General features: G+C 46.5%; 2 protein-coding genes across 2 annotated transcripts; both read left to right on the plus strand.

Annotated features, from left to right (window-relative positions):
* Positions 1-43839: 43839 nt before the first annotated feature.
* On the plus strand, positions 43840-46347 carry CCL24 (C-C motif chemokine ligand 24). Its single transcript, XM_043559833.1, has 3 exons — positions 43840-44051; positions 44252-44369; positions 45354-46347. The coding sequence occupies exons 1-3, from the start codon at positions 43979-43981 to the stop codon at positions 45520-45522; spliced, it is 360 nt and encodes a 119-aa protein (XP_043415768.1). The 5' UTR covers positions 43840-43978; the 3' UTR covers positions 45523-46347.
* An 11163-nt stretch (positions 46348-57510) lies between these two features.
* CCL26 (C-C motif chemokine ligand 26) lies at positions 57511-60186 on the plus strand. Its single transcript, XM_043561390.1, has 3 exons — positions 57511-57797; positions 57890-58004; positions 59983-60186. The coding sequence occupies exons 1-3, from the start codon at positions 57725-57727 to the stop codon at positions 60077-60079; spliced, it is 285 nt and encodes a 94-aa protein (XP_043417325.1). The 5' UTR covers positions 57511-57724; the 3' UTR covers positions 60080-60186.
* Positions 60187-61581: the final 1395 nt, after the last annotated feature.

Genomic DNA, 61581 nt, shown 5'->3' on the forward strand with positions numbered 1-61581 from the left:
GTCACATGGGCCACTTCCCAGAAGAAGTCCTAAGAGCCGGTGTTCTTGCACCATTGTTCTCTGTCCTCCTTCTCTGTCTTGAGCCTTGCTTGTTGTCCCAGATACGAGCTGCTCTGCCAGCCTGGGACATGTGAGCACAGCTGGGACTGATGCTAGAATACATGTAAAGTGAGCAAGAAATCAACCTTTACCTTCTTCTGTAGGCTACTGAGATTGAGGGGCGGCCATGGTAACATAATAGTGAATACTGACCTACACAAAAATCAGTGCCTGAAGTACATAAGAGGCATTGGCATGCCGGATGGAGGACCGTGAGGGCGCTGTCATTCACGATTGGGAAAGTGGCAGTCCTGTTGTGCAATGGCAAAACCTTTGTTAAAATTCTCATCTGAGACAACTTGGTAGGGAGATAATCCGGCTAGTAAGGTTTGGGCTTTCGATACAGAAATGGGAAAACAGAGTTTTGGTCGCATGGGATGCTGGCGGTTGGTTGCCCTTGAAAAATAAATCATGGGGGCGCCTGGGTGGCGCAGTCGGTTAAGCGTCCGACTTCAGCCAGGTCACGATCTCGCGGTCCGTGAGTTCGAGCCCCGCGTCGGGCTCTGGGCTGATGGCTCAGAGCCTGGAGCCTGTTTCCGATTCTTGTCTCCCTCTCTCTCTGCCCCTCCCCTGTTCATGCTCTGTCTCTCTCTGTCCCAAAAATAAATAAACGTTGAAAAAAAAAATTTAAAAAAAAAAAAAAAAATAAATCATGAAGCCAACTAAATATTTTTGCAAGCCATAGCGCCAAAAGAGCCATTAATCTGAACTAAAAGAAACAGCGACTGTTTCAACACTTGAAGTAACTTTTGGGTCTCCCAACGTTTTACAGGCAGGGAGCTAGATGAGAAAGCAGCTCAGCCTTCATGGGGAACACATAGTCCATTGTCTGGACACGGACTGACATTGTCTGGACATGAACACATAGTCCAATGGCCAACACATGGCCATTGGGTGTAATGCTGTAGAGTGGACCCACACGCCACCGGGAATCGCTGGGGCGAGCTAAGTAATTTCCCCCAATCCCGGGTAGGCAGCCTTTCATCTTTCCCTTACCTGAGACTGTTGGATGTGGTTAACCTTTTCCGGTTCTCCTATTGTGTGTGGGTAAATATCGGGGAGGGGGCGGGTGTCTGGAAGTCGAAGCATTTCCCCTACTCCCTGGTAGAGACCTTTTGCAAGGTATCCCCGGGGGAGGGCGGGGTTTAGAAGTACTTACTAAAATACGTGATCATTAAATTAAACGTCACCTTCTTTAGCATTACATCAGCAACGTTAGCAACTGGAGGGCAACTATCCTTCCATTCTTATGGCCCAGTGCTGGCAAGAGTTCCGTGTTTCTCAATGATTGACAGGTCTTCAAGCAACACGTATCTACCTCCACGGTCACTTTCTGAGATGTTGCCAATTGCTCTCTGGGTCAATGTGTTTCATGACTTCCAGAGAAACAAAAATCCTTCAGTACTGACTGGCCCCCAACCGCAACTTCTTCTGCACATTTGGACCCAACTTCCTCTGCCCCCTTCCCAGCTGCAGCCAAATTTCTCAACACACCCGTATAAACACAGACGCCCTCACCTCAATCCCTTCACAGCACCCCAGACCAAAATGTTTTCTTCTTGCGGGAGGTCAGCTCAGTGGTAAACCTCAACTCCGCTGACAGCATAAGTTTAGATCAATCTCTTTCTTGCTAAAGATTTGACAATTATTTTTCCTGGCTAGAACCCGTCTTTATTTCACAGGAAGTATGGAGTCTCACTCTGACTCACAAGTAGACGTTCAAAAATAAGAAAAGGCTGTCCTCTCTATACAGAAGGGCCGGGAGAAAATGCGCAACCCCGACAGAGGGCAGAGCTTGGCCAACAGAGGGCAAAGTGTTCTTTGGAACCCTATCAAGTTGGTCTCTTCCCTTTCAAAGGATGGCCACCCAGGTATTTACGGACAACGATGACGACTCCCCTAAGTCTCCTCTTCTTCAGGTTAAATATCCCCATGGTTTTCGTGTATCTTTTTTTTTTTAAGTTTATTTATTTATTTTGAGAGAGGGAGGGAGAGAGAGAGAGAATCCCAAGCAGGCTGGGCGCTGACAGACAACGTGGGGCTCGATCTCACAAATCGTGAGATCATGACATGAGCTGAAGTGAAGGGTCAGACGCTTAACTGACTGAGCCACCCAGGCGCCCCTGATGTATCTTTAAAAGAGAGAAAGAGGGGCGCCTGGGTGGCTCAGTCGGTTAAGCGTCCGACTTCAGCTCAGGTCACGATCTCACGGTCCGTGAGTTCGAGCCCCGCGTCGGGCTCTGGGCTGATGATGGCCCAGAGCCTGGAGCCTGCTTCCGATTCTGTGTCTCCCTCTCTCTCTGACCCTCCCCCGTTCATGCTCTGCCTCTCTCTGTCTCAAAAATAAATAAACGTTAAAAAAATTTTTTTTAAAAGAGAGAAAGAGGTAAGTGTTTCATCAGATGGAAAGTGCCACACGCGCACGTACACACACACACACACACACACACACAAGTTATTGCATTGCGTGGATTCCACATTCAATCTCCATCCTGGACACTGTGATCTGAACACATCCACATCCATTTTAAGACAACCCCACAGAAGACAACCCCAAATATAGGCAAGGCTTCACACACTGAATTACTCATCACAGCGTTGTTTGTAATGGCAGAAAGAATCACAAAATTGTCTCCAGTGTTAGTAAAATGGGTGTGTGTTTACAGCCCAGGATGATATAACTGCACACAATATTATGCTGCAGTTTAAATTTGTGTTTGGGGCACCTGGGTGGCTCAGTCGGTTGGGCATCTGACTCTTGATTTTGGCTCAGGTCGTGATCTCGTGGTCGGAGGATCAAGCCCCGTGTTGGGCTCTGTACTGAGTGTGGAGGCTGCTTGGGATTCTCTTCCTTTCTCTGCTTCTGCCTTGTGCTCTCTCTCTCTCTCTCTCTTTGAGTTAGAACTCATTCATGCCGTTAACTATGTTCACTGAATAATTTTCAGTGTGAGAAAGTGTTCGTGTCACAATGATAGATGAAATTAGCAAGATGTGAAACTTTATATAGAGCATTAGTTCACATACAAACACACACACGTACATACACACGTCTAAAAGAAGCAGTGAAGTTGCAAACGGTTTTTACTTGTGGTTTAAACTTCGGAAACACATCCTTTCAATCGGGAGGCCTCTAAGCTAGACATTACTGCAGGGGTGGCCAGAGTGGACCGTGGCTAAAGTCCAACCAGCCTTGAAGCTTCGGCCATCACAGCTGTGGGAGGTGCCTCGTATCATCGCATCCCCTTGTCTAGCATCAGCTGGAGTCCTGAGTTGTCTCACAAGGGCTGCCATTTAGCTATGATTTCTGAATAGTCTATTGGGTTGATGGGCTTAGGTTTGGGTGTTTGCAAGCCTCCTTGTTAAAAGTTACCTTAGCTCTTCTGTTCCACTGTTTTAACTGCTGAGATACCGTGTGGATCCAGATTCCACTGTTCCGCACAGCTGCTCACCTGGCAGAGTGCTGTCCTCTCTCTCTTTTTTTTTAATACGTATTTATTTTTGAGAGAGAGAGAGAGAGAGAGAGACAGCATGAGCAGAGGAGGGGCAGAGAGAGAGGGAGACACAGAATCTAAAGCAGGCTCCAGGCTCTGAGCTGTCAGCACAGAGCCCTACGCGGGGCTCAAACTCATGAACCGCGAGATCATGACCTGAGCTGAAGGCAGACGCTTAACCAACTGAGCCACCCAGGCGCCCCGCCCCTTTTAATGTTTATTATTGAGAGAGAGACAGAGACTGAGTGCAGGGTACTGTTCTTTTCAGGCTGGTCGGTGGATCACTCAAAAGTCCACTCCAAAATGGCCAGCTGTCAGCACTGGCCTTGGTGCTGGCCTTGGCCCTGGCTGTGAAGGTGACTAGAGCAAGGTTCTGCCCCTCCAAGGAGCTCACAGTCAGCAGCCCGTGTGGTGCATTCTGACAATGTGTGGTCTTCTTGGGCCACAACCTGCCTCATGTCTGTCTGCCTCTTCCAGGCCAGGGCTGGTGTATCCCTCCACCTCCCGAACCATTCCCGGCTTCTCCGTATTTGGACTGGCTCTCTGCCCTGAGAGACAGGAAACGTTTTCCCCTTCCTTCCCATTCTCTGCAGTTCTACCTGGGAAAGATGGCAAACGCTTCCCAGAAGAGATGGCCTGTAAACAGCGTCTCCAAGGAAGGAAAGGAATTCACAAGGTCACCTCAGGAGAAAAGGCAACCCAGGCAGAGGGAATGCTTGGCCAAAGTCATGGCAGCTGGCACATTTGGGGAACTGGAAGCCGTTCAGGGTGGCCCTCACGGTATTCCCATCATTACTCTTGCTCTCCTCTTTATTTCGGGGTCTGCATGTCTCCCAACCTCTTGTCTTCTCCATTCTTTGCCAGCCCTGCCCCGTGAACTTGGTAACCAACTGCAGCTTCCCTGGCTTGACCTTTGGTGTCCTGTAAGGACCTGGCTCCTACTTTCTCTGTGGCTCATCCTCATCCTGGACGCTTTGGATAACCTCCCTGACAAATCATCTTTGCCCCTTGGGACCACAAGCCCAGTCCCCTAACAGAGACAACCAGATGGATGGTAACTGGGACATCTAGGGATGGGCTGTAGAGTTCTGTTCTCCTGTCCAAGGCTGTCGCTGGTGTCTTAAATAAAGATGGAGAGGCCCTTGGGGCGCCTGGGTGGCTCAGTAGGTTGAATGTCCGACTTTGCTTCAGGTCATGATCTCACGGTTTGTGGGTTCAAGCCCCGCATCGGGCTCTGTGCTGACAGCTCAGAGACTGGAGCCTGCTTCAGATTCTGTCTCTGGCTCTCTCTGCCCCGCCCCCACTCGTGCTCTGTCTCTAAAATAAATAAACATTAAAAAAATTTTTTTAAATGAATAAACATTAAGGGGCACCTGGGTGGCTCGGTCGGTTGAGCGTCCGACTTTGGCTCAGGTCATGATCTCACAGTTTGTGGGTTCGAGCCCCGCATCAAGCTCTGTGCTGACCGCTTGCTTGGAGCCTGCTTCAAATTCTGTGTCTCCTTCTCTCTCTGCCCCTCCCCCGCTCATGCTTTGTCTTACTCTGTTTCTCAAAAATAAATAAATGTAAAAAAAATTTTTTTTAATGAATAAACATTAAGAAAAAAAAAGATGGAGAAGCCCTGATTTTCAAGTGCGTGTGCCCAAATCTGGGAGTAAGGGTAGAGACAATGTGGCAGGAGGCATTCAGCATCCTGATAGGCTGGAACAAAGGACCAAATCTAAGGAGATGAAATATCTGGACCTCAGGGTAAAAAACCACGCCCAATCCCAGGGAAAGAGAGGCATGGAACAGCAGAACATCATATGAGGAACACTTTGGGGTTTCAGAAAAGAAAAGGCTCTGGTTGGGTTAATAATCTGTGTTTCTGGAGGAAGCTCATGGACTCCAGGCTGCATTAATAAAGATCTGATGTCCAGACAAAAGGAGGTGAGAGTCCTGTTGTGTTCCTGTCAGACCACACATAGACTGCAGTGTTTGGTTCTGGAAGTTACACTGTGGGAGACAGAGACAAACTAGAACAATGGTTCTTAAACCTGGCTGTACGTTATAATCACCTGGGAAGTTTCAAGACTCTGGAGACCCAGACCATACTCTAGACCGATCAGAATCTTTGTGAGAGGGACTTAGGCTTGGGTAATTTTTAAGCTTAAAATACACACACACACTCCCACACACCCACACATTATCTATCTATCTATCTACCTATAGATATCTATATAGATCTATATATGGATCTAGATCTAGATCTATAGATCTATAGATCTATATATATTTATCTATAGATATATAGATATATAGATAGATCTATATATAGATCTATATAGATATCTATAGGTAGGTAGATAGATAGATAGATAGATATTGGCTTACAGAAGGGTTGCAAAAAAAAAAATACAGAAAATTCCCATATACCCTTCCCCCAGCTTCCCCTTATGGTAACATCTGACATAATCACATCCCAAAGAGCAAAACTAAGAAATTAACACTGGTACATGGGGCACCTAGGTGGTTCCTTGGTTAAGCATCCGACTTTGGCTCAGGTCATGAGCTCATAGTTTGTAGGTTCGAGCCCCGCATTGGGCTCTGTGCAGACAGCTCAGAGCCTGGAGCCTGCTTCGGATTCTGTGTCTCCCCTGCTCTCTGCCCCTCCCCTGCTCACACTCTGCTCTGTCTCTCTCTGTCTCAAAAATAAAATAAACATTAAAAATTTTAAAAAGAAATTAACACAGGTATAATACTATTAACTGGGTGACAGACCTTATTTAAATTTAATCTGTTCCTCTACTTTTGCCTTTTCTTTTCTTTTCTTTTAAAGATTTATTTATTTAGAGAGAGGGAGAGAATGTGAGCGGGGAAGGGGCAGAGAGGGAGAGAGAGAGAATCCCCAGCAGGCTCCCTGCTGTCAGCGCAGAGCCCGACTTGGGGCTTGAACCCATGAACTGTGAGATCATGACCTGAGCCGAAATCAAGGGCCAGACGCTTAACTGACTGAGCCACCCAGGTGCCCAAGGAATGGCTTTTGTTCTGATGAGGTGACTGTAGATGGGCTCCTGGATGGGGGCTGGTTACCAGAAAGAGACCAAGCCATGATTAGAAGCTTGGAATTTTCAGCCCCACCTTCCATTCATTCTCCAGAATAAGAAGAGGGACTGAAAATGGAGTTAACAATTGTGACTACGTGATGGCCTTTAATAAACTGGTAAATGTAAGCAGGTGTCTCCCTGAGTTATGTGAGCAGCTCCGGCCAATTAATTGAATCCAGAGCCGGAGTCGGTCATGGGAACCTCCAATTTGGAGCCAAGTTGGACAGTAGTTGTGGGTAACCTGGGGACCTACTACTTGGTGACTGGCGTCTGAAGTGAGGACAAGTCTCGTGGGACCCAACGCTAATTCCAGATAGAATTGAGTTAAATTGTAGGACACCCAGCTGGTGTCACACAGAATTTCTTGGTGGGGGTAAACCTCACACATTTGATGACCAGAAGGGTCAAAAGTGGAGCGTTCTGGGGCACCTGGCTGGGTCAGTCCGTAAGGCAGGTGACTCTTGAACTTGGGGTCATGAGTTGAAGCTCCCCATTGGGCGTAGAACTTACTTAAGAAAAAAAGTGGTGTTCTGTGTGAAAGTAGAGGAGACTCACAGGAGGAAAAGCTACTTTTTTTTTTTTTTCCTCCCTGATGAAATCTTATTTCTGGCGATATTCACCTTGATCTTTTGGTTACAAAGGTGTCTTCTGGGATTCTGCACTGCAGAGTTACTACTTTTCCCTCTATTCTTTCTCTTAATGTTTATTTATTTTGAGAGAGGGAGGCAGAATAAGTGGGAGGAAGGGCAGAGAGAGAGGGAGAGAGAGAATTGCACTGTCAGTGCAGAGCCCCATTTGGGGCTCGATCTCACATCTCGTGAGATCACGACCTGAGCTGAAATCGAGAGTCGGTCGCTCAACTCACCAAGCCACCCAGGCACCCCTTCCTTTATTCTTAACAAAATCTTGAAGGATATACTTTGGGACTATGCAAATATCCTGTTTCTCCTCAGGATAACTTTCTCAGGTGGCAATATTTATTGAAGCTCCCTGCATGATTCCGGGGAGTGGCCACCACTGAGAATCACTGAATTGTGTGGGTTTGTGGGGGAGCTGACAAGGTGGGTGGGAAAGGGGCTTGGGGAGAGGTGACATGAGGCATGGCTGAAGTCCTGGAGAAGATGCAAAGACTAGTTCTAAAAAAATTTTTTTTTTAATGTTCATTTTTGAGAGAGACGGAGCTTGAGTGGGGGAGGGTCAGAGAGAGAGGGAGACACAGAATTCGAAGCGGGTTCCAGGCTCTGAGCTGTCAGCACAGAGCGGACATGGGGCTTGAACTCATGAGCCATGAAATCATGACCTGAACTGAAGTTGGACGCTTACCCACTGAGTCACCCAGATGTCCCAGAATTCAATTCCTATCAGTACTAGGGAGGTGTCCTTTATCACTGGGGGGTGGGCATGTGATTTCCCAGAAAAGAGTTGACATTTCATTGTGTCCAGCAACAAGGCTAGTCCTTGGACATAAATCAAGCGTAGGGAGGTGGGCCTCCGGCTGGAGAGAGAGAGAGTGCTTCCTCTCTTTCCTGGCCCGAGGCCTACTGAACCCGAATTCCGAGACACAGGCCATGGGATGGTTGATTCTGTGGCAACTTGGCCAGGCTCAGGCGCCTGTTGTTTGCTGAACACCAGGGTAGATGTTGCTGTGAACATTTAAAAGTAAATGTTGTTAAAGTAAAGCAGATTACTTTTTATAATGTGGATAAGCTCCATTCCATTGGTCGAAGGCCATATGAGCAAAGATGGAGAGTTTCCTTCTTTTTTTTTTTAATGTTCGTTTATTTATTTTGCTAGAGGGAGAGAAAGAGCAAGTGGGAGGGACAGAGATCGAGAGAGAGAGAGAGAGAGAGAGAGAGAGAGAGAGAGAGTCCCAAGCAGGCTCCATGCTGTCAGCACAGAGCCCGATGCGAGGCTTGAACTCACGAACCTCGAGCTCATGACCTGAGCCGAAGTTGGACGCTTAACCGACTGAGCCACCCAGGTGCCCCAAGACTAGTTCTGATGAAACATTTGGAGCATTGTCAAGAGAGAATGTTCTAGTTTGCTGGTTTGGAATAAGTTGAATCTGGAAGAATGAGTCCTTTCAAGCTGCCAGCAGCCACCTGGACTGGAGAGTAGGCTTTGCTTCAGCTATGGGATGACTATTGTCTTGTCCTGGGGCATCATTAAGTGACTGCATCCAGGACAGATCAGTACCTACTCACGGTCCCTTTGGAAATTAGTGAATTTCCCCTCTCCCTGAGGGAATGTTGAATAAGAGGTACAGTTCTGTTTGCAACTGTAAATTGTTCTGAAATGTCAATTACCTCCCTCTCAACCCCGTGAGAGGGGTACTTCCCGTCCCTGTGCTGGCCCCTGGGACACTCCCATGAATGGTGACATGGGGACTATGGCATCTTTCTTGCTGATGAGCTGTTTTGAAGGTTAGATAAAACTCTTACAATGTCTGGCATGTGGTTGACACTCATCTATGGTAAGTGCTCATTACTGGGCAGGGAGACTAACTTTCAGCTCTGGGTCTAAGTTGCCAACACCTGAATACTTCTCTTTGCCAAAACGTGGACACTGTGACATAAAGCTTGGGAAGAGGGGGCGAGAGTGGCAGGGAGGGCCGGTCTGGGGAGATAAAGCTATTTTCTGATAAGGCTTCCTAAAGCGAAGGTGACCTAACAAATATCTGTTTAACACCTACTTTGTTCTACAGGGTTCTTCTGTGTTTGGGCTCCAGAGCTCAACAGGAGGCCCAGAGATGATGAAAAAGCAGGCCCAACAGCAGGTGAGCAGCAGAGCTAAAGCCAGAATTCAGTTCCTTTTTTTGTTTGTTTATTTTATTTTTGACAGAGAGAGAGAGCAAGCAGGGGACGGGCAGAGAGAGGGGGAGACACAGAATCTGAAGCAAGCGCCAGGCTCTGAGCTGTCAGCACAGAGCGGACATGGGGCTTGAACTCATGAGCCATGAAATCATGACCTGAACTGAAGTTGGACGCTTACCCACTGAGTCACCCAGATGTCCCAGAATTCAATTCCTATCAGTACTAGGGAGGTGTCCTTTATCACTGGGGGGTGGGCATGTGATTTCCCCAGAAAAGAGTTGACATTTCATTGTGTCCAGCAACAAGGCTAGTCCTTGGACATAAATCAAGCGTAGGGAGGTGGGCCTCCGGCTGGAGAGAGAGAGAGTGCTTCCTCTCTTTCCTGGCCCGAGGCCTACTGAACCCGAATTCCGAGACACAGGCCATGGGATGGTTGATTCTGTGGCAACTTGGCCAGGCTCGGGTGCCTGTTGTTTGCTGAACACCAGGGTAGATGTTGCTGTGAACATTTAAAAGTAAATGTTGTTAAAGTAAAGCAGATTACTCTTTATAATGTGGATAAGCTCCATTCCATTGGTCGAAGGCCATATGAGCAAAGATGGAGAGTTTCCTTCTTTTTTTTTTTAATGTTCGTTTATTTATTTTGCTAGAGGGAGAGAAAGAGCAAGTGGGAGGGACAGAGATCGAGAGAGAGAGAGAGAGAGAGAGAGAGAGAGAGAGAGAGAGAGAGTCCCAAGCAGGCTCCATGCTGTCAGCACAGAGCCCGATGCGAGGCTTGAACTCATGAGCTGTGAGATCATGACACTTAACCGACTGAGCCACCCAGGCGCCTGAGGGTTTCTGGAACTGGAGCTCTCCTCCCTGAGTTTCTAGTCTGCTGCCCTGTGGAATTTGGACTCAACACTGTGACATCAGCCTGAATTTCTGCTCCCCTGGCCTGGTGGCCTGCTGGCCACCACAGTCACGTGAGCCAATTCCTTAAAGGAAATCTCTATCTCTATTTGTATTGCTGTATCTTTATACTTTCTTGGGTGTATTTCTCTGAAAACCCTGACTAAACACCAGCAGTTTCTCTAGAAACTGCCCTCCACTGCAAGGGCCAAGCCTGGAAATTGGGCAAGAACAGTGTTGCAAGTGAGATGAGCTAACACCCGTGGACTCTGATTGCAGCCCCTTCTAAGACTCAGCTGGAACCATCAGAGGAGGGTCTGGCCTGCGAGCCAAAACCGCCCCCAGCCCGTTGCGTCCAGTTCACACAGTTAAGAGTGGTTTGGGGGGCGCCTGGGTGGTTCAGTCGGTTAAGAGTCAGACTTTGGCTCAGGTCGTGATCCGGCAGTTCGAGGGATCCAAGCCCCGCCTCGGTCTCCACGCTGACGGTGCGGAGCCTGCTTGCGATTCTCTCTCTCTCCCTCTCTCTCTGCCCGCCCCTCCCCCCACATTCTCTCCATCTTTCTCTTTCAAAAATAAATAAATGAACTTAAAAAAAAAGAGAGTGGTTCTTGTATGTCTAAAAGGTTGTCAAACAAACAAACAAATAAGACTATGCGACAGAAACTGTGTGTGGCCCACAACACCTAAAATATTTATGATTTGGCCCTTCACAGAAACAAGTGCGCCAACCTGGCAATAGACCAGTATCCCTTAATATTCGGTCTACTCTTACCAGATGTTAAATCCTGGTCTCAGCTGCTCTGTGGGAAATGAAGGGATGTAGGATGTCAAAGGAAGGTCGATGGCTTCTCCAAGAGTCGGAGAGGTGGGGGCAGTGGAGACCACCGTGAGAGAAGGTGTGTGCCCTGGGCATGAGGACATGGTCATATCATAAAAGGTAGGTGTGGTCAGAGGTCAGAGGGGAAAAAACCCTACTGGAGATTCTCTTTGTGTCCATGAGAAGCAGCACTTTGAGGGATGTGCGGAAATCAGAGGTGGATAATGTGAGGGGACCTGGGTCTCAGTATAGGCAAAGCAGGCTCTAAGTCAATCTCATTTGAGGGTTTAGTGAAAATAATGTGACCGTATGTAGAAAGGTCTCGACTCTCCGTTTTTGTGGACAGAAGATGAGAATTATTCAACATGGAAACCGAGTTGGTGAAGTGGGGTGGTGGGTGGGCAAGGACTCGGATCAGAAAGTGATTAGTCTCTTGAGGTGCTGAGAGTCGCTGGGCTCTGCTGAGGGGTGGGGACGTGGCCCTGCTCCATGAATGAAGATGGCTTAAAAAATTTTTTTTAATGTTTATTTATTTTTAAGAGAGAGAGACAGAGCATGAGCAGGGGAGGGGCAGAGAGAGAGGGAGACACAGAATCCGAAGCAGGCTCCAGGCTCTGAGCTATTAGCACAGAACCCGAGGCGGGGCTCGAATTCACAAGCTGTGACATCATGACCTGAGCCAAAGTCGGATGCTTAACTGACTGAGCCACCCAGGTGCCCCTATTGTTGTTTTATTTAAATCTTCCCCTGAATCTTTGACACTAGTGTCTTTATTATCACTGGAACCCTCCTCTTAAACACACACACACACACACACACACACACACACACAAATGTTAGAGTGGTACAGCTGCTGTGAAAAATATGAGTGGGGGAGAGGCAGGGAGAGAGAAATCCCAAGCAGGCTCCCCTGCTGACAACACAGAGCCGGACAAGGGCCTTGAACTCACAAACCCATGAGACAGTGACCGGAGCTGAAACCAAGAGCCAGACGCTCAACTGACTGAGCTACCCAGGTGCCCCTCTTATGGCATATTTTAAATATATATACAAGTCAAGAGAATAGTATAGTGAAACCCAAGTACCCATCACCAGCTTCAATAATTATCAATGGGGCGCCTGGGTGGCTCAGTTGGTTAAGCAACCAACTTCCACTCAGGTCATGATCTCGCAGTCCGTGAGCCCGAACCCTGTGTCAAGCTCCATGCTGACAGCTCAGAACCCTGGAGCCTGCTTCTTCGGATTCTGTGCCTCCCTCTCTCTCTGCTCCTCCTCCGTTCACACCCTGTCTCTCTGTGTCTAATAAATGTTAAAAAAAATAATAATAATTACCAATGCCTGGCCAATCTTGTTTCCTTTATGCCCACTCATTTAGTCTATCCCATATTCTTTTTTCTTTTCTTCTTTTAAAATTGAGCTAAAAGTCATATAATGTAAAATTCACCACTTTTAAATGTACCACTCATTGGCATTTAGTACATTCACAATGATGCACACCTACCCGCCCTATGTCATTCTAAAATATTTCATCACCTCCCAAAGAAACCATAAATCCATTAAGCTCCCTAGGGCTCAAGACTCTCTCCCTTGAGCCTCTGCAGCCACTAATCTGCTTTCTGTCCCTACAGATTTACCTGTTTAAGTCACTTCATACAATTGGATGAGTAGGACACATGACCTTTTGTATCTGGCTTCTTTTGCTTAGCATAATGTTTTCAAACTTCATCTGCGTTGTAGCATGGATCAGTATTTTATCCCTTTTTATGGCTAAAGGATATTCCATTTCGTATACATACCACAATTTTTTTATTCCTCCCTTGATGGACATTTGGGATTGTTTCCACCTTTTGGCTGTTGTAAACAATGCTGCCGGGAACGTTGATGTACAAGTATTAGTTTGAGTGTCTGCTTTCCATTCTTTGGGGTACATACCTAGAAGTGGAATTTCCGGGTATTTTAAGGGTCTCTGGAATTTGTTTATTTATTTATTTATTTATTTATTTATTTATTTATTTATTTATTTAATTGTTTTAGAGAGAGAGCACGCATGTGCTCAAGCAGGGGAGGAGGAGAGGGAGGGAGAGAGAGCATTATAAGCAGGTTCCATGCCCAGTGCGGAGCCTGATGCGGGGCTCGATCTCAAGACCGTGAGATCATGACCTGAACGGAGCTGAAATCAAGAGCCGGGCGCTTAACCAACGGAGCCATCCAGTATGGTAAGACATGCGTGCGTGGAGATCACTGTGGTGAAGGAGGAAGTTTATAGGAACAGACCCCTAGGAACAGGAGGCACCCCACACCACACAGGGCCACTGGAAGAAGCACCAAAGTCATGCGGGAGGCAGACGGAAGGGGCGAAATGTGGCCAAGAGCCTTTACTGCGGTTTCTGTGAGAAGGAACAGGCCAGGCTGCATAAAACAGGGTTAGGATTGATTCGTTTGAACAATTTCTGCAGGCTCTAGGTCATGGGGTACCTGGCCGTGGGATGACTAGGGCAGGGGGATAGTGGCCCCGAGTGTGAGAGCCCCGTAGATGAGGTGGTTAAGGGTGTGGGCCCTGGAAGGGGTGGTTTGCATGCAAAAGGTCCACTCACAGGCCACTCACAGGTGTTTGTTATCTCTAGGAATTAGCTAACCGAGGGAGGGGTGGTCTCAACAATGCCCGGATGTCAAAGCATCCAAATACAGAAAATAAAAAGATAAGCTTAACCTACTGACTCATAGGGGTAATTCTGTTTTCAACACTTGGAGGAAACACTGTACTAATTTTCATAGCGGCTGCACTGTTCTAACACTCCCACCAGCGACGTCTTGGCACCAGTGATCAGGGGCACCTGGGTGGCTCAGTTGTTTAAGCATCCGACTTTGGCTCAGGTCATGATCTCATGGTCCGTGAGTTCGAGCCCCGCGTCGGGCTCAGTGCTGACAGCTCAGAACCTGGAGCCTGCTTCAGATTCTGTGTCTCCCTCTCTCTCTCTGCCCCTCCCCACTGCTCCCCTCCTCTTGCTCAAAAAAAAAAAAAAAAAAAAAAAAAAAAAAGAACCCACCATCAAGATTCCCATTTCCCCACATCATCACCAATACTTGTTATCCCCCCCCCCCAACTTTTTTTAAAAAATAGACTCTCATAATATGTTGAAGCACATTTCAGGCATCAGATAATTACATATGTAAACATGTTCCAGAATCCCCCGTTCAATCAGCTCATCACTTTCCAGAACATCACATTTTCACTCTCTGCCTCCCCTGTGGCATCCAGGCCCAGGAAGACTGAGGAGGACGTCTGAGGCCAGCTGCACCCTAGACATCATGGCAAAGATGCTTTTGCTCCACGTGTGGAGGGGTAGTGGGCCAGATTCAGGTTTGGCCTTTATTTATTTGGAGACAGACAACAAGCAGGGGAGAGGCAGAGAGAGGGAGGAGAATCCCAAGAAGGTTCCACACTGTTAGTGGGGAGTCTGACGTGGGGCTCGAACCCACAAACTGTGAGATCATGACCTGAGTGGAAATCAAGAGTCAGACACTCAACCTACTGAGCCACCCAGGTGCCCCTTATCTTATTTATTTTTTTTAAAAAATTTTTTTTTTCAACGTTTATTTATTTTTGGGACAGAGAGAGACAGAGCATGAACGGGGGAGGGGCAGAGAGAGAGGGAGACACAGAATCGGAAGCAGGCTCCAGGCTCTGAGCCATCAGCCCAGAGCCTGACGCGGGGCTCGAACTCACGGACAGCGAGATCGTGACCTGGCTGAAGTCGGACGCTTAACCGACTGCGCCACCCAGGCGCCCCTATCTTATTTATTTTTTAACTTTATTTATTTTGAGAGAGAGAGTGCATGCGCACACATGCGCCCAAGATGGGGAGGGGCAGAGAGAGAGGGAGAGAGAGAGAATCCCAAGCAGGCTCTGCACTGTCAGCACAGAGGCCCGTTCGAGGCTCGATCTTACACTGAGATCGAGTCTGATGCTTAACGGACTGAGCCACCGAAAGGGTGCCTCTTTGGTATTATTTTAAAGTAAATCCCAGGCCACATATCATTTTATCCAGTTTAGTTTGTCTCTAAATAAATAAAGATTTTTTGGGAGGGGGTAATATGTTCATAATGCCATAATGACATCCTTCAAAATGGGCAGTAATTTCTTGGAATCACGTGATACCCAGTCTGTATTTAGTTTCCCCAGGTGTGCCAAAAATGTCTTTTTTAGGGGGCGCCTGGGTGGTTCAGTTGGTTGACCATCTGACTTCGGTTCAGGTCATGATCTCGAGGTTGGTGGTTCAAGCCCCGCATCGGGCTCTGTGCTGACAGTCCGGAGCCTGAACCTGCTTCTGATTCTGTGTCTCCCTCTCTCTCTGCTCCTCCCCTGCTCATGCTCTGTCTCTCTCAAAAATAAATAAATGTTAAAAAAATTTTTTTTAAATGTCTTTTTGCGGTTGGTTTAAGCCACACTGCATTCAGCTGTAATGTTGAAGTCTCTTTCTTCCTTACAATATCCAATTTTCACATAGTTGCACGTATTATAGGGAATAATAGCCTGATTCCTGTTCTCACATTTCATGAAACTACTTTATTCCAACGCATGTACACCCAGAGAAACATTTGGATCACTCAGGAAAGTGTCCTGAGCATGGTGTCCGTAAGTTGTCTCAGGTTTTAAATAGAGCACTTTGCATAATGTCATTGTTTTCAGGCCTTTTCAGTGGATGGGGCTAGAAAATACGTATTTCTTTTTCTTTTTTCTTTATTAAAGAATAAAATATTTACGAGCATTATGGTATTTCTTGGGCCGGTGGTATTGCTTGGGCCTAATACTTACTTCAAAAAATATATACAAACCACTGTGATTGTTGTAAAGTACATGTTACCTATTTTCTTTTCAATGTATCAAGTGTTTTTTTTATTTTTCCCTTCTCCTTCTCAGTAAATGTTGTGACACTCTTCCATTGGCTCTAATCAAAACTGCCTAGATTTTATTTTTTTAATGTTATTTATTTATTTTGAGAGAGAGAGAGAGGGAGGGAGGGCAGAGAGAGAGAGAGAGAGAGAGAGAGAGAGAGATTGGGAATCCCAAGCAGGCTCCATGCTTCAGTGTGGAGCCGAATGTGGGGCCTGATCTCATGAATCCTGAGATCATGACTTGAGCTGAAATCAGGAGTCAGATGTTCAATTGACTGGGCCACCCAGGCACCCCTTTAGATTTTATTTTTAAATGTGAAAGACTTTTTTTGTTTTGAGAGAGAGAGAGAGAAAGAGAGCAGGGAAGGGGCAGAGAGAGGGGGACAGAGAATCTGGAGCTCTTGGCACAGAGCCCAATGTGGGCTTGAACCCATGAACTGTGAGATCATGATCTGAGCCAAAGTCAGACACTCAACTGACTGAGCCACCCAGGCGCCCCCTACATGAAAGATTTTTTAAGGCTAAAATGATTTTTAAAGTATTGTACAGTTATTTTTCTTATTTAAATTTTGGTGCAAGGGGGAATATGGAGAATCTTAACACCCCACAATTACAAATTTGTGAGTCTTTGAAAGAGTGGAGAATGGGTAAACTGGCTGGCACAGGTAGTCACACACACACACACACACACACACACACACCCTTTATCCCTGTCATCAATGTGACATACGCATTGAAAGCAGCACTATTTCTTAAAATTGGTTGATCCACCAAAAGTGAACTCAAATGGTGGGGTGCCTGGCTGGCTTAATTGGTAGAGCATGTGACTCTTGATCTCAGGGTGTAGGTTCAAGCATCATGTTGGGCCTAGAGCTTATTTAACAAAGAAAAGAGGGGCGCCTGGGTGGCTCAGTCAGTTAAGTGTCTGACTTTGGCTCAGGTCATGATCTCACCGTTCGTGCGTTCAAGTCCCATGTCGGCCTCTGTGCTGACAGCTCAGAGCCTGGAGCCTGCTGCAGATTCTGTGTCTCCCTCTCTCTCTGCCCCTCTCCTGCTCATACTCTGTGTCTCCCTCTCTCAAAAATAAAGAAATGTGAAAAAAAGAAAAAAAAAGGGAACCCTAATGTAAACTGAGGACTCGGGGTGACAATGACGTGTCCATGTATACTCATCGATTGTAACAAACGTACCCCTCTGTTGGGGGGTGTTGATAACAGGGGATGTTATGCATGTGTGAGGACAGAGGGTACATGGGAAATCTCTGTCTCTTCTCAATTTTGCTGTGAACCTAAAACTGCTCTAAAAGAGAAAGCCTACTTAAAAACAAAAGTCGATTGGTCCAGAATTCAGACTTTTTGCTGGGATGGTTTGACCTTTACCACGTTCTCATAGGTTATAAAGTCTGACGTTAATTGTGTTTTGCATGTGGGAGAGACGAGAAGCAGCCAGTGAGTGGACCAGGGTGGAGTGCTACTTTGGGAATAAACCATGACTTTTGGTATTCACACCCTTGCATTTACACTTCCACGTTGATGCTGGCTTTAGCCACGTGGCTGTCTTTGGCCAATGGGACATGAGCAGGCGTGATGCACGCAGATGCTTGATAAGTACATGCACATCGGGCTTTGTCCTCTTGTGATGCTCATGCTGGGCAAAGCCTATAAAACTGAATTATGTTGAGACCACAACGCAGTAACAGGTGCCATGGAACCTCATGGAGGAGAACAGAGGACTCCGGCTGAGTGAGCTCCCAGCCAACAGCTCTGAGAGAGGCCATCTTAGAAGTAGATCCCCCTGGTCCTAGTTAAACGGGATCACTGATTTAAAAGCCCAGCTGATGCCATGAGGCACAGAGATGAGCTTTCCCACTAAGCCCTGCCCAAATTGCAGCACTGTGAGCAAATAAATAATTTTTGTCGTTTTTAAGTCACTGGGGTTTGGGTTATCTTGTTATGTATCGGTTGCTAACCAAAACCACAACCCACGGACACGCATATACATTTCTGGGGACTCTATTCTGTTCCTTTGATAGATATGATTATCCTTATTTTTTTTAATGTTTACTTATTTAGTTTGAGAGACAGAGCATGAGCAGGGGAGGGGCAAAGAGAGAGGGTGAGAAAGAATCCCAAGCAGGCTCTGTGCTGACAGCCCAGGCGGGGCTCAATCTCATGAACTGTGAGATCATGACCTGAGCCAAAATTGAATCAGACACTTAAACAACTGAAGCACCCGGGTGCCCCAGTATGATTATCCTTATATCACTCTGCCTTGTTTACAGTAATTTTGTAGTAAACTTTGAAGTCAAGGAGTATAAATGTTTTTTTTTTAATTTTTAATGTTTATTTTGTTTTTGAGAGAGAAAGGGACAGAGAGCAAGTGGGGGAGGGACAGAGAGAGAGGGAGACGCAGAATCTGAAGCAGGCTCCAGGTTCTGAGCTGTCAGCACAGAGACTGACATGGGCCTCAAACCCACGAACTGTGAGATCATGACCTGAGTTGAATTCAGGCACGTAACTGACTGAGCCACCCAGGCGGCCCATATAAATCCTTTTAATTTTGTTCTTTTTCAAGATTGTTTTGCTCTTCTAAGTCTCTTGCATTTCCGTATCAATTTTAGAATCAACTTGTTAGTTTCTCCAAAATTCTTCTGGATTTATTGCTGGGATTGTACTGAATCCTTAGATCAATTTGGGAAGATTTAACTATTTAGAAATATTGAGTCTTTCACTGATTTAAATTTTCTATGATTTCATTTAGCAACGTTTTATAGTTTTCACATTCAGCTCTTATGTATCTGTGACCAAATTTATTCCTAAACGATTTTATTTTGACACTATTGGAGGAATTGAATTTTTATTTTATTTTATTTTTTTAATGTTTTATTTATTTTTAAAATTTTATTTTGAGAGGGCGGAGGGACAGAAAGAGTGGGAGAACAGGAAACCCAAGCAGGCTCCACGCTCAGTGGAGAGCCCAACGCAGGGCTCAGTCTCAAGAACAGTGAGATTATGACCTGAGCTGAAATCAAAAGTTGGACACTTAAACAACTGAGCCACCCAGGTGCCCCAAGGAATTGAATTTTTTCTTATTAAATTTTTTTAAAAGTTTATTTATTTATTTTGAGAGAGAGAGAGAAAGAGAGAAGGAGGGGAGACAGAGAAAGAGAATCCTCAGCAGGCTCCGAACCACCAGTGCAGAGCCCTATGCAGGGCTTGAACTCACCAACTGTGAGATCATGACCTGAGCCGAAGTCAGAGGCTTGTCTGGCACCCAGCCGCCACCCCCTCCCCCATACTTTAAATCCCTGTGACTTATTTTATAACTGGAAGGTTGTATTTCTTTTTTTTTTTTTTCAACGTTTTTTTTTTTTTTATTTTTATTGGGACAGAGAGAGACAGAGCATGAACGGGGGAGGGGCAGGGAGAGAGGGAGACACAGAATCGGAAACAGGCTCCAGGCTCTGAGCCATCAGCCCAGAGCCTGACTCGGGGCTCAAACTCACGGACCGCGAGATCGTGACCTGGCTGAAGTCGGGCGCTTAACCGACTGTGCCACCCAGGCACCCCTTGAAGGTTGTATTTCTTAATCTCCTTCACCTATTTCACCCATCCCCCATCCACCCTCCCCTCTGGCAAACACCTGTTTATTCTCTGTATTTATGAGTCTGTTTTTTTGTTTGTTCATTTGTTTCATTTTGTTTTTCAGACTCTAATATAAGTGAAATCATACAGTATTTGTCTTTTTCTGTCTGACTTATTTCACTTAGCATAATACCCTCCAGGTCTGTCCATGTTGCAAATGGCAAAATTTCTTTCTTTTTTTTTTTAATAGCTGGGTAATATTCCATTGTATATATATCACATCTTCTTTATCTGTTTATCTATTGATAGACACTTAGATTGCTTCCATATCTTGGCTATTGTAGCAATGCTGAAATGAACATCAGAGGGCATATATCTTGTTGAATTAGTGTTTTTATTTTCTTTGGGCAAATACCCAGAAGTGGAATTGTTGAGTCATAAAGTATTTCTATTTTTAATTTTGGGGGGAAACTTCATACTATTTTTTCTAGTGGCTGCATCAATTTACATTCCCACCAACAGTGCACAAGGGTTCCCCTTCTCCACATCCTCTCCAACATTTGTTATTTCTTATATTTTTTATTCTAGCCATTCCGACTGGTGTGAGGTGATATCTCATTGTGGTTTGGATTTGCATTTTTCTGGTAGTGAAGTTGAACATCTTCTCAAGAGTTTGTTGGCCATCTGCATGACTTCTTTGGGAAAAATGTCTATTCTTTTAGTCCTCTGCTCATTTTTTAAATTGGGTTATTTGGGGGTGCCTTGGTGGCTCAGTCGGTTAAGTGTCCCTCTTTGGCTCAGGTCACAACCTCATGGTTTGTGAGTTTGAGCTCCACATCGGGCTCTCTGCTGTTAGCACGGAGCCTGCTTCGGATCCTCTGTCCCATTCTCTCTCTGCCCCTCCCCTGCTTGCTCGCACACGCTCTGTCTCTATGGGGTGATTACGCGGTCAGGTTTAATTCTTTTGCATGTAACTGTCCAGTTCCCCCCAACATCATTTATTGAAGAGACATGGAAAGGATTTTGACAATGAAATCAATCTACTTAAGAGTTATAAAGAGAGGGGCGCCTGGGTGGCGCAGTCGGTTAAGCGTCCGACTTCAGCCAGGTCACGATCTCGCGGTCCGTGAGTTCGAGCCCCGCATCAGGCTCTGGGCTGATGGCTCGGAGTCTGGAGCCTGTTTCCGATTCTGTGTCTCCCTCTCTCTCTGCCCCTCCCCCGTTCATGCTCTGTCTCTCTCTGTCCCCAAAAAATAAATAAACGTTGAAAAAAAAAAATTAAAAAAAAAAGAGTTATAAAGAGAATCAGATTTTCTGACACATCTTTGGCAAGTTTTATATTTCAAGAAATTTGTTCATTTCATCTAACTTGCTGAATTTTCTCATCAAAATTGCTTATAATATTCCCTTATTTTTTATAGCAGCTTTATTGAGATTTGTTTCCATAGCATAGAATTCATCCACTTGAAAGGCCTGATTCATTGGTTTTTAGCATATTCACAAAGTTGTGTAACCAACACTAAGAACAATTTTATTATTTAAAAAAATTTTTTTAACGTTCACTTATTTTTGAGAGAGAGGGAGACACAGAGTGTGAGCGGGGGAGGGGTAGAGAAAGAGGGAGACACAGAATCCGAAGCAGGCTCCAGGCTCTGCGCTGTCAGCACAGAGACCAATGAGGGGCTGGAACCCACCAACCATGAAGTCATGACCTGAGCTGAAGTCAGACGCTTAACCAACTGAGCCACCCAGGCGCCCCCACTATGAACAACTTTAGAACACTCTCATTTCCCGCTCCTCCAAAAATCCTGTATTCATTAGCTGTCACTCCTCTTTTCCCCTCTCTTCCTCTTCACCTGCCCCCAAACCTATGTAACCACTGATACACTCTCTGTCTCTATAGATTTGTTCATTTATGACATTTCATTTAAATAAAATCACACAATATGTGATCTTTTGTGGCTTATTTAGCATATTTGCTAAAGATTCATCACGTAGCATATGTCAGTATTTCCTTTCTTTTTATTGCTCAAAAACAGTCCATTGTATGGATATATTTCCTTTTATTTATCCATTCATCAGTTGATGGATATTTGGGTTGTTTCTACTTTTTGGCCATTATGAACGATGTTTCTATGAACATTTACATAACAAACTTTTGCGTGGACATGTGTCTTAATTTCTCCTGGTTCTATGTCCTAGAGCAGAATTGTAAGGCCGTATGATTAACCTTTTGAGGACCTACCAGACTGTCTTCCAAAACAGCCACATCATTTTACGTTTTACCAGCACTGCATGGGAGTTCCAATTTTTCCACATCCTCACAATACGTATTATAACGAGTCTTTTTAGTGTCCTTTTAATTGTAGCCTTTATAGTGGGTATGAAGTAATATCGCTGTGATTTTGAATGCATTTCCCATTGATATTGAGCATCTTTTCACATGCCTAATGGTCATTTGAGCATCTTCTTTGGAGATTTGGAGAAATTCAGATTCTTTGCCTATTAGAATTAGGTTGTCCTTTTATTATTGAGTTGTAAAAGTTCTTTACATATTTGAGATACAAGTCCCTTATCAAATATATAAATTGCAACTATTTTATCCTTTTCTGTGTCTTTTCCCTTTCTTGATGACATTCTTTGTTAAATGTTAATGTTAAATGTTAATGAGTTCAGTCTACCTGTTTTCTCTTTGGTCATTTTTGCTTTTGGTGCCACATCTAAAAATCCATTGCTAAATCCAAGGTTAGGAAGATTTACTCCTAGGTTTCCTTCTCCAATTTTATGGTTTTAGCTTTTATATTTAGGTCTCAGATCCATTTTGAGTTAATTTTTGCATATGGTGCGAGGTAGGGGTTTGATTTCTTTCTTTTGCATGTAAGTATCTGTTGAAAAGACTATTCTTTCCCGTTGAATGGCCTTGGCACCCTTGTCAAAATCAATTGACTATAAATGTGAGGGTTTACTTCTGGACTCTCAGTTCTATTCTGTTGATCCGTATGTCTCTCCTATGCCAGGACCACACTTCCTTGATTAGTTTGTAGTAAGTTGTGAAATTGGGAAGTGTTTGTCCTTCAACTTTGTTCTTCTTTTTCAAGATTATTTTGGCTCTTCTGCGTCCTTTGAATGTCCATATAAATTTTAGAGTCAGCTCGTCAATTTCTGCAAAAAAGCCAGCTGGTATTCTGCTAGGGATTGCATTGAATCTGTTGATCAAGTTGGGGAAGATTGCTGTCTTAACAATATTGAGTTTTTTAACCCGAACAGTATTGAGTTTTTTAACTCTACAATATTGAGTTTTTCCATTTTTTTAGGTCTTCTTTCTTCCAAAAATGTTTTATAGTTTTCAGTATATAATGCTGTCACCTACTTGATTAAATTTATTCTTGGCTATTTTATTTATTATTATTTTATTCTCTATTTTATTCTTTTTTGGTGCTACTGTAAATGGAATTGTTTTCTTAATTTATTTTCTGATTGTATATTCCTAGTATGTAGAAATACAACTGTTTGTTTTTAATTTTTTTTAATGTTTATTCACGTTTTGAGAGACAGAGTGTGAGTGGGAGAGGAGCAGAGATGGAGACATAGAATCTGAAGCAGGTTCCAGGCTCTGAACTGACAGCGCAGATCCCGACTGGGGGCTCGAATTCACAAACCATGAGATCATGACCTGAGCTCAAGTCAGATGCTTAACCAACTGAGCCACCCAGGCGCCCCTACAACTGTTTCCTGTTTTTTATTTTATTTTTAAAGTAGGCTCCACACCCAGCATGAAACCCAACATGGAGCTTGAACGCACAACACTGAGATCAAGACCTCAAGACCTGAGCTGAGGGGTGCGTGGGTGGCTCAGATCATGATCTCATGGTTCATGAATTTGAGCCCCACATCGGGGGGAACCCCACTTCGGGTTCTCTGTCCCTCTCTCTGCCCCTCCCCTGCTCATGCACTCTCTCCCTCTCTCAAAAATAATAAAAACATTAAAAAAAAAGACATAAGCTGAGATCAGAGTTGGACACTTAACTGACTGAGCTACCCAGGTGCCCCTACAACTGTTGTGTTTTTTAAAGTCTATTTATTTTATTTTCAGAGAGAGAGAGAGAGAGAGAGAGAGAGAGGCAGAGAGAGAACTCTAAGCAGGCTCTGCACTATCAGAGTGGAGCCTGATGCAGAAGCCAAACCCACAAACTATGAGATCATGACCTGAACTGAAAGTCAGACGCTTAACCTACTGAGCCACCAGCCACCCCCCTACAACCGTTTTTTTATGTTGTTCTCTATCCTACAACCTTGGTGAACTCATTTATTAGCCCTAGTGTATGTGTGTGTGTGTGTGTGTGTGTGTGTGTGTGTTATTTAGGATTTTCTATAAATAATATCATGTATTCAGCAAATAGAGATAGTTTTATTTCTTCCTTTCCAATCTGGATGCCTTTTATTTCTTTTTCTTGCCTAACTATCCTGGCTAGAACCTCCAGTAAAATGTTGAGTAAAAGTAATGTGAATTGACATCATTGTCTTGTTCCTGATCTTAGGGAGAAAGCGTTCAGTCTTTCACTATTAAGTGAAAAAAATTTTTTAACATTCATTTATTTTTGAGAGAGAGGGAGACACAGAGTGTGAGCAGGGGAGAGGTAGAGAAAGAGGGAGACACAGAATCCAAAGCAGGCTCCAGGCTCTGCTCTGTCAGCACAGAGACCAATGAGGGGCTGGAACCCACCAACCACGAGTTATTTGTGGGTTATTTGTAGATGCCCTTTATTGGGGTGAGGACTATATGCCTAGTGTTGAATTTTGTCAAATGCTTTTTATGCACCTACTGAGGTGATTATATGTTTTTTTCCCCTTTATTCTATTCTCTTCTATTCTATTGATATTGATTGGCTTTTGTATATTAAACCAACCTTGGATTCTTGGGATAAATCCCACTTGGTCATGGTGTGTAATAACTGTTATATGCTGCTAGATTCAGTTTGCTAGTATTTGGCTGAGAATTTTTGTGGCTATATTTATAAGAGATATTGGTATGTAGTTTTCATGTGATGTTTTTATCTGGCTTTGGCATCAGAGGAATGCTGATCTCATAGAATGACTTAGAAAACATTCCCTCCTCTTCTATTTTTTGGAAGAGTTTGTCTGTGAAGAGTTAGATGTTAGTTTTCTTTGAATGTTTGGCAGAATTCACCAGAGAAGCCATCTGAGCCTGGACTTGTCTTTGGGTGTGGGTTTTTAAAAATTATTATTATGAATTCAATCTCTTTACTTATTATATGTGTTAAGAGTTTTGAGTTACTCTTGAGTCAATTTTGATAGTTTGTGCCCTACTAGGAATATCTATTCCATCCTAGTTATCTGTTTTGTTGGTATATACAGTTATTTATAGTATTCCCTCATGATCCTTTGTATTTCTATAAGGATGGTAGTAGTGTCTCCTCTTTCATTCCCAATTTTACTGATCCTTTTTTTCCGGGCCAGTCTTGCTAAAAGTTGGTTAGTTTTGTTGATCTTTTCAAAGAACCAACTTTGGGTTTCATCAATTTTTTTTCTATTCTCTTTTTTGTTACGTATAGGCATGTACAGATATACATGCTCCTGGAAGTACTGCTGCATCCCATCGTATATTGGGTCTTCATTTTCATTAATCTCAGAATGTTTTCTAATGTTCCTTGTGATTTCTTCTCTGATCTACTGGTTGTTTCTCTTATCTTGTTAATGTCTATAGAATCTGTGGTGACAATCCTCTTTTTTTTCTTTATCCATCTAGCTAGGATCTTATCAATTTTGTTAATCTTTCAAGCAATCAACTTTTGGCTTTGTTAATTTGCTCTGTGTTGTTACCTATTTGATTGATTTTTTGCTCTTATTTTTATTCTTTCCCTCTTTTTGCTTACTTTGGGTTGACCTTGGTGGGTTTTTTTAAATTTATTTTGTTTCATTTTAAGTAGGCTCCACACCCAGTTGAACTCACAACCCTGAGATCGAGAGTCACATGTTCTACCAAGTGAGCCAGCCAGGTGCCCCTGATCTTGGTGTTCTTTATCTAGTTTCTTTTCTTTTCTTTTTTTTTTAATTTTTTTTAACGTTTATTTATTTTTGAGACGGAGAGAGACACAGCATGAATGGGGGAGGGGCAGAGAGAGAGGGAAACACAGAATCAGAAGCAGGCTCCAGGCTCTGAGCCATCAGCCCAGAGCCGGACGCGGGGCTCGAACTCGCGGACCGCGAGATTGTGACCTGAGCCGAAGTCGGACGCTCAACCGACTGAGCCACCCAGGCGCCCCCTTTATCTAGTTTCTAAAGATGAAGACTTAAAAAATAAATAAAAATAAATAGAAATAAATAAAGATGAAGACTTGGGTCACTGATTTAGAGCTTTCTCTTTTCATTCTCTTTCTTAATAATATAAGCATTAAGCACTGTAAGTCTCCAACTAGCACTGCTTTAACTGCATCCCATTTTTCATATGTTGCGTTTTCATTATTATTTAATTAAAAAGCTTTTATAATTTCCTTTGATCCATGGATTATTTAGGAATGTTTGGTTTAATTTTTTTTTTAATGTTTATTTATTTTTGACAGAGAGAGGGAGACAGAGCATGAGTGGGGGAGGGGCAGAGAGAGAGGGAGACACAGAATCTGAAGCAGGCTCCAGGCTCTGAGCTGTCAGCACAGAGCCTGATGCGGGGCTCGAACTCACAGACCGCGAGATCATGACCTGAGCCGAAGTCGGACGCTCAACCGACTGAGCCACTCAGGCGCCCCTGGTTTAATTTTTAAATATGTTTTCCAAGGTACATTATTGTTATGAGTTTTAACTTAATTCCATTGTAGTTAGAAAACACATTCTTTAACATTTCGATTCTTACAATGTATTGAACCACTGGCCAAGCATATAGTGTATCTCAGTGGCCATATTATGTGTGTTTGGGGGGAAAATGTGTATTCTGCATTTATTGGATGTAGTGTTCTGTGTCAGTTAAGTCATGGTGCTTCAGGTCTTCTATGTACATGCTGATTTTGATCTACTTGCCCTATCAATTCCTGAGAAGGCTGTGTTAGAATCTCAAACTATGATTGTGGACCCATTTCTCTCTTTAATTATGGCAAAATTATCTTTATGTATTTTTAACTCATAATTATGTATACACACACAGTTGTACTGTCTTCCTGGTGAGTTACTGTGAAATGTCTATCCTTCTATTTACATAGTACATCTTGTCCCATCAATTTATTTTCATCCTATCTGTGTCTTTATATTTAAAATGCAATTTTTGGGGGCGCCTGGGTGGCCCAGTCGGTTGAGCATCCGACTTCGGCTCAGGTCATGATCTCAACAGTTTGTGAGTTCGAGCTCTGCGTCTGGCTCTGTGCTGCCAGCTCGGAGCCTGGAACCTGCTTCAGATTCTGTGTCTCCCTCTCTCTCTGCTCCTCCTCCACTCATGCTCTGTCTCTCTCTCTCCTTCAAAAATACATTTAAAAACCATTAAAAATTAAAAAAATAATAATAAAATGCAATTTTTGTAGACAGCAGGTAGTGGATCTTGCTCTCTTATCCAGTTGGACAATCTTTTTTTTTTTTAATTTTTTTTTCAACGTTTATTTATTTTTGGGACAGAGAGAGACAGAGCATGAACGAGGGAGGGGTAGAGAGAGAGGGAGACACAGAATCGGAAACAGGCTCCAGGCTCTGAGCCATCAGCCCAGAGCCCGACGCGGGGCTCGAACCCGCAGACCGCGAGATCGTGACCTGGCTGAAGTCCGACGCTTAACCGACTGCGCCACCCAGGCGCCCCTGGACAATCTCTTTTACCTGGAGTGTTTAGTCCTGTGCAGAAAAGAGTTAATGTAGCATAGCTGAAACTTAGCCTTAGAAAGTCTTGCTTGCAAGTTTGGCCTTTTTTTTTTTTAAGTGTATTTATTTATTTATTTTGAGAGAGAGAGAGAGAGAGAGAGAGAGAGAGAGAGAGAGAGAGAGAGAGGATGAGCAGGGGAGGGACAGAGAGCGAGAGAGCGAGAGAGAGAGAGAATCACAAGCAGTCCCCATGTTGTCAACACAGTCTGACGCAGGGCTCAAACCCATGAATTGTGGGATCATGACCTGCACCAAAACCAAGAGTCAGACGTTTAGTCGACTGAGCCACCGAGGCATCCTGCAAATTTGGCTTTTGGTTGGCTTCTGGGAATTTGGCTCTTGGGATATTCCTAGTCAATAGTTAACAATAAAAATGATTCACTGTACCCTGAGCATCTGTTTTCCTTTAGGGAGTCTGAAATTTAAAAAACATTTTTTTTAATGTTTATTTATTTTTGACAGAGAGAGAGAGACAGAGCATGAGCAGGGGGAGGGTCAGAGAGAGAGGGAGACACAGAATCCGAAGCAGGCTCCAGGCTGTCAGCACAGAGCCTGACGCAGCACAGAGCCTCTAACTCACAGACCGTGAGATCATGACCGGAGGCGAAGTCGGAAGCTCAACCGACCGAGCCATCCAGGCGCCCCTAGGGAGTCTGAAATTTTGACAGAGGTCAGACAGAGGCCAGCCTGGCCAGCCCCTAATAAAAATCTTGAGTACTGAGTCTCTAATGGGTTTCTGTGTGCAGGAACACACATGTGTTGCTGCATTTTCGTGGCTTATGGAAAAGTGTGCTCTATGTGATCTCTCATGGGAGGGAGCCAGAAGAAGGATGCCTGCATACGGATTCCTCCAGACTCCACCTGAGTCTTTTTTCCTTATAATCCCAGCTGTGCATCCTTATACATCAGTGCAACCACACAACTGCATGCTGAGTCTTGAGTTCTTCTAGTAAATCTTGGAATGTAAATCTGGTGTTGGAGGCCCAACACAGGTCCATTTACATTTAATGTAATGATTTAGGGTTGAAGTCTACCATTTTATTTGGCTCGTGCTCATTCTACCCTTTGTTTTTGTTTTTGTTTTTGTTTTATGTTCCTCTATTCCTACTTTCCTATCTTCTTTGGGGTTCGTTGCATATTTATTTTAGAATTTCTTTTTCATTTATCTGTTGGCTTTTTTTGCGATATCTCTTTGCATGACCTTGATGGTTAAAGAATACAATATGCATCATTAACTTTTCACAGTCTACTTTTCACAGTCTAGAGCTAATATTGTACCATTTGACAGAAATTCTAAGAACTTTGCAACCACGTATTTCCATTTCTTCTCATCCTTCATGTAGTTATCATATGTCTTACACCCACGTATGTAATAAACCCCACAATAAAATGTTTTTACTTTTGCTATAAACAGTCTATGTATTTTATATGAATTAAAAGAAAAAAGATTGCTTTTTGGTTTTGCCCACATATTTATCATTTCTGGTATTCTTCATTCCTTTCTAAGGATCCAGGTCTATGGTCCAGCCAAATTAGCACTTACCAGTCTTCATACCTGAATGGGGAGCTCCCAAATCACACCCACTAACTCAGCTAAGTTCTTGACATCGCTTTCAGGTTGGCACACAGGGTGGGGATCACTCTACCCATCTTACAGGTAGGAAAACTGAGGTTTAGAGAGAGTCTGTACCTTGCCCACTGAGCTAGTAAGTTAGAGCTGGAATTCAAATCTAGGTCTATCAGCCCTCGATCCAGTGTCTTCCCTTGTTTCTCAAAGATTGCGAAGTCATCCGAACTACCATCGTATCGGTGGCTACTCCTCTTGGAGTCATTATATTCTGGCAGACTGTGTACATAAAGAGATCATTCCTTGTAAGGAGACATTCTTTAGGAGTATTGTCCATAGTGGCAGACACCAGGGAGAGGATGAGCAAAATTGGCTTTCTCATGTGCCTTGTCTCCCTGCAAGGCACCTGAGGACAGAGATGGTTCACAGACACAGCGTGAGGGTTGGTGTTGAGCTAATGTGCAGGAGCCTTTCCCCAGGGATCTTGGGTGGACGGGGCATCACTCTCATCCCATTGCTCACTTCTGCTCAAGGCTTTGCAGTTTGCAAAGTGCTTTTGTGACTCTCTCATGAGTGCATGGAGGATGAGCCTGTAGTCCAATTCCACATCCACCCTACGGGGCAGAATCAGGGCACTGGCTCCAGCTCTCCAGGGTACAGAGCTTCCCTGCCACACTGTCTCTTGGAACCCAGAGAGCAAGATTCCCAACTATTCCAACGGACCCCATGAGTCTTGGGAGTCAAGTACATGAGAAGCATATGTCTGACTCCAGACCCAGAACTTCAATAGCCTTGGGCAGCCCAGAGAAGGACCTAGGGTTCTGTGACTTTAGCCTCAGGTTTTTCTGTCTTAGGGAAGAAATCCAGCTGGGTCAGTCCTCAGGAAGAATGGTCTTTCAGTTCTTCATTTAGTGAGCTCTTCATCTACCAGATACTGTGGATCAGCAGAATCTGATCCTTCCCTGGCTTCTGTATAAGAGCTATTTCTATAAGGAGAAGGATGGGGCCTAACCTCAGGCAAGACAGGAAAACTGGGTGGTTAGGGCTTTCTGTCTCCTTCTGCTCTGGGACTCGTTGCCTTCTTGGCCTCAGCTGTGGCCCACCCGAAATATCCTTGGGCACATACTCAGAGGACTTTCCTCCTCCTGCACCCACTTGGATTTCAGTGAGCTTCAGGTTAGTAAATATCTTCCAACCTCCCTTTCCACACCACTTTCTCCCTCCTTGCATATCCCAGAACTTAAGAACCCTCTTAGAGGGCTCCTCCTGGGCCCCATCCACTGGTACACAAAGCAGGCTCATGTCTACTTGGGAGAGCATCTCTTCCCAACTCCGGTTTCAGTGACGTCAGGTTGAAAGCTTGAAATCAGCCGTGTTAGGGGTGTTTGCACCATAGGAATCAGCAAATGCTACAAATCAGAGTTCCCCCCCACAGGGCCAGTTGTTAAACATTTACCAGCACATCACTGGCCCCATCTTACCTGTCCGCCAACCAAGATCTGCCACGGTGTTTGCTGAGAATCACTGGTGTTGGTGTCAGCCACTTCCCTGTGGAGTTCTTGAGCCTTCCTCTCCAATAGGTCAGCCTGGGCCCAGGGGGCAGGCTAGCCAGGTGGTGGCAGGTGGAAATCAAGCCAGCATTCCCTGAATTAGCAAGAACAAGGGAATATGGGCAGAGCATAGATAAGTTTCTGCTACACAGTGACACACACACACACACACACACACACACACACACACACACACATTTGAGAGAGAGAGAGTCCGGGGGACAGGCATGGCATCCTTAAGCATGCTCCATGCTGCCAGCACAGAGCCCAATGTGGTGCTTGATCCTACAAACCTTGAGGTCATGACCTGAGCCGAAATCAAGAGTTCAACACTTAACCGACTGAGCCACCCACATACCCACACCTGGTTTACTTTAATACTTGTGGGTTTATTTCAATGTGTATTGGGGGAAATAGAGCCAGTATACTAAACCTATAATTTCATGGATATTTTTGAATGAAGTCAATTTTTTAAAGCCATTAAGTATATGACAGATTAAGTGGTGGACAGAGATGGTAAAAATTATGGAGATGAGAGAATGGATGAAGTTGGTTGTTGGTGATGAGAACCTAGCGAAGCGTCTTAGGCAGGGGAGTGACCAGGGTTGGTTTGCATCTTAGGGTGGGGCTTTCTTGCATCCATGCACAGAATAGCTTGGAGGAAGGCAAGCTGGTAGGTAGCAGAATGGGTCTGAGGAGGAATGGAGAAGTCCAGGAGTTGTTAAATGGGTAGAATCAAGAACAGCAGAGACATTATCAGATACAGGGAGGGAGGACACCAGTGCCTTCTTTGGACGGTGAGGAATGATACACCAGTTGCATCTGGGGCAGGACAGATGAGATGCCATGTGCTACCCCAGCCCCTGCCCCCTACCTCCCAATCTCACGTCTTCCTAGCATCTTCCAGAACTCAGCATATTCCACTGCTCATCCGGTTTCTCTCTGCCCATGCTCTTCCCCTTAAGCCTGGAATGCCCTTGACCCCTTGGTCCTCTGGAGCTCCTGTTCGTCCTCCTCCAAAGCTTCCCTGATCCCCAGCACAGAGTTGCATCTTCCCAGAGCCCTTTGCAGTCAGGTGCCTCTCACTGGCAATGACTTCCCCTTGTTAACATTTATTGCAGGTGAGGTACCATGCCAGGAACATCATGTGCAGTGGTTCACTCTGTCTCCCCACAGTACCCTGGGAAGCAGAAGGTTTTATCTCCACTTCACAGATGACAAAACAGAGACTAGAAAAGCCAGGATCTGAGCCCAGGCCTAATTGCCTCTACAGCCCACACTCTTAACCTCTCTGCTCCCTATGCCTTCTCACACTATACTGTGATTATGTGTTTATGTATTTCTCTTTCAGTGGACTCTGAGTTCTAATGGCATTGAGTCTAAAATGAGTCTTTCCCTCCATCCCAGAACCCCAGAGCTGGATGGAGCTTCTTTATCTGAAGCCTGAATTTCCTACTCGGAGCTCTGCCAAAAGATGCTTGCACGCCCCACCCCCCCCTTGGTGGGAACCTCACTATCATCCAAGGCAGTCAGATCTGTTTCTGGATGGCTTTGCCCACCACAAGATGTCTTCCTCCTTTGAGCTTTACTGCTTAACTCTCCTTCTGTTCCCCTTAACCTCCAAAGTATAGGAGGCAGCAATCACACTGAGACATACAAGGGGATCCCTGAGGCCCCTTGCTGTTCCAGTGCACTATGCAGACTGGGCCAGCTGGTTAGCAGTGCTCTCGGGTTTAGCTGCTATCTGTCCCCTCTGGTTCCTATTAAGTTGAGCTCTTTCAAGCCTTACCATGAGGAGACGAAAGGGCAAGTTGCTCCATAGCTGCCACCCATCTCCCCTCGGGGACACACTCCTTCCAGGACCAGGCTCAGGGTGGGGGAGAAGTCGGTTTTGACAGTGGACTCACTGCTCTCCTGGTGGGGACGTCCCCCCCACCCCTGCATCTGCACCTGTCGATGTCTGTGTATTGCCACGAAGCCAACTTCTCAAAAGTCCTTGTGGAAACTTGGGCTCCTGAATTTCCAAGACAATTGAAGGTAACATGGTAAAGGCACCTGCATGGCTTAGTTTGTTAAGCGTTCGACTCTTGATTTCAGCTCAGGCCATGATCTCAAGGTTCATGAGATCGAGCCCCGTGTCAGGATCTGAGCTAGGCACGGAGCCTGCTCAAGATTCTCTCCCCTCTCTTCCTCTACCTCCCTCCCCCTCTCACACACTCTCCCTCTCTTTCAAATTAAAAAAAAAAAGGTAAGATGTGCAGGCGGCTCCTCTCCTTGCCCGGGGATCAGGGGGGGCACTCTCCCCTTCTCCCACCCGCTCTCCCTGCCACCCCAGATCTACTAAACGAGGGGAAATGCTTCTGCACTTGGTGCTGAGGCTGTCGCTTTGTTATCTCCAGGTAAGTGGTTCCCAGGAACACACTGTTTCCAGTGGGACTGTTTGTGTGTGTGTGTGTGTGTGTGTGTGTGTGTGTGCGTTTGGTGGGGAGGGGGGAGGGGAACACAGGTAGCAACGACACCCCCAGCCTGCTTTCCTGAATCCCCTGTGCTCCCCACCCCTGTGCCCATCTGACCACCTGGCACCCTCCTGTCACTTCCCACTGCTTCAAACCCCCAACACTCTGTCCATCTTCAGCCACCTTCAGTTAGGAGGTTGGGACAGAAATTCAGGAGGGAGCTGACGGAGCCTGAGGAAACGGGGTGGCAGTGAGGGTCACCTGAGGAAGAGGACTCTGCCTGTTGGAATTGGCATTGTGCAGCAGCCTGGGTCCGCCTGGCGCCGTGGCAAGGGTACAGATTCTTTATTAGGAAGGCGTAGGACCAGCTGGGCTGCATTATGGCTTCGGGCTCTTGAGCAAAGTCACGCAGCCTCTCTGAGGCTCCGCTTCTTCTCTGCAGAATGAAGACCATAATAGAGTCAGGTGAGAGTTTGAAGGAGCCAAGTGGGTCTTTAAGGAAATAGCCTAAGGGATGAGGGTCTAGTCTGGCGGCGACTTGCCAAGTCCTAGAACACAGGCCTGGGATAGAGTCTCTCCCTGAGGCTCAGGACCCCTCACCATCCTGGCAGGTGCGCCCTCATATTCCCATTTTACTGCAAATGGGCCAGGCTTCCAAGAAGTTCAACGCCTTGCCTGGGGCCACCAAGAGAGTAAGTAGGAGCAGGGAACAAACCCAGGAAAGTCTGCTTGTAGGGGGTGCACCATTTTCATGGCACTCTACTGTCCATGCCTGGGGATTGGGCCGGGTGGGGGCATCTGACCATGCAATCTCTCTGGGCCTGCTACATCCTCAAAGGCTCTACTAGGACCCCCACAACTCTGAACCCCACAGCCCCAAATAGCTTCCACCCAGACCTGCTTTCCCTGATGGATTCTACTCTTCCTTGAATGGCCCCGTCCCCACCATGCACCCGAGTTTGAAGCCTGAATGGTATCCTGGCCGCTCCTGCTCCTTCCTCAACCACCAAAGCACCAAATCTTGTCAAATCCGCTTTCTGAGTAGTTCTCAAAAACATCCCCTTCTTTCCACCCCTCACTGCCTCCTACTGTCCCCGCCCCCTGCATCCCTCCCATAGCCTACCTGCAGCCAGAGTGGTCTCTGTAAAACTCTATAGACTTGACCAAGTCACCTCTCTTCTTTGACCTTGTACCTGTGGCCTCCCGGGTCTGGAACACACCTCTCAGGTCTCCACAGCTTTCCTCCCAGGCCTTCCCACCTCAATCAGCCTTACTCAACGCAGGAGGTACGTCTTCCAGAACGTGTTCTCTGTCCTCATCCGCTCTTCAGTGTGGCCAGGTGTACTTCCTCCCCCTCTAATTGTGATTGCTTTTGTCTCTCACAGCCCCAGGTGAGGACCCCGAGGGCAATTCACCCTCAGGTGCCTCTGGTGAACAAGAAGCTGGCACACGTCAGTGTTCAATGAGTGGATGGATGGTTGGATGACTGGTTTCAGTTTTATTAGTGGATGTGTGTGAGGGATTTGTTATCCCTGCCAAGAGACATATTTGCATTTTAACAAAGGAGACGTTATTCAGAGGGTAACTCCATGGTCCATATCATGAAGAGGGAGAAATTTTCTCCACCCCTCAAAGCACATCCTGAAATAGCTGTCACCCAGGCCCAGGTCTTAAGAAAAAGACAACCCCAATAGTGTGGGACATACATTCCTAGTCATTTTTCTTCATCATTAAAGTCCATTCAAGAGACAGCAGAGCCAGAATGCCTTGAAATCCAATTTTAGGGGCCCAGAAAGGCCCGCTGACCCCAAATATTTATTTGCTCCTGTGCTGTCCAATGAAGGGGCTCAATTTGTCAGCTTATCTATTTCCCACGGGATGGTGAAGATTTGTAGGTGTGCCGTGCTTCGAAGTTTACCCAAAGCTCTCACATCCATAATTTCTTTGGATTTTCAGGACCACATGAGTCTACACCCCACCCCACCCCATTTCAGAGGTGAGGAAATCCAAGCTTGGGAGAAGTGAGTGATTTGCCCAAGTTCATGTTGCTGTTTTTTAGCAGGTCCGGGACTAGAATGTTCCAACATACCATGGCTGTTCCTCTCCTTGACCCTCAGTCCAGTTTCAAACCTTATTAGGAAGACTCGAATTTGTTTTTTATTTGCTTGTTTTAATGTCCTCCCGGCGAGTTACTGATTTTCTGTTCGTAATTAGCTAGAATGTGTGGGGAGACACAGTGAGACAATGGAAATACCCCATTTCCCATCACACTGTCACCTTAGAGCTTTAGTGTCCATGAGTGATTTTCAAGTTCTAGCATTTTCTCTGCTTATTAGTTGGCATCCCACTGCAAGGTAGAGCTTCGTCTCCTCCCCCTGTGTTAACCTTCGAGGGCTGCTGTGATGAAGTACCACCAACTTGGGGCAGGGCAGGGACCTTAAACAACAGGAATGCATGGTCTCAAAGTCTGGAGCCTGGAAGTCCAAGGTCAAGGTGTCCATAGGGATGGTTCCCATTCAGGGCTGTAAGGGAAGGCTCTGCTCCAGGCCTCTCTCCTTGGTTTGTGAATGGTCACCTTCTCCCCGTGTGTCTTCATAAGGTCTTCCCTCTATGCATGTCTATAACTGGGTCCAAATTTCCCTTTTTTAGTAAGATACCCATCATCGTGGGTTAGGGCCCATCCTGATGACCCCATTTTAACTTAGTTATCTCTACAAAGACCCTGTCTCCAAATAAGATCACATTTGGGGTGCCTGGGTGGCTCAGTTAGTTAAGCATCTGACTTCAGCTCAGGTCATGATCTCACATTTTGTGGGTTCATGCCCTGCATGGGGCGCTGTGCTGACAGCTCAGAGCCTGGAGCCTGCTTCGGATTCTGTGTCTCCCTCTTTCTCTGCCCCTCCCCTGCTCATGCTTTGTCTCTGTCTCTCTCAAAAATAAAACATAAAACAAACAAATAAGATCACATTCTGGAATGTGGTTATGACTCCAATATACATGCTTTTTGGTGGGGATGGGGACTCAATTCAACCCAAAATATATTTATGGATTCTTTTTCATGTTTCTCAGTCCATCATTATCACTATTACTGGTCAAATTGTCCCAGATTTGGCCTGTGTGAGCTCCTACAATCTGCCTTCCGTGTCCTTTTGACGTATTCCCATGGTTCTTTGAGCACTTTACTACTTTCTGGCCCAAAAAGATGTTCCAGGCCCTACCTTCTCTGCTCCAGGACTAGATTCAGCTGTTTTTCCAAGAAGTAATGTTTTTATTAGGTATGTTCGTCGCCACTGGTATGTCATCGTTTCTAAATGTTTACTTACGTATACTCACTGATCCCTCTGCTTTCATTCCAACAGCCTTCCTTCCCCCGCTCCATGTTCAATGGGCTTCTCCAGTAGGGGGAAGCCTGGCTCCCATTGTCTTCATCTGCAGAGGCCTCGAATCCAAGAAGCCTCTTATTGTTAAACTGTTGTCAGTCACTTATCTGTGGAGTGAATGCTTTTTTTAAATTTTTTTAATATTTATTTATTTTTGAGAAAGACAGAGACAGAGACTGAGTGTGTGTGGGGGAGGGGCAGAGAGAGAGAGGGAGACACAGAATCCGAAGCAGGCTCCAGGCTCTGCGCTGTCAGCACAGAGCCCGATGCGGGGCTTGAACTCACTAACTGCAGGATCATGACGTCAGCTGAAGTTGGATGCTTAACCAACGGAGCCACCCAGGCACCCCTGGAGCAAATACCTTTTTATTGCCTTTCTATAAAATAGTAGGTTTCTATAACAAGGGACAAAGGCAGTAAGGAGGTGCTGGGCCCTGAGGAGGGTTATCAGGGAAGAAAAGAAGAGAGTCACGGGGATCTGAAGCCTCCACTCTATGAAGATGGCCATGAAACCCATCAAAAGAAGACTCCTTTTCTGCCTTCTTGCCAGGAAGTGTGTGCAGGGTCGAGGAAGGACCAGGGAAAAACCCACTGCTCCCACCCACCCCTACCCTCCTATGTTCAGTTTGATAAGTCAGACTTTTGGATCAAATTCAGCCACGGGAGAGAGGCTTTGAGAATGGGTGCGTCCTCAATAAACTCATGCAGGAAACACCATTTGGGCAAATATTTTGAAACTTTTTTTTCTGCTCTTTTTTTTTTCTTTAGCTTTTCATTGAGATAAAATCCACATAACACAAAATTCATCATGTTAATGCCTTTAAAGTGTGCAGTTGAGTAGCATATCCACAGTTGGTACAACCTTCACCACTATTTAATTCTAGAACTTTTTTTTAAATGTTTATTTATTTTTGAGAGAGAGAGAGAGAGAGAGAGAGAGAGAAAGAGAGAGAGAACAGGCAGGGGAGAGGTAGAGAGAGGAGAGAGTGAATCCCAAGCAGGGTCTGCCCTACCAAGAGCAGAGCCCAAACTCACAAACCTGTGAGATCATGACCTGAGCCGAAATCAAGAGTCAGTTGCTTAACCGACTGAGCCTCCTAGGTGCCCCAATTCCAGAACATTTCTGTCACCCAAAAGAAGAAATCCCATCCCTCTCGACTCCCTCTTTCTCCCAGCCCCTGACACTCACTAATCTACTTTAAGTCTCTGTGGATTTGTCTATTCTAAACAAATGGGATCTTCTTCTAAATGGGATCATACATTATATGACGTTTGGGGTCTGACTTCTGTCACAATAAATGTATCGGTGCTTCCTTTTTACAGCTAAATAAAATTCCACCATATAGATATATCATCATTGTTTATAAATTCATCATCTGATGAGCATTAGCTGGTTTCCATTTTTTGACTACTGTGAATAATATTGCTGTGGACATTCACTGGAAGAACATGAACATGTTTTCTTTTCTCTAGAGTCTAGAGTATGTACCTTGGAGTTGAACTATTGCACCATGCTGTAACCCCATGTTTGACTTTTTGAGGAACTGCCAAACTTTTTCATAGTGGTTACACAATCTTACATTCCCAGGAACAAGGTACGAGAGTTTCCATTTCTTCCCCTGCCAATGCTTATTTTCTTTTTTTTTCCCCATCGATGCAAAGTGGTATCTCGTTGTGGTTTTGATTTGTATGTCCCCAATGACTAATGATTTGAGTATCTATTTGTGTGTTTATTGCCCATGCGTATGTCTTCTTTGGAAAAATGTCTTGTCAGATTCTTCATTTATTAAAAAAATTTTTTTTGTCTTTATTATGGAGCTGTAAGAGCTTTCTGAAGAATCTGTCTCGATACTGGAATTACCCAATGATTTCCAAATATTTGCCCCATTATGTGAGTTGACTTTTCATCTTTTAGATGGTATCCTTTGATTTGCAAAGTTTTTTTAATTTTTAAAAAATTTTTCTTTATTTTTGAGAGAGAGACAGAGTGCGAGTAGGAGAGGGGCAGAGAGAGAGGGAGACACAGAATCTGAAACAGGCTCTAGGCCCTGAACTGTCAGCGCAGAGCCCGACATGGGGCTCGAACTCACAAATCGCAAGATCATGACCTGAGCTGAAGTCGGACACTCAACTGACTGAGCCATCCAAGCACCCCTGATTTGCAGGTTTTTTTTTAAATGAAATTTATTGACAAATTGGTTTCCATACAACACCCAGTGCTCATCCCAAAAGGTGCCCTCCTCAATACCCATCACTCACCCTCTCCTCCCTCCCACCCCCCATCAACCCTCAGTTTGTTCTCAGTTTTTAACAGTCTCTTATGCTTTGGCTCTCTCCCATTCTAACCTCTTTTTTTTTTTTTCCTTCCCCTCCCCCATGGGTTCCTGTTAAGTTTCTCAGGATCCACATAAGAGTGAAACCATATGGTATCTGTCTTTCTCTGTATGGCTTATTTCACTTAGCATCACACTCTCCAGTTCCATCCACGTTGCTACAAAAGGCCATATTTCATTTTTTCTCATTGCCACGTAATATTCCATTGTGTATATAAACCACAATTTCTTTATCCATTCATAAGTTGATGGACATTTAGGCTCTTTCCATAATTTGGCTATTGTTGAGAGTGCTGCTATGAACATTGGGGTACAAGTGGCCCTATGCATCAGTACTCCTGTATCCCTTGGATAAATTCCTAGCAGTGCTATTGCTGGGTCATAGGGTAGGTCTATTTTTAATTTTCTGAGGAACCTCCACACTGCTTTCCAGAGTGGCTGCACCAATTTGCATTCCCACCAACAGTGCAAGAGGGTTCCCATTTCTCCACATCCTCTCCAGCATCTATAGTCTCCTGATTTGTTCATTTTGGCCACTCTGACTGGCGTGAGGTGATACCTGAGTGTGGTTTTGATTTGTATTTCCCTGATAAGGAGCGACGCTGAACATCTTTTCATGTGCCTGTTGGCCATCCGGATGTCTTCTTTAGAGAAGTGTCTATTCATGTTTTCTGCCCATTTCTTCACTGGGTTATTTGTTTTTCAGGTGTGGAGTTTGGTGAGCTCTTTATAGATTTTGGATACTAGCCCTTTGTCCGATATGTCATTTGCGAATATCTTTTCCCATTCCGTTGGTTGCCTTTTAGTTTTGTTGGTTGTTTCCTTTGCTGTGCAGAAGCTTTTTATCTTCATAAGGTCCCAGTAATTCACTTTTGCTTTTAATTCCCTTGCCTTTGGGGATGTGTCGAGTAAGAGATTGCTACGGCTGAGGTCAGAGAGGTCTTTTCCTGCTTTCTCCTCTAAGGTTTTGATGGTTTCCTGTCTCACATTTAGGTCCTTTATCCATTTTGAGTTTATTTTTGTGGATGGTGTGAGAAAGTGGTCTAGTTTCAACCTTCTGCATGTTGCTGTCCAGTTCTCCCAGCACCATTTGTTAAAGAGGCTGTCTTTTTTCCATTGGATGTTCTTTCCTGCTTTGTCAAAGATGAGTTGGCCATACGTTTGTGGGTCTAGTTCTGGGGTTTCTATTCTATTCCATTGGTCTATGTGTCTGTTTTTGTGCCAATACCATGCTGTCTTGATGATGACAGCTTTGTAGTAGAGGCTAAAGTCTGGGATTGTGATGCCTCCTGCTTTGGTCTTCTTCTTCAAAATTCCTTTGGCTATTCGGGGCCTTTTGTGGTTCCATATGAATTTTAGGATTGCTTGTTCTAGTTTTGAGAAGAATGCTGGTTGATTTGCAGTTTTTAATTTTAGTAAAGTCCAATGATTTTTTTTTCTGTGCTTGCTTGTGCCCTTGGTGTTGCATCAAAGAAACTATTACTTAATTCAAATCACTGAAGATTTACACCTATGTTTCCTTCTAAGAATTCAATAGTTTTAACTCTTACATTTATGTTGAGTTAATTTTCATATATGGTGTGAGGTAGGGGGTCCAACTTCATTCTTTTGCATGTGGATATCCGGTTGTCCCAGCACCATTTGTTGAAAAGACTATCCTTTCCCATTGAATGGCCTTGGTACCCCTGTCAAAAATCAATTGACTGGAGGCACCTGAGTGACTCAGTGGGTTAAGTGACCAACTTCTGCTCAAGTCATGATCTCACGGCTCCTGGAAGTCATTTCTTGTCCAAGCTAGCAGCCCACTTCTTCCAGTTCTTTCTCACTGGGATGTGTCTTAGAGTGTCCTCTCACCCCCTTGGCTCATGTCCATTGGCCCCCATCACGCAGCTTTGGGTTTGGTGCGACATCATTCCCCTTGGGGTGGCTCACGCAGGAGAGGCAACCAGGACAGCCACCCTCACTGCCATTCTGCAAAGGTGGGACCACTACTCCCTGCTCCCTGCCAGGCACGACTCCATTTTCCTCACCTGCTCCTCCCCTCCCAGGTGCCCACCCGGCCTCCAACCTCTTCCTCCCTCCTCTCCGGCACCTGTTGCCTAGGTGCACATGGGATGGGAGAGGCCCTCAGGGGGCATCTTGGCCCCATCTCTCGGCTTCGGCTATTCCTGGGTCATTGTCACAATTTTTTGTCATATGTGCACACTATTTGTCCTGTTACCTACGTTGTTTATTTATTTATTTATTTCTCATATATATCTATATATATATCTATATATATCTATATCTATATCTATATATATATCTTTTGCTTTGTATCACGTGGTAATGTGGCTGCCACACTTGGGGAAACACAGCTCTGACCACATGCCACCTCTCAGATGGAGAAGCCACAGGAGGTGAGGGAGGGGCAGGGTCTGAGCTGGAGCTCAGCTGGGGTCAGGACATTTCACAGGGCCCCTCTTCCTTCCCTTTCCTGTCCACCTCCTTTCCTCAAGTCTACTGGGTCTGTATATGCTGTCTTGCCCTCCTCTTTCCCTCCCCTCCCCCTTTCCCTCTTCCCTCCTTCCTTCCCCTTATCCCCCTTCCTCCCCCTTTCTATTTGTGTCCTCCCTTTCTATTGCAGAATAGAAGCTCCTTCTTTTGCTCTAACTTTAAATTTAACGATCACTCTGTCTGTTGGACTCCACCCCTTCAAGCTGGAAGGGTGCGCGTTCCCATTTTGGGAGCCGGGATAGGTGGCTCTGTGATGTTGTCTAGTTAGTTACCCTTTGTAGATTTCCATTTTGCCCTTGTAAAATGGGGTTGGTGATCCCTGCCTTGCCTACTTCCCCAGTCAGAGCATCCAGATTTGGCATTTTTTTTTGAGGGCCTTGGAAAAGCCTCTGAAGGATGTTCCCAATCAGGGCGAAGCACCCTACCCCAAACCCTCCCACCCAATGACCCTGCCATACGGACTCACTTGGGTTGCAACACACAGACAGCAAGGGCTTCCTGCCCTGTTCAGCCCTGTCCTCATTCTTCTGCTTGCTGTTTCTGCCTGGTCTCTTCCTTCTCCAGCCCTCTCCCCCTTGGTCATAAAGTCCCCCCTACACTGTGGAGAAGCAAATATTATAATGCATGTCATAAGATGGAATCAAAAGCCCCTGCATGTGTAAAAGGCATCTCATTTAATGCTCCCCATACTCTGTCAGGTGAGGATTGTCACTGCTGGCTGGTGACGGGAAGTGTGAGGCTAGTGAGGAGCTGAGTGGGGCACTCAGCATTTTTCACTCCGTAAAGAAGGGCAGTGCGGGGTGCCTGGGTGGCTCAGTCGGTTAAGCGTCCGACTTCAGCTGAGGTCACGATCTCGTGGTCTGTGAGTTCAAGCCCCGCGTCGGGCTCTGGGCTGATGGCTCAGAGCCTGGAGCCTGCTTCCGATTCTGTGTCTCCCTCTCTCTCTGCCCCTCCCCCGTTCATGCTCTGTCTCTCTCTGTCTCAAAAATAAATAAATGTTAAAAAATTTAAAAAAAAAGAAAAGAAGGGCAGTGGCGAGATCAGGTGCTGCTGGTCTTGGTCCCGTCAGAGGACTTGCCTACTGACTTGTCCACGTGCATGGTGACCCCCGGTCATGCGGGGCAGAGACCACGTGGGAGTCCCTGGTCCAGTGGAGAGCGACTCAGAATTGGTCCATTGTATATTCATTCTGCAAACACTGGCCATGGGATAGGTGATCTGCTTGGGAATTGGTGGGTGTGGAAATTGGACATTGATCTTGGTGTTCATGGGCACATGGGAGACACAGACTTACAACTGGCCATCATCTGAGTGACCAGTGTGTGGCTGGGTGCCCTGGATGGCCAGAGAAAGCCGAATGTTTCTGTGAGAAGTGGAAAGGAAAGAATTGGGGAAGGGGGTTGGCCATGGAAACAGCAGTGACAAGAGTCTAAATATGGGATCCCACCCTGGGGTCCTGGAATGGGGGGCAGACTGAAGCGAGTGCCACACTTCCCTCTGTCCGACAAGGTCACTTCCATCTCTAAGAACAGAACTGTTCATCATGATCTACAAAGCCCCCCACCCATGGTTACCATTTTCTTCCATTCTTCATACCTCAGCCCAGCTGTCAATTCCAAGTGCATCCCCCACTTTCCTTCCAGCAGAACTGGCCATGGCCAGTTCCTTCTATGTTCCCTACCCCTTGTCTCAGATTGGGGTCCTCATAACAGACCCTAAAAGGAGGATTCATGGGCAAGTAATTCATTAGGCAAGGCCTCCAGGGGAAACCAACTCTGACCACATCCCACTTCTGGAATGCAGGGGGAAGCAGATCCGGAAGGGAAGGGGGTCAGCAGAGCCCTACAACACAGAGGGAAGCTGGCCTGACTCCACCAGGACCTCAGGAAGTGGGACAGGTCATGCCGCATCTGGAGTGTGTAACCCTCCAACAGATGTTGGTCAAGGTCTGCCCAGAGGATGTAAGTTTCTGGGTCCTTCCCCCCTTCTTAGAGCCTGCCAGTGAGGTGGCTTTGGCAGCTTGGGCACTGGAAATGCAAGGCCACCCAAAGCCAGTGTGTGTGAACGAGGTAAAGGACTCCAAGGGCACGTGGACAATGAGAGTATCTGCTCTGCCCAGGCCTACTTGGTCAGCACCTGTAACTGCGTATTGCACATGCTTGCAAATGTCTCCCCACCGGACGCCTGGCTCATAGCACATGCCGAATACAAGTTGGCAAACGAACAAATGAGTGAATGAGTGGGAGGAAATAGGATGGCTTTACCCATTTTCCACAGAAGAAACTAGGCTCAGAAAGGTGAAGGACTTCTCCAGGATCCCACAGGAATGAACAGCTAGCACCCCAAGGATCCTCATCAGCCTTCTAACTATGCCCCCAAAACTTCTGCACTCCACTTAGATTGGATGATCCTCTCCTCCCCTAGCCTTTTCTTAGAATACACCAAATAACGCCTGACTCAGCTACACAAGAACTTCCCCTTGGCAGGATTCGTGGGCCTTGAGGACTTTCAGGGAAGCCTGGAAGGGGTGAGGGGAGGCTCTATCAGTGGGTGTTTCCTCCCAGCTGCCCTTATAAAAGGCAGAGGGAGGTCAAGGTGATCTGAAAGGAACGTGGCCCTCTCCTCCTGCACCCCAGCTTTAGGTCCTGAACTCCCTCTCCCACACATGGCAGGCCTTGCAACCATGGTGGCCAGCCTCCTGCTGCTGGCCCTGTGTGCCCACCGCATTGCCCCTGCAGGTAAGAGCTCCAGCCTCAGCCTGGGGCTGTCAGGCAGGACAGTGTGGCTGGGACAGCACAGTGGAGGGTGGAGGACTGACTGGGCTGGGTCTGGAGTGGAATGTTGAGGAGCGGTGGCCCCAGAGCTGGGAGGTGTTGGGCTCGGGCTCGGCAGCCCAGAGTTTCAGGCAGCCCGGGCTCTTCTCTCTCCCGTCCTCTAGGCTCTGTGACCATCCCCTCTTCCTGCTGTATGTCCTTCATTTCCAAGAAAGTTCCAGAGAGCCGAGTGGTTAGTTACCAGCTGTCCAGTGGGAGCCTCTGCCCCAAGGCAGGAGTGATGTAAGTAACCTCCTCTCCCGGACCCCCAGCGTGAGAGGGGCAGGGGAGATGACCGTCCATTCAGGGTCACTGGGGAGTAAAGTTGGGAGGGCCTGGCTCTCTGATCCTGGGGAAGCCACCTCACCTCCCTGAGCCTCAGCCTTCTCCCCCAAGAGATTAGGAAGAGGACTCTGAGACAACAGTCATTTCTTGAGTACCAGATATATATAAATATATACATATACTAGGCACTATTTGGGGGCATATCCCATTACCTTAACTAACCCTCTCGACCACTCTGTGAAGCAGATATAATTATTCCCGTTTTACAGAGAACAGCTGAGGCCCAGGAAGGTGGCCTGCCCAAGGTCACTAGGACTCCAAATCACTTCCTAGCTACCCCCCACCCAAGGTAGCGAGTGTGAACTTACTGGAGGCATCTGCCTTTTTCCCCTGGAGGTTTTCTTCCTTTCTTGTCTTTCTTTCTTTCTTTCTTTCTTTCTTTCTTTCTTTCTTTCTTTCTTTCTTTCTAAGTTTATTTATTTACTTTGAGAGAGACAAAGAGAGAGTACAAGTGGGGGAGGAGCAGAGAGACGGGGACAGAGGATCATCCCTCTGTGGGGCTCAAACTCACGAACCGAGAGATCATGACCTGAGCCAAAGTCGGATGCTCAACCGACTGAGCCACCCAGGCGCCACTCCCTGGAGGTTTTCAGTGCATTTTCTCCTTTCCTCTCCTCCCTGTGGGTAGACATTGTGTCTCTCTCTTCAGATCCAACATTAACTAAAGGCAGGGCTGGGCCTCCCCCCATCTGACAGGGAGCTTGAGAACAGGTGATGCAAAGAGATGCTGACACCCAGAGAGAAGACGCCGTGTCAGGAACTGCTAGGGCGGCCCCAGGCAGCAGCTTGCCCTCTGTGGGCCTCCACACCCACATCCTCATCAAGTCAAGAGGTCCAAGGTCATGGCCAGGTCTCAAGTGTGCCCTGTCACCCTTCCTGCAGCTTCACCACCCGGAAGGGCCAGAAGTTCTGTGGAGACCCTGAGCAGCACTGGGTCCAGACGTACATGAAGAACCTGGACGCCAAGCGGAAGAAGGCAGCCCCGGGGCTCAGGGTGACGGGTGTCAAAGCCCTCCTGCAGAGGTCCCCTGCCAGTAGCACTGCCATCTAACCACCGCCCGGCCCTCAGCTTGGGGCCTGTGCGCCAGTGATTAGAGGGGGAGAGTTCATGCACCCTGGGCCCCTTGCCTTCCCTGAGCTGGTGGAGAAGGTTCTGGAAGGAAGATGGTGGCAGCCGTCCGCCCTCCTCCGGAGCTTATGCTGGCCCTTCTCTGCCTTCCAGGTACCCAGAGCCCAGGTGCATCAGGCCCCACCTACAGACAGGCACTGCTTGTGTCTCAAAGCTTAGCCTAGAGCTGGCTTCTTGGGTCCTTGGGTCTTGCAGTGGGATCTGTCTGTCTGTCTGGGTACGGGTGACCTGTCAACAGCTGTGGCTCTTCATCACTCTACAGAAGCCCTGAGCCTGCCCCACTTCCAGAATCCGGGGTGAATAAAAACCCAACAAAATCTAGGGCTCCTTTGCTGCGCACGTTGCCAGATCCCCGGCCTTCCTCGCACACAGCTCATGGGATGTAATTAATGACGTTTTCAGGGACTCTTTGGTTTTTGTGATGAAATGGACCTGGAGGGTGAGGATGAGGGGCCAGCCTGGGTTGTTAAATTCCTTTGGGAAGAAAGGGTTTGGGGGAGGCGTTCCGCTTTATGGAATGGCTTGCCCTGTGCTTCTCTGGGGACAAAGACCTGCTCTGCCTTTAAGGCCGGTTCTTTCCCTACATTTTTGGAATGTGAGGATGGAGTCGGGGCTCTGGTGGGAGAAGGATTCCAGGGTCTCCCCCCCACCCATGTATGAGATATTGTGTGATTTGTATGTCAAAAGTGTAGACACAATTGCTCTTCTCAAATAACAATTCAAATAAAATGTGATTTCCCCTTCTCAGGTAATTGTGTCTTGCCTGCTCTCTTCCTGTGGGGACAGGGTTGGGGTCTGAACAATGGGAGTGTGTGCCCCAGAGATGATCCGGAGTTGCCCATCGGAGGGGATAAAGGCAGCCTGAGCCCCGGGCATCCCAGGAGTGGTCTTAGCCTGTTCCTGGGAGTCCTGTCATGAACTTTGTAAAAACATTCACGCACAGCAGGATTCTATTAGATTTTTTTAAAAATTTCAACAGAACACATCATTGCACAAGGAACTGTTGCAGGCACGACAAGGCTGCAAAATGACAAAGAGGGGCTCTGGCTTCAGAGAATTAGGGAGAAAAATAACACACACTCACACACACACACACTCACACTCACACACACTCACAAATCAAGAGCAGTGTGGGTTTAGTACCAATCCTACTTTGTAAGCTGCATGACCCTGAAACATGTCATGGTCTCTGTGCCTCAGTTTTCCTCAGCTGTAAAGTGGGAATAATAAGCCCTTTTAAACCTTGGGTTTTCCCCAGAATCAGACCCTGAAACAAAGATCCAAGTGCAATGATTATGTATGGGAGGTACAGGGAGTAACCTCGAGAGAATGGGGAGGCAACACAAGACAACACAAGGCAAGGAAGGTGGCCAGGAACGGAGGGTCACCAGGCAGAGCTCAGTCAGAGCTGGGAAGTGGGTGAGACCCACCCCTCATCACAGCCCTGCTGCGTCAGTCATTGCCAGCTGTGTGCAGGGGTGCTCTTTCTGCAGGTGGGAGTACAGCAACCTCCCTTGGTTGCAAACAAGCCTTCGGGCGTGGAGAGTCACAGAAGGTGTGAGAAGGCGGGAGGCATTCTGGGTGCAGCTGCTGTTGACGTTCTTGCAACTCGACCACAAAGCAGAATAAAGAGTAACGCTAACAGTACAAATGAGGGACGTTATGGGTGTGTGTTGAGGGGATCCTGCAGACATCCTCAGCATGAGGTTGGCATCTGAATGTGACTGAGGTTTCCCTCGGCAAGAAGAGTGTTATTTCTGGGGATGGATGAAAGCTGGAGCATTCAGGGAAGGGAGACAGGAAGGCGAGGGACAGGGGCCAGACCATAGATGACAACAGAAGTCTGACCCACGGGCTCTGCAGCAACTGGCCCGGAACCATCACAACTCGGTCAGAGACTGCCAGCTTCCTAGTCCCACCCCACCCCCCAGCCCTTTTCCAACTCAGGACCAGCCAGAGGGAGCCAGCTATATATTCCCAAGTCAATCACAGAAGCTGTTCACTTCTCCAGGCCAACCATCTCCCACCGAAGCACCCCTGTGCCTCCCCGTTTGTCCACTCTGAGCCCCCCACCCCACCCCCCCCACCCCCGTTCCCTGGCCTGCCTTTCAGTCTCTGCAGACACCAGTGAGAGCAGCTGACTCTCTCGCTGTAGCAAGCTCTGAATGAATAACGTGTTTGTCTTCATCTGGGTGGTCTTTGTTAATTTCCACAAGGTAGGCATGTAGTCTGGCCTCACTTCCCACATCTATAAAATGGGCATAACAGAACTATCTATTTGATGAGTTGACCGTGAGGACTAAATAAGGCATTAATGCACGGGAAGCACTTAGCTCAGTGCCTGGCACATAGTAGAGGCTCAATAAATGTTAGCTGAGGGCATGACCCAGCCCAGCTGGGAGGCGGAGAAGCTGAAGCTGGTCTTGCAGGGGCCAGGGCATCTGGCTGACAGTTTCTTTTCTTTAATTGAAATGTAAATGACATTCAATAATATACTGTTAGTTTCAGGTGTACATCAGAGTGATATGATATGTTTCTACACTTCGATATGGTCCCCACAGTAAGTGGAGTTACTATCTGTCACCATACAAGGTATGACAGTATTACTGACTGTAGGGGAGCCCAGGTGGCTCAGCGTTTAAGCACCCGACTTTGACTCCCGTCACGATCTCGTGCTTCACGGGTTTGAACCCTGCGTAGGGCTCTGCACTGACAGTGAGGAGCCTGCTTCAGATTCTCTGTTCCCCTCTGTCTCTGCCCCTCCCCCCCTCAAAATAAATAAACGTTCAAAAAATGTATTATTGATTATATTCCCTGGGCTGTGTGTTACATCCTCAGGACTTATTTACTTTGTAACCACAAGTTTGTACCTCTTAACCCCCTTCACCCCCGGCTGACACTTCTGTGTCCATTCCGGCAGGCTCTGTGCCCCTGCTCCCTCCTGTCTCATTTCTCTGGTGGCCTTTAAATGTGTCTGGAGAAAGAAGGCACCGGTGGGGAGCATGGGAACTGTCCACCAGATGCCCTGCTCTGCCTTTGTCTGGCCTTGCTCTAGAATGTGAGCCATGGACCTGGATGGCCGCTCTGCGTATGGTGAGGTGACACCCTCCTATCCTACTTCTGAACAGGCCACCAGCACAATGACACATGCACTGAGTCACCCACGCTCTTTCTCAGGCTCCCTTGGAAAGGACTTATTCTGGAGATGGACGGCGTGCCAGGGGCTGGTCAGGGAGGGACTGGGTTCAGTTTGTGGCCATGTTAGGGCAAAGTTGACCTGTGTTTGGGAGAGCTCTCCACCTCCAGCAAAACCTGTCAATAAAAGCTCTCGGGGGCGCCTGGGTGGCTTAGTGGGTTAAGTGTCTAACTTCAGCTCAGGTCACGGTCTCATGGTTCACGGGTTCGAGCCCCGCATTGGGCTCTGTGCTGACAGCTCAGGGCCTGGAGCCTGCTTCCGATTCTACGTCTCCCTCTCTCTCTCTCTCTGCCCCTCCCCAGCTCGTGCTCTCTCTTTCTCTCAAAAATAAATAAACATTAAAAAAAATTTTGTTTAAAAAGTGAATTAAAAGTTCTTTCATAAGCACGCAGCTGGTATGTCAAAAGGTATTATTGTAACTCAAGAGCAGAAGAGGAAGAGAGCACCTGAGGCCTTGAGGCCAAGTGAGAAAAAATGAAAGACACGGAACAGCCGCTCACAATCCGGACTGGGCTTCAGAATCATCTGTGAAGCTTTAAATACATATTCCTGGGCCCTACCCCATATGTGGTGACTCAGACCCTGCCAGAATGAGACCCAGAAATCTGCAATCTTTTTTCTTCAATGTTTATTTATTTATTTTGAGAGAGAGAGAGAGAGAGAGAGAGAGAGAGAGAGAGAGAGAGAGATGGAATCCCAAGCAGGTCTCATGCTGCCAGCCTAGAGCCCAACATGGGGCTCGATCCCAGAAACCATGAATTATGACCTGGGCTGAAATCAAGAGTCAGATGCTCAATTGACTGAGCCACCCAGGTGCTCCAAATCTGCAATCTTTTAAAAAGTTTCCCAGGGGCACCCGGGTGGCTCAGTCAGTTGGGCATCCGACTTCAGCTCAGGTCATGATCTCATGATCCGTGAGTTTGAGCCCTGTGTTGGGTTCTGTGCTGACAGCTCCGAGCCTGGAACCTGCTTCGGATTCTGTGTCTCCCTCTCTTTCTGCACTTCCCCTGATCACACTCTGTCGCTCTCCCTCTGTCTCTCAAAAATAAACATTAAAAATATTTTTTTTCAGTTGCCCAAATTGGTGCAGCCACGGTGGAAAACAGTATGAGGTACCTCAAAGAATAACAATGGAACTATTAATTCAGCAATTCCACTCCTGGGTATTTCTCCAAAGGAAAGGAAAATACTAACTTTTTGTTTTCATTAACTCTCAAGTAAACATTTTATTAGATTCGATCTCAAATTTTTAATATATATATATATAATCTTATTATAATAAGAATAGAATGTCAAAACAGGGCATAGATACTACATACACATATAGAAAATTAGTTGTTGGTAGAAAATGTTTACATTGGAATAACAATCAAGACGAAAATTTCGTTTTGCCTGTTTTCCGTTTATTAAAAAGGTCTTCATGTTGTGAAAATAGTTCCAACTTCTTTTCTAAACTTCTAGTCTAGCAATAAAATCAGTATATGTCTCCTATTGGCAAAAAATAAAATATTTGACACATCAGATAATATACAATGACTACAACAGTAATTTTACCATATAGGGATTTACCTCACTCTGAGGCACTTCACGCACGAAAACTATTCATTTGTTTCTTTTTTCTTAACTTTCTTTTTTCTTTTTTAAAATTTACATCCAAATTAGTTAGCATCTAGTGCAACAATGATTTCAGGAGTAGATTCCTTAGTGTCCCTTACCCATTTAGCCCATCCCCCCTCCCACACCCCCTCCAGTAGCCCTCTGTTTCTTCTCCATATTTATGTCTCTTCTGTTTTGTCCCCCTCCCTGTTTTTATATTATTTTTATTTCCCTTCCCTTATGTTCATCTGTTTTGTCTCTTAAAGTCCTCATATGAGTGAAGTCATATGATTTTTGTCTTTCTCTGACTGACTAATTTCACTTAGCATAATACCCTCCAGTTCCATCCACGTAGTTGCAAATGGCAAGATCTCATTCTTTTTGATTGCCCATTAATACTCCATTGTATATATACAATCTTCTTTATCCATTCATCCATCGATGGGCATTTGGGTTCTTTCCATACTTTGGCTATTGTCGATAGTGCTGCTATAAACATGGGGGTGCATGTGTCCCTTCAAAACAGCACACCTGTATCCCTTGGATAAATGCCTAGTAGTGCAATTGCTGGGTCGTAAGGTAGTTCTATTTTTAGTTTTCTGAGGAAGATCCCTACTGTTTTCCAGAGTGGCTGCACCAGCTTGCATTCCCAAGGAAAATACCCAATTGAAAAGATATATGTGCCCTCATATTCACTGCAGCATAATTTACAAAGTCCAAGATATGGAAGCAACCTAAGTGTCTATCGGTGGATGCATGGATAAGGAAAAGGTGATGTATATATATGCAATGGAAAATAATTCAGCCATAAACAATCCTGCCATTAACAGGGGCGGGGCGGACCTTGAGGGCACTATGCATAGTGGAGTCAATTAAACAAGAAAAGACAAATACTGTATGATCTCATTTATACGTGGAATCTTTTTTTTTTTTTTTTTTTTTTTTTTTATAAACGGACTCACAGATACAGAGAACAGATTGGTGGTTGCCAGAGGCGGGTGGGGTGGGGTATGAAATGAGCATAGCAGGGTCAAAAGGTACCAGCTCCGGGTAGAAGATGAGTAAGTCCTGGGGGTGTCCCATGTAGCACCAGAACTAGAGTTAACAATACCGTATTGTGTATATGAAAGTCACTAAGGGAGTAGGTCTTAAAAGTTCTTCCTGCATGAAAAAGTTGTAACTGTGTGTGGGGACAGATGTTAACTTATTGCAGTGACCATTTCACAATATATACGTGTCCGATCATTATGTTGTACCCCTGACACTAATACAATGTTCTATGGTCTCGGCTTCTTCTGCTTTCAGATGGCGGCTGCAGCGGTAAAATAAAGGTGGCGACATCATAAAGTCTCATATTTGTTCAAAGCCTTTGAACTTTTCAAGCTTCACCCTTTCCCTCTGTCCGCCCCCTGCACACCCCCCCCCCGCCCCGCCTGATTTTTCTTCTCTCCCCCAAAAGCCAGCCTACCTACTGGGCTCAGCAAGGCTCCATCCATCTGCTGAGAGGGCAGTGCTTCTGGACAGCCATGTGATGATGGCAGTCCCTGCTCGGCTGTCCCCCCGAGCAGGTCAGTTCTTCCAGAGAGACAGCTTCTCTTCTTCCCCAACCCCATTTCCATTTTGGAAGCAGACCTGCCTGGAGAGGCTCATCTGGCCGAGGGAGATGTTTTGCCATCAGACGTACTTGAATCCTCTTTGAGATCTTGCAACTCTATTTGTTCTGCAGAATTCCACGGCCTTGTTTCTCTGGATTGAATCTCTATTAAGAGTTATCTAACTTCCCAGAATTATAGTTCTGTCAGTTTCCAGAAAACACCTTCAGGACACTTAAAGATTTCTTCCCCCTGAAGCTGTGGGGTGGACTCACAGGCCTCGAGTGCTCGGCCCAAACCAGACAGCAAGAGGACCCTTTGAACGCTCAGCCCACCCACCACACTCCCAACTCCCTCTCTTCCTTGGCTCCCACCCAATCCCATCTGCGGTCATGCTGCTGCTCCTTGGTCACTTTCAAGCAGTCGCTTTTTGGCCTCTGCGTTTTCTGATTCCAGGAAAAGATACCCTGTTACTGGCTTTCCCTAGAAACGTCACCATCCTTCTGGCGTTCTAACTTCTGAGCAGTGACAAGCCCTATGGAACGGGCGCTTTTGCCAGGACGCCGTGGGTATGGCCCGGTCACAATAGTGCCAGGTGACGCTTTCCGGGGATTACCAGGAGAAACTTCTCATGGGACTCAGAATCGGGAAGAGCTGTATTCTCCCAAGCAACGAGCGGTTGGTTTTTATGTTCTGGACATTGTGAATCCTGGGACTGAGTGCACCTCCCTTTCTGTGTCAGCTCTTTGAAACTTTATCAGCTGTTGCAGCCCGAACAGGTGCAACACCTTATCTGTACCTGTCATTATTTGCCCTTTCCTTTGATATCCTCACTTAACTGCAGGACAGAACCCGGAGCAAGCTAACCTTGAGGCCCTTTCTCAGGGGAGGGGGGCAGGGGACAGGGGACGCTCAAGAGGCAGGAGAGGTCACACACTTGAGACACACCTGGCTTTGAACCTTGGCTCTGCTGCCTGAGAGCTGTGTGACCTTGAACAAATTCTCTCCCCTCTTGGAACCTCAGTTTCCTTGGCGGGAGATGGTTGGCCCACTAAAACCTCCTTCACAGGACTGCTTTGGGGATTAAGTGGAGTAACTGGGAACATGCAAATGGGAAAAAGGTTTGTCTTTTCTGACTCCAGGGAATATGTTTTTCTTGGCTTGACTCCACTCTGCTTCTATCAGACCCAAACTAGGATGGAGCCTACCTCTTGCGGGGGCTGCCCAGCTCTGGGGAAACCCTGCTAACACACTGGGCCCCCTTCTGCTCTCTCCCCGATGTCCAGATCTCACTGGGGACAGTAGACAGAGGATCCATTTCCATTCACTCAACTCTGGTCTTGTCCACCGTGTACTTCCAGGGCCTGCGGCAGTGCCTGGGTGCCTGGTGAGAACCCAGCAAACGTGTGTGACATAAATGGATTCCAGACTCTGTGCTGAAGGCTTATGAAAACCAACAAGAAGCCTTCTTCCCGATTCCTTGATGATGAATCGCAGGGGCAGGGTGAGGGTACAAATGGGGAATAACCAGTACGTTGTCCTTCAAGGCTAAATGCAAAGATCACTTTCTTTTTTTTTTTTTCAACGTTTTTATTTATTCTTCGGACAGAGAGAGACAGAGCATGAACGGGGGAGGGGCAGAGAGAGAGGGAGGCACAGAATCGGAAACAGGCTCCAGGCTCTGAGCCATCAGCCCAGAGCCTGACGCGGGGCTCGAACTCACGGACCGCGAGATCGTGACCTGGCTGAAGTCGGACGCTTAACCGACTGCGCCACCCAGACGCCCCAAAGATCACTTTCTTTAATGGAAGACTCTTCTGGCACCCTAGCCTCTTTCAGATTCCCTCGATGTACATTTCTGAAGCTCCCTAAGCTTCTGCATCAAAGTACATGCCCCAGGGGTAATTGATAAGGTATTGGGTAATTGTTTTCTGCTCAATGTCTATTCCCTTCACCAGAACGTCCGCAGCAGAGACCACATCTGTCTTGTTTATCTCTGGATCTCAGCATCTCACACAGTGTGGAGAACAACAACAACAAAATCATTTGTTGCATGAATGAGTCAGTGAAGAAATGAACGGGAAGAGCTCACCGTCCAAGAAGGAAGGCGGACGGGTAAGCTGATGTGTGTGGAGAGTGCCATCTGCAATTCAGCTCTGTATAATGTGGAGCTGGAGGATGGCCACGGGATCCAGCTGGGAATGATGAAGGAAAGGCTTCCCCCAACAGATGACATGGGTTGTAGGCTGGGAGGGTCGAGTCTTTGCAGACACAGAACGGGGTGTTCTGCCCCCAGCAGAAGGATATTCCATTGCAAAATATCCTCCAAAATATTTTGTTTATGCTCAAATCCTTGCCTAAGGATCTGCTTCTGGGAGAACCCAGTCAGCTCGGGCTGCCATAAATCACAGATATTTATTTCTGGAGCACAGAGTCCTGAAGGCTGCAAGTCAAAGGTCAAGGTGTCAGCAGACTTGGTTTCTCCTGCGGCCTCTCTCCTGGGTGTGCCGGTGGCCACCTCTTCACTGTGCTTTCAAACGGCCTTTGCTCTGTGTGCACACATTCTTGATGTCTCTTCCACCTCTTATAAGGATTCCAGTCCTATCAGATTAGGGCCCCACCCTTGACCTTAATTACCTCTTTTTTTTTTTAATGTTTCTTTATTCTTGAGAGAGAAGAAACTGCAAGAGGGGAAGGGGCAGAGAGAGGCAGAAACACAGGATCCTAAGCAAGTTCCAGGTTCTGAGCCATCAGCACAGAGGCCAACGCGGGCTTGAACCCACAAACCATGAGATCATGACCTGAGCCGAAGTCGGACACTCAGCCGACTGAGCCACCAACCTTAATTACCTCTATAAAGCTCTTATCTCCAAATACAGTCACACTGGGGATTAGTGAACACAATTCAGTCTATAGTGAGGCAAATCAGCTAAAAGGAAGGGGGGGCCCAGAGAGGTGAGCCAGGAGAGGCCCGATTCTGGGAGAGTGTCCAGAGTAGTGGGGAATGCAGATTATAGTCCAGACCTCGGGAGCCATATGGGATTGAGGGTTCTGAGATATCCATACATACATGGAGTGGGAAGGCCGACTAGCAGGCTGGAGGGTAGGGGTCATGGGCTTCAACCACAGGGAAGAGGATGGGGGCAAGAGAGCAGGATCCAGGATTCAGTAATTTATCTGCCATATCATTTCCTCCTCCTTCACCAAGGTATTGAAATATGCATAGACACTTTTCCAAAGAAGATGTCCAGATGGCCAACGGACACATGAATAGACGCTCAGCATGGCTCATCATCAGGGAAATACAAATCAAAACCACACTGAGCTACTACTACCTCACACTGGTCAGAGTGGCTAAAATTAACAACTCAGGAAACAAGAGATGCTGGCGAGGAACCCTCTTTCACTGTTGGTGGGAAAGCAAACTGGTGCAGCCGCTCTGGAAAATAGTGTGGAGGTTCTTCAAAAAATTAAAAACAGAACTACCCTGCGACCTAGCAATAGCCCTACTAGGAATTTATCCAGAGGATATGGGAGTGCTGATTCATAGGGGCACATGTACCCCGCAGCACTATTAACAATAGCCAATGCTATTGGAGAACGCTGTGGTTAGTGTTCATTGTGTCCCATTTACGAAACCTTTGGGTGCCCAGCGCACTGTAGCTGCTGGAGCAGAAACTGGGGCATGAAGGTGGCCAGTAGGAAGGTGGCCAATTTGCGGGGCAAATTGAAGGCATGGGGGTGGGGGTGGGGGGCTCAGCCTGAAAAAGAGAACTTTTGGGGACAAACATGATAATGATTGTAGCAGGTGCTATTGGGGCCCCATGCATATCCCTTATCGTTCACTTCTGTGAGCCAAAGGCTGCTTATTGAGGACACCTGCCCCTGCCTCAGAGCCTTTCCCCTGATCCCAAGCACGCTTGGCCCGCTCCTAGGACAAGACAGGGATGATGGGGTGCAGCCTTCAGTCACTGACAAGCAGAGAGGTGGAGAGTTAGTATCCCCACTTCTTCACCCCACAGTCGGGCCAACTCAGGCTTGTTCTGCACCGGTGCCCCGAGCCCCTCAGAGCCACCCCCACGCCGTGGCTGCTCCTGGCAGTAACCTGCGTGATCACCCGCCTCCGTGTTGGTGTCCTCCTGTCCCCCACCTCCCGTCCCCTCTCCTCGACTGGTGTCTTCTGGGATCACGAATTGCTTGCACTGGGGTCCTCGTCTCCTCTCCTGTTTGAGGGGAACCCAAACTAAAACAATGGTCTTCAAATCGGCCAAAACCTCAATTTCTTCATCTTCTAACAGAAGCTAAGAGAAATTAGGCATTTTTAAACAGACCTGGTGAATTGGTGGAAGCAATGAAAATATAGATTTCAGCCAAATTTTTTTTTGAGAGAGAGAGAGAGAGAGAGTGTGTGTGTGTGTGTGTGTGTGTGTGAAGAGGAGAGGGGCAGAAGGAAAGAGAGAGAGAATCCCAAGCATGCTCCAAGCTCAGTGCAGAGCCCATAGTGGGGCTCAATCCCACGCCCCTGGGATCATGGCCTGAGCCAAAATGAAGAGTCGGATGCTCAGCCAACTGAGCCGCCCAGACGCCCCAGATTTCAGCCAAATTTTAAAAAGAACCTAAAAAGACTTTGTCAAAGTCTGAGCTGTCTTAGCTTGTGACAAGGTCAGCAGTGAGTTCAGAACTGTAGTCAAAACAGTCTGGATGACTTGGGTGGGTGGTTGGGGGCGGGTGTTGTTTTAAAGGGTCTCAGCTCTGAAAAATTCTATGGTTCTAGATGGATTTTTTTCTTTTACCTTAAACTCAAAATGTTAAAGCCCCAGGGGGCATCATCTGGAGGACGGGGGTGGATATGACTGAACACAGTGTTATGAAATACAGATGTGAAAGTCCCTCTCTACCTGCCCCCCAGACTCTCCTGGGGGAAATTCACTGCCCCATTCTAGAATTCACTTTCCCCATTTTGGCCAAATCTGGCTAATATATAGATTCCTGGATACCCCTCCCCAAAAGCCTGATCCAGGAGGTACAAAGCAGGAACAGGGAATATAGTTGTGTGTGTGTGTGTGTGTGTGTGTGTGTGTGTGTGTGTGTGTTCAGGGTCCAGGCAATTGTGATGTCCTGTCTGGTTTGGAGCTCTCTAACCCTGAAGAGATAGCTTGAAGTGCCCCCAAGCAGCTCTGACCCTGTGTGTCAGGTGATGTGTGGCACTGAGAAGACAGGACGGGCACACGCCCCAGCATTGTTCTTCAGCATTCATTATCATGGCTGGGCTGCTCTGTGCTCCTGTCCTGAGACTGTCTGTACTTCACCAAGAGATAAGCAGTGTTTAGGAAGCAAAGAAGGCTAGGGTCAAGAGCTAGAAATCAGTCCAGAACAACATCAATTGTGTTCTAAGGTGATTTAAGTCAGTTCTCAAGAATTACTATTTCATTCCCTCTGCCTTTGCTTTTCAAACAGGAAAGCATTGATTCAGACAAAAGCAGGGGATGGGAGAGGCAGGCAGAAACTCCCAGTGGGGTGCTGGCTCCTCCCCTTCCCTCAGAAGACTTTCCCTTTCTTTCCAGTCTTCTTCCTTGGGTAACAGGTTGTTCTTACGTGATAGGGTCAAAAGAGCTGTTTTTGCCTCAGCCACAAAATTCTCTGGAATTCTCTTCAGGGACGACTCAACCCTATAAAAGGGAGTCCAGTGGAGTCAGGAGGAACTTGGGAGGACACTGTGAAGGGCCCCGCTTGTGGCACCATGAAGAGCCTTCCTGTTGGCTTTCTTGTTCTCCTGATCTTCATCCTGAGTGTCCATCTCGGAGTTGCCACACGTATGTATGGAGCTGTCCCACTCCCTTCTCAGGCAGGCTGGGAGGAGAAGCAAAGGGCCACCTCCAGGCTCCTTCCTTTCCCTGTTTTTTAGGTGGCAGCAATGTGGCCAAGTTCTGCTGCTTCCAATATAGCCACAAGATCCTTCCTTGGAAGTGGGTGCATGCCTATAAATTCACCAGGAGCAGCTGCTCCCAGCGGGCTGTGATGTGAGTATTTCTTGTCTGGGCTTTCAGGGTTCCTACTGGCCATGTGATTGCATGGGTGCTGGGCACACCCCCACAGTGCCAGGATGAGCTCAGGATGGGAACCTGGTAACTTAGGTCATCACCCTGCCTCTGCCACTAACAAGTGTGACCCTTAGCCTTGGTTTCCTAACTTTCAAACCATGTGCCAGGCAATGTGCTAAGTGCTGGGTATAAAAGAGAGAACAGGGGCACCTGGGTGGCTCAGTTGGTTAAGCGTCTGACTCTTGGTTTCGGCTCAGGTCATGATCTCACGGTTTGTGAGTTGGAGCCTTGCATCGGGTTCTGTGCTGACAGTGTGGAGCCTGCTTGGGATTCTCTCTCTCTCTCTCTCTCTCTCTCTCTCTCTCTCTCTCTCTCTCCCCCCCCCCCGCCCCTTCCCTGCTCACTCCTCTGTCTCTGTCACTCTCTCCAAAATAAATAAATAAAATTAATAAAAAAAATTTTTAAAAAAAGAGGGGGGCACCTGGGTGGCTCAGTCAGTTGTGTCCAACTTTGGCTCAGGTCATGATCTCATGGTTTGTGAGTTTGAGCTCCACATTGAGCTCTGTGCTGATAGCTCAGAGCCTGGAGCCTGCTTCAGATTCTGTGTCTCCCTCTCTCTGCCCCTCTCCCACTCATGCTCTGTCTCTCTCTCTCTGTCTCTGTCTCTGTCTCTTTCAAAACTAAATAAAAACTAGAAAGAAAAAAAAAAACAAGGTGGTTCTAAGCTCCAGCATAAGTGCCCCCATGAACCTGGCAGAAACTCCATAACCTTCTATGACTTTGTCTGTGAGGTCACACACCATCACTTCTGCCACAATCTGCCACCGGTCAACCAGTCCCTAAGGCTGGCCTATATTTCTTTCAATGGGAGTGATGTCAGAGACATTCCCAGCTATGCTTTCAAACATTCACAAAACTGCCTCTCCCTTATTCACCCCTCCCCACTTTGGGCTGTTTTTCCCTGCCTGTGCTGGGACCTGAGAGCCCCGTAAATACTACTGCACCCTGCAAGTTGTTCCAGGCTAAAGTGCCCCGGACCTAGGTTCTCATCACCCTCAGGAGTGGTCTCAGGGGACAGAAGGCTGGAGGACATTCAGGGATATCAACCACGACCCCCCACTCTCCATGAGTGCACAGCATCGTGAGAGTGCAGGAATCCCGTATAAGCGGCCACGGCAAACAGCCCAGGATAATGTGGTTAAGAATTAAACAGCATGACAGGCTTTTATCGCCTGTTTTTGCTTAAAGATTTCATATGCTATAATTCCACAAATTAAAAATAACGACAAAAAAAAAGGAGAAGAAGAATTAAGCAGCATGATGCATATGAGGTTCCCTTTGGGAGGTTGAGGCAAAGATTCTAAACTGGGTGGTAGTAATGTTTGCATCATCCGTGGATCTACTAAAAAGCAATGAATTATAATTATATGCTTTATTTTTAGTTTTTTTAATGTTTTATTTTATTTTTGAGAGAGAGAGAGCAAGGGAGACACAGAATCTGAAGCAGGCTCCAGGCTCTGAGTTGTCAGCACAGAGCCCGACGCAGGGCTCAAACTCACAAACCATGAGATCATGACCTGAGCCGAAGTCAGGAACTTAACCGACTGAGCCACCCAGGTGCTCCTAAATTATGCACTTTAAAGAGTAAATTGCATGGTGTGTGAATTATGTCTCAATAAAGCTTTTCCATTAAAACAAAAGAATTAAGAGGCATGGTACAGGTTACATGCTTCGGACTAGAGCTGTTGGAAATGGTTTCCTGGGGGAGGTGGGCCTGGAAGCATGGTCTCCAGTAGAAAACAGGGCCAAGGGGAAAGAAGGACCAGAAGACGGAACAGAAACTGTGTAACAGGTGCAGCAAGGCCAGAGAAAGTCAGTCAAGTGGCTGACCCTCCCTTTCCATCTCTTCAGGAGGCAAAGGTTCTCAGTACTGACTGTCAGCTTCTCTCTTCTGCAGATTCATTACCAAAAAAGGCCATAAAGTCTGTGCACAGCCAAAGAAAAAATGGGTGCAAAGATACATTTCTTTACTCAGAGCACAGCAGCAAATGTGACCTGTTGAACCTTCAGCCCCAGGGTACCTGGACCCTGCTCTTGAGATTGCTATCCTTGGTGGAGCCTGGAGATTTTCTTCAGCAGGAGGCCCCATGGGCTGGAGGAGGAGGAGGAGGAGGAGGGGGGGGAGGGGAGGAGAAGGGGGGAGGAGGGGAGGAGGAGGGAGAGAGGGGAGGAGGAGGAGGAAAGGTTTTAATAAAGATTTCTCCATTAAGATTTGATGTACTCCTAAATATCCTTATTCAGTAAAACCTGAATCTTCTCCAAAGAAAAGAAATTGAGTCAGTATTTTTGGCTGATTGCCTGGCTTGTCCCCCCATTCCCTGCACTGACACTGGTATGGAATTCTTCCTCATGTTTCTGTGCAACAAAACAAAACAAAGCAACAAGGGGAAGTTTAATGTGTTTGTACATGCCAATTAAATGTTTTCACGTTAGAGAGGTAAGTTTATGTTGTTTGGAAAATTAAGTTCTGTGCAACCCCTCTGTTGGTTTCGGCTCAGGTCATGATCCCAGGGTCATGTGATTGAGACCTATGTCAGGGGCTCAGTGTAGAGCCTGCTTAAGATTTTAAGATTCTCTCTCTCTCTCTCTCTGGACACCTGGGTGGCTCAGTCAGTTGCACATCAAACTTTGGTTCAGGTAATGATTTTGTGGTTCCAGCGTTCAAGCCCTGCGTCAGGCTCTCCGCTTTTAGCGAAGAGCCCACTTCGGATCTTCTGTCCCCCTGCCCCCTCTCTGCCCCTCCCTCGCTCGCACTCTCTCTCTCTCAAAAATAAAATAAAACATTAAAAAAAAAGCTTCTCTCTCTCCCTCTGCCCCCCCTCTCCTGCTAGCATGCACTCTGTCTCTCAAAATAAAAATGAAAAAAATTAAGCAACAAAGTTTATGGAGCATCAATTGAGTTGATTCTGAAATAGCAGAGAAATTGCAAACTAGGGGGAACCATGGGCAAGTCTGGAGAACAAAGGAGGAGCTCAACCTTCTAGAGAGGAAAGGAGGAAGTTTCCAGGGATTGTTTGGCACAAAAGCTCGTTGGAGGGAAAGGAGCGCTATAACTGGGCTGTAGCTTCTCATTGGCTGCAGCTTCTCATTGGCTGCAGCTTCTCATTGGCTACAGCTTCTCATTGGCTGCAGGTGAGGGCAGCGTGCAGTTGCTGGGCAGATTGGAAATCTCCTTTCCTGCTGCTGTGTGCGAGTGGTGGTGCCTCAGTCCTCTCCCTTTGTGCCTCCCCACTCTTTTTTTTTTTTTTTTAATAAGTAGGCTCCACGCCCAACATGGGGTTTGAACTCCTGACCCTGAGTTGAAGAGTCACATGATATACGGACCAAGACAGCCAGATGTCCCAGCTCCATTTTTGAATGAGATTTTCTTTATTCATTTTCACATTCCCTGCCCCCCTCCCCTTTTGATCAAGATCTTTCCTCGAAATCATCACTGTTCTGGAGTCAGGCTTTCCATATCTAGTGGTTTTGTCCCACACCTTTCCTGATCATCATG

Source organism: Prionailurus bengalensis, chromosome E3 (genome assembly GCF_016509475.1).
Source record: "Prionailurus bengalensis isolate Pbe53 chromosome E3, Fcat_Pben_1.1_paternal_pri, whole genome shotgun sequence".
Classification (NCBI taxonomy): domain Eukaryota; kingdom Metazoa; phylum Chordata; class Mammalia; order Carnivora; family Felidae; genus Prionailurus; species Prionailurus bengalensis.

Bases quoted from the DNA above. Each gene is read 5' to 3' on its own strand.
- CCL24 (XM_043559833.1), top strand. From the start codon at position 43,979: ATGGCAGGCCTTGCAACCATGGTGGCCAGCCTCCTGCTGCTGGCCCTG. The intron at 44,052-44,251 runs GTAAGAGCTCCA...CCCGTCCTCTAG, and splicing joins CCACCGCATTGCCCCTGCAG to GCTCTGTGACCATCCCCTCT. The intron at 44,370-45,353 runs GTAAGTAACCTC...CCCTTCCTGCAG, and splicing joins TGCCCCAAGGCAGGAGTGAT to CTTCACCACCCGGAAGGGCC.
- CCL26 (XM_043561390.1), top strand. From the start codon at position 57,725: ATGAAGAGCCTTCCTGTTGGCTTTCTTGTTCTCCTGATCTTCATCCTG. The intron at 57,798-57,889 runs GTATGTATGGAG...CCTGTTTTTTAG, and splicing joins CCATCTCGGAGTTGCCACAC to GTGGCAGCAATGTGGCCAAG. The intron at 58,005-59,982 runs GTGAGTATTTCT...TCTCTTCTGCAG, and splicing joins TGCTCCCAGCGGGCTGTGAT to ATTCATTACCAAAAAAGGCC.